The 72089-nt window shown below is 39.7% G+C and overlaps 2 protein-coding genes across 2 annotated transcripts; one reads left to right on the plus strand and one right to left on the minus strand.

Annotated features, from left to right (window-relative positions):
- Nucleotides 1–28657: 28657 nt before the first annotated feature.
- On the minus strand, nucleotides 28658–29152 carry LOC133815655 (S-protein homolog 6-like). The gene has a single exon (XM_062248468.1). It carries the CDS (start codon nucleotides 29150–29152, stop codon nucleotides 28658–28660), a length of 495 nt encoding a protein of 164 aa, XP_062104452.1.
- A 28732-nt stretch (nucleotides 29153–57884) lies between these two features.
- LOC133816780 (uncharacterized) lies at nucleotides 57885–58618 on the plus strand. Its single transcript, XM_062249098.1, has 2 exons — nucleotides 57885–58098; nucleotides 58171–58618. The coding sequence occupies exons 1-2, from the start codon at nucleotides 58000–58002 to the stop codon at nucleotides 58540–58542; spliced, it is 471 nt and encodes a 156-aa protein (XP_062105082.1). The 5' UTR covers nucleotides 57885–57999; the 3' UTR covers nucleotides 58543–58618.
- Nucleotides 58619–72089: the final 13471 nt, after the last annotated feature.

A 72089-nucleotide genomic window follows, 5' to 3' on the forward strand; every position in this document is an offset into this window, starting at 1 on the left:
TATATATACACAATCCATATACATATATATACACATACATACACATATACACATTTATATACACACATAAACAAAAATATATATAAACATACACATATATTTATACACACACATATGCACATATAAACACACGGCCACACATATATATTTATTTATACACACATATAAACATATACACATATATATACACACATATAAACATATATATACACATATACTTTTAAAAAACAAACATATATATATAATTATATTTGTCGCAGGGGTGGCTCAGGGATGGTGCGACGACGGGTTGGCTCCAGGATGGGGTGGTGTGGCGATGGGGCAGGTGGCCTCAGGGAGAGAGAGAGAGAGAGAGGGGGCTCCTCGGGGTGGCTCTAGGCACGTGATGCGGGCGAGAGAGAGAGAGAGGGGGGGGGGACAGGGCGACTCCGGGGAGGTAGCTGGCGCAACGACGTGGTTTGGGGCTGGGGAGGCGCTGTGGGTGGGTTGGGGGCTGGGGAAGTGGTGGTTGAGAGGGGCTGGGGAGAAATGAAGAAGAAGGGCATAGAAATGGGGTTATCCTAAGGATTATTAGCGATGACACGTGTCACCGATAATAGTCGCCGCTGTTATTTTTTTTAAACATGTGGTGACTATTAGCGACGGCATGTAATAATCAGCTTAAATATTCTGGTGGGGAAATTCCCCGGTCTTTTTTTGTGTATTTTGAATTTATTAGAGGCGACTGTGTCGCCGCTAATATAGAAATGTCGCCGCTAATAATTTTGTAAATTTAAATAAAACAACTATTGTGATATCAACGATGAATATGCTTTGTTGCAGTTGATATTGACATTATTTGCGACGACTGTGGGTCGCTGCTAATACTGTCGTCGTTAAATGATATTTTTTTGGTAGGGTATGTTTTTAGGTGCCGCGGTGCAGGTAGAGGCGCGTCGCGACCCACGTCCCCCAGAAGAGAGCCTCGAGGCTCTCTGACTTGTAGCGCGCTGCGACCCTAGGGGCAGGCCACGACACTAATTGAGAGTAATAGCCAAATTAGGTTTTTAGGCTTGGGAACTCAAACCTAAGTTCTCGGGAAGGATCCTACTACCCGGATTAGTAGAATTCGAGGTCTCGAAGGCTAGTATATTATTATGAGGTCATTAATTGGTTTAGGTTTTGATGGTTATCCATTATTGCACTGTGACTAGGTTATACCGCAAAGGCTCGGGGTTGAGGATCATGCATGGGACCGCTCTACATCATTCGGTCAGGACTCGAGGCAAAAAAACTCTACCCTGAACGTGAATATATTTGTATCTGAGAATGTCTGGTTATGCATACTTGTATAGGCTGCCTTTTATTGCCTAATGTGATGTGCATATTTACGATGATATCTATTTAGAAGACGACCTAAGGGTGCCGATGGCCGATAATGAGCGTGCGGAACGAAACCCGACCTAAGTGTGTTGGGGTCAGCTTTCAGACCCGAGGGCTCGACCTAAGGGCGTCGGGCCTGACTATTATACAATAAACATAAGTTCAACTTGCACTTAACTAATATATTGATTGACGTGAATGGTTTATGTGGTTGTTTGAACTGAACATTTCTATTAAGCTTATTGCTTATATTCTACTGTTGACTGAGCTTGTTGATCTAAGTTTACAATGCATATACTATTGTTTATTTGTGCTTGTTGAGTTAAGTTTTCTTGCTGAGTCTTGGTTCACGAGTGCTACGTGGTGCAGGTAAGGGCAAGGGAAAGCTGGACCAACCATGAGTTGGAGAGCTTTGAGGCGGGTTGTACATCAGCAACTGCTCGACTGCCACGGACTAGAGCCAAAATTGTATTTTTCCATTTAGGTTGGCTACAGTTGTATTTACTTTTGAGGGTTGTAATCACCTTGTAAACATTATTTTTGGGATCCCGTGTACCAAACTCTTATTTTAATGATAGTCAACTATTTTAATATGATCAAAATCTTTTAACCCTATCCCGTCGGTTGACTTTAGAAACACGCTTATGTCAAAGCAACTTGATTAGCAAGTCTTGCAATATTTAAAATACACAGTATAATGATCTTGACTATCCAGGACGTTACAAAATATGTACAACAAAACTTAAACTAGCAAAGTCTAACATAACATAACAAATACTATCAAACTCAAAGTAACACTAAGAATATACCAACATGTATATATAAAATGTACCAACATCACTCAAACTTTTTTTTTAAAATATTGTACCAATATATATATACATATAATTACAAACATACACATTTTCAAAATTTATTTTTAGTAACTAGTTAATATTTATTCTAAAATTTTATTTTGAAAATAAATCTAATTATAATGAGCATTATTTTTTAAAGAAATATATTGGATAAAATGTTTTCGACATTTGAAGTACTTTAGAATATAATGGAAAAAATTAGCGATTCACTACTGTTGTAGGTTATATTATACTTGATAATGGTGTTTCCTTCTCTCTTTGTTTTATGAGTTCCTTCTCCTACATCAACTTCTTGATATGGTTCTAAATCGAAACTGGCCTGTTTTCTTATACGTTGATTAATTGGTGGCTTGGCAGATTTTTGGAACATGTTTGTGAAGCAATGAAGAAACTATCATAAAATGAAAATATTTTAGTCAATATTACCAATTAATGGAATAATGTTTAAGCAATGCATGCATGACCATACACTACAAGAAAGAAGGCTTTTTCTGGCACAATTTGGAATTGCGTCGGCAAAAAAGACTTTTACCGGTGCATTTAGTGAATCACGCTGGCAAAAACAAGGCTTTTTGTCGGCACAACCTTTGTCGGCGCACCCCCGAATTGCGCCGGCAAAGATCTATAACTTTTTTTAAAAAAAAAATACCATACACTTTTGCCGGCGCATTAGGTGAAATGCGCTGGCAAAAGTCAAAACATGCATTTTAAATTTGTGCACGTTTTGAAGAAAGTAGGTGGTTAGACTTTTGCGCCGAAAAAAGTCTAAAAATGCGCTGGCAAAAGTCGGACTAATTAAAACGGTATCGTTTTGTTCTAGGGTTTTATTAATGACTTTTGCTGGCGCAACGAAACGCGCCGGCAAAAGTCATAGCGATTTACTCTGCTGCCGAGCCCCTTCTTCCCCATTTTTTTCTTCTTCCATTTTTCTCTCTCTTTCTTCTTCTCTTCTCTCTAGTTCTCCCTTCGACCATCCCAACCTCGTACGTGTTCCCTCCGACCAGCCCAAGCCTTGCTGCTGTCGTCCACTCCTCTCTCAAGGTAAGATAATCCTCTCTCTTTCTCTCTATCTCGGTTTCTCTCTATTTTTTTTAATGAGTCTCTCTATTTCTTTCTCTCTATCTCGGTCTCTCTCTCTATAAACAGGTCCACCAAAGTGGTTGAGCAGCTCCAATCTCTCAGCAATAGGCAGAACAACTCCAAGAGGTAGTTTATGTACGTGAATGATTGTGAATGATTAATATATATGTATGTGTGTGATATTTTGTATTATAGTTATATTGTTGTGTTTAAAAAACAAATGAATTTGTGTAGTTTTAGAAAAATCAGATTAATAATGAAAAAGAAAAAAAGAAATATGTTTTTAGTATTTATTAAAAAAAAAACAGATTTGAGAGTATTTTTTTAATTTTAATATTAGATTATTATATTATATTGTATATTTGTATTATATTTTATTTTTTTATATTAAAGATTATTTGTTTATAAATATTTATTAAATAAATTGTTTTGATGTTACTGATATAAAAAGATTTGATATATATTATTAATCTTGGTTTATGTTGTGCATGCTCTGAAAATATTTTGTATATTGCTCTAGTAATATTATGTATGTTTTTGTGTGTAGTTTGCAGGTTTTATAAAATTTTGGGATAGTTTAAAATATAGCTGTTATGCTGCAAAAATTTTGTTAGTCTTAGGAAAATTAACATTAATTACAAAAAATATAGTCGTTAACATTAATTTTTATTTTAATGCTTTATATGTATTTGTTTCTCTTAATAACATATATTTTTAAATTACTTTTATAATATATGTTTTTTGTATTTATTAATTTTTTTTAAATTAAAAAAACAGGTTTGAATATGTATTTTTTTTTATTTTAATGCTTTATATGTATTTGTTTATTTTTGCTTGTTAATATTTATTATATTGTATTTCGTGATATATGTATTTTAGTTAAAGTATGAACTTAAAAAAAATCAGATTAATAATGTATGTTTATATTTTAAAATTATTTTATATTAAATGTGATATGTTTGTAAATATGTATTTTATAATTTTTTTTGTATTAATAAAAAAATTAGTTTTGGTATATTTTTTTTGTGGTTAAATATTTTTTTATATGTAAATTGATGTATTTGTTAATGTATATATAAATTTTGCATGATCTGAGAATATTATGGTTATATATGTGTTTAATTTGTAGGATTTTAAATTTTTGGGATAGTTTAAAATATAGTCGTTATGCTGCCTAAATTCTGTTAGGGATAGTAAAATTAATAAAAGTTTAATAATTAATTAAATAAAAGTTTAAGTATAATTAAAAAATACATCAAAAAATTAATTTTTAACTATAATTTAAATAAAATAAAATTACCAATCATAATAATTAACAATTAATTTTAACATTAATATTAGATGTTTTGTAATTGAAAAAGGTTAAAAATATAAATGATTTAATAAAATATAATTAAGTAATATATAAATATAATAAAATTGTTATTGATTAAGTAAATAATCAAATTTAAATTGAAGAATTTAATAAAAAATTACAAAATGAAATTAATGTATAATTAAATTAATTTTAAAATAAAAGTAATAAATAAGTAAATGCTTTAAAAAATTGTAATAATTAATAATTAGCTACATTTTCTTTGGTAAATATAAATAATTATTTTTGCCAGAGATAGGATATTATTATCACTTAGTGATAATTAGGGAGACAAACAGTCATGAAATATTTTGACTATCATTTCCCTCATTTTAAGACAATTATTAATATTTTTTGAATTATTTCGCTTAAAGATGGCGAGCGACAGAAGCTGGATGAGTGCGAGGAATCGTTGTTCTCTGGAGTATAGAAATGGTGTTAAGGAGTTCTTTGAGATCGCTAAAAATCAGGTGAACCATTGGGGTTTGGTTCGTTGTCCGTGCAAGAAATGTGAGAATGTTAAGTTCCAGCCTATAAATGCAATTTCGATGCATTTATTCAACAATGACATCATACAGTCCTACAAAGTGTGGCATTACCATGGAGAGGCGTTGCCGCTGCCACCAGATGTGGTACGAGATCAGGATAGAGATGAGATAGCGGATATCCTGGAGGATGTTTACGCTGAAGATGACGTTCCCGCTGGAAACTATAATGATCCTCCCCAAGATGATGTTCAACATCGCGACAAGTATGACAATTTACTTAAGGAGATGTCAAGTGAACTGTACCCAGGTTGTTGAAAGTATTCCGCGTTGAACTTCTTGGTGAAGCTGATGCATCTGAAAGTTATTAACAAGTGCAGCAATCATTACTTTGATGGTTTGCTGGAATTGTTAGTCGACGCTATGCCTGACGGAACAATTTTACCTAAGTCTAACTATGAGGCGAAGGAAAAGTTGGGGAGTATTAGATTGGGATATGAGTCCATCGATGCTTGCAAGCATGACTGTGCACTATTTTGGAAGAGGAATGAGAATTTGGAATTCTGTCCGGTTTGTGGTGAGTGTCGCTGGTAAGATAATCGTGAGAACGGGAAGAAAGTGGTTCATAAGGTCATGCGGTACTTTCCGTTGACGCCGAGATTGAAAAGGTTGTACAGTTCGAGATATACTGTAGAGGATATGAGATGACACTATTCTAAAAGGCCAAAGGAAGATGGTGTGATGAGGCACCCCGGTGACAGTAAGGCGTGGAAGCACCTTGATGAGCTGTACCCATCTTTCGCAGCCGAACCTCAAAATGTTAGGCTTGGGTTGGCTACAAATGGTTTCAATCCTTTTGGGAACATGAGCAACTCTTACAACATGTGGCCTGTGATACTTGTCCCATACAACTTGTCGCCGTGGAAGTTCATGAAACCACAGTTATTAATGTTGTCTATTCTAATTCCAGGTCCTTCTTGACCTGGAAAAGATATCAATGTCTATATGAGACCTTTGCTTGACGAGTTGAAGGAGTTATGGGTGAATGGTGTCGAGACACGAGATGCATACAATAGTACCTTATTCAACATGCGTGCAACAATCTTGTGGACCATTAATGACTACCCAGCTTATGCTATGATGTCTGGGTGGAGCACAAAAGGGTACAAGGCGTGCCCCACATGCAATGAAGAAACTCCCTCTGTAGGGATTAGAAGTAAAATTGCATACATTAGCCATAGAAGGTTTCTTGATATGGATCATGAATGGAGGAGTAAACAAGCATTATTCGACGGTAACAAGGAACTCAGGCCACCACCAAAAGATTACTCTGGTGATGATGTGTTGAAGCAATTAGAGAATTTGCAGATTAGACATCCTGGGAAACACAAAGAATTTGGTGGTGTGAAACGCAAAAGGGCTCCAATTGAACTTAATTGGTCGAAGAAGAGCATATTTTTCGAGCTTGATTATTGGAAGGAATTATTGCTGAGGCATAACTTGGACATAACGCACATTGAGAAGAATGTTTGCGACAGTGTCTTAGGAACTTTGTTGAGCTTAGAGGGAAAATCTAAAGACACTGACAAGGCAAGACTTGATCTAGTAGACATGAAAATTAGGGTAAAACTCCACCTCCGCAAAGAGGGAAACAAGTGGAAGAAACCGCACGCCAGTTACACCCTCAACGTCCCGGAGCGTCGAGTTTTTTGTGAATTTGTGAAGTCAGTTGAATTCCCGGACGGTTTTGCTGCAAACCTTTCGAAGAATGTCAATGTCAATGATGGCAAGATAACTGGGCTGAAATCACACGATTGCCACGTGTTGTTTCAGCAGTTGTTGCCCGCCGCAATTAGATCGTTTTTGGTTCCTGAAGTTTGGAAGCCAATTATTGAGTTGTCCGGTTTTTTCAAAAAAATTTATTCACGGACTTTGAATGTGAAAGACCTTGAGAAGATGGAGACAGACATTATCACCATTTTATGCAAGTTGGAAATGATATTCCCTCCAGCATTTTTTGACATTATGGTGCATTTGGTTTTGCGTCTTCCGAAAGAGGCAATTCTTAGCGGTCCCGTGCACTTTAGGTGGATGTATCCCATTGAACGTTCAATGGCGGTTTATAAACAGTATGTAAGAAATCGTGCACATCCGGAAGGTTCAATCGTAGAAGCTTACGTGGTCAACGAGGCCTTAACCTTTTGCTCAATGTACCTCCGGGGGGTTGAGACTCGATTCAATCAACCTGAGAGGAATGACGATCACGTTGAATCCCAACCAAATCAGGAATATTCTATCTATAAGGCTGTTGGTCGTCCATTTGGTAAGAGATTGAGTATGCTCCTCAATCTGCAATTAAAGCAAAAGGCTGAATGGTATATCTTGAACAATTGTGCCGAAATTAAGGAGTACCTTAGGTGTGTTTTCTATTCTTTTTCAATAAATTTGTTTGGTTTATATACCAAGTAAAGGCAAAAATCATGACATTGTTGTCCGTTTGTAGTGAGCATATTATTCAATTCTTTTTCGAAACCCCACTTAATCAATCCAAAACTAACTTTCAATGTTAATGTTGATAGGTGAACGGTTTGCATGAGTCAACACCTACTGAAGTGAATAATGAATTGTATGCTCTCGCAAACAAATCAAGCGACACTGTGTTCTCATATCCAGGGATGATAGTGAATGGTGTGAAATTTGTGATTCATGGTCGTGATATGAAGCTTAAAACACAAAATTGCGGTGTAATGGTGCCAAGTGAGGAAGGAGTGAACTACTATGGAGTTTTGGAAGAAGTAATTGAATTGTCCTACTTGATGGGTTATAGTGTTGTCCTATTCAAGTGTAGATGGTTCAATACAAGTAGAATTAAAGTGGAACCCAATTTTACGAGCGTATATGTGAAGGAAGAATGCTATAAAGATGATCCTTTCGTTCTCGCATCTTAAGCGAAGTTGGTGTATTATCTTCGAGATGTGAAAAATGGGGATGATTGGAGGCTCGTTAATGAATACATTCCAAGGAATGTATGGGATTTCTCAAATTCCGTTGTTGATGATACTGAGACCACAAATGATATACCAATATTGCAAGAAGTTAATTCTTCTTCATTTCAGTTGTGGGTAGAACTTCCAATTTTTGATAATCTTCAGTATGCTTGGGTTGATGTCAATCCCACTAAAGTGTACAACGTCGATGATTTGGTTGGTGAAGGTTCAGATGAATTTTTTGTCGATGATGAAGGTGAATTTGAAGACGACACGTTGGCCGAGTATGAAGACGATGAGGATGACGGCAATGTTCTAGTCGATAGTGATAGTGATAGTGGTGTTCGTAATGATGTTGTAGTTAGTGATGATGAGGACAGTGATATGTAATTTAAACAAGTATATGTAACTTTTTATTTAATTTAATGAAAAATTTATTTATTATCATTAATTAATGATAGTATTAGATATAGGTACACATGCACCTAGTGGATGCCTTAGGGATAATCAATGTATTCATGTACTGGTTCTCATTTTTTCAAGATATTTGATGAAATATCGTGAAGAAATGAGAATTAGTACATGATTGCTTACTATCTCCAAGGGATCCACTAGGTCGGAATAGGGTAGGTTGGGAAAGACCATAAGTAATAAAATGTTAATTTTATAACAAAAAACAATAGACATGCACCTAGTGGATGCCTTGGGGATAGCCAATGTATTCATGTACTGCTCCTCATTTTTTCAAGATGTTTGAGAAACATTTTGAAAAAATTTGGAGAACTACATGACTGCTTACTATCTCCAAGGGACCCACTAGATCGGAATAGGGTAGGTTTGGAAATACCATAAGTAATAAAATGTTAATTATATATATATATAAAGTAGTAAACATGCACCTAGTGGATGCCTTGGGGATAGCCAATGCATTCATGTACTATTCCTCATTTTTTCAAGATGTTTGAGAAACATTTTGAAAAAATGAGGAGAAGTACATGACTGCTTACTATCTCCAAGTGATCCATTAGGTCGGAATAGAGTAGGTTGGGAAAGACCATAAGTAATAAATGTTAATTTTATAACAAAAAACAACAGACATACATAATTTGAATTAGTTAATTAATGAATATTTTAATGTAGAATGGCCGAACCAAGTAATGACACAGGTGGTGGCTCCAAGAGGGGCAGGGGAGCTTATTACGGTGCCAATATCGAGAGAGAGTTGGCCACCAAAAAAGTTAGCCATATGAAAGTAGAGTTTGATGCACAAACTGGAAACGCTATTCAAATGTACGGCAAGTGGTTCAACAATTCCATGGCTCGTTATTTGCGTAACACCATACCCCCAACTGCACTAGCTTGGGAACAAGTAAAACCAGCTGATATCCAAGTTATTCGGTAGAGGCTATCTGTAAGCATTTTTTAAATCTTTAATAACTCATTATTAAAGATTTTGTCTATCTTCATAATATTTTAACAAATTCCAAATTTAATTGTGATTTTAGGACAAATTCATTTATCCACAAGACAATCTAGTATTCAACGATGCCATGGTAAGAAAAATGCAAAAGCATCTGACTGATTGGCGCCACACGATGAAGAAACACTGGGTAGAGGTTGGAGGAGAGGTGGACAATGAGAGAGCGAAGTCAAAACCTTTTGGGTCGATTACTTCTTCTGATTGGGCAATTCTATGCGATTTTTGGGCTTCTGATTCTTAACAGGTATGCCGTAGATTTTACATTAATGTTTAATTATAAAATTACAATCTAGATTAATGAGTACTATTTTCTGTTTGAAGCGTATTTCAAAGAGAAATAAAGAAGCTCAAGCAGAAATGACCATACCAGGAGGACATGGTTCCAAATCTATCGTTTCCCATGTTTATGATCACGTAAATTATAATAACCTATATCCTTACATTTACGAAAATATTATAAAGGTAACAATGCTTAAATAATTTGCTTGTTTAGATGGACTCTTCTACTAGCGAGCTTCCGAGCATGATCGACACATTCGAGCACCTCCAGAAGAAGAATGATAAGTGGATTAGTGATGTAGCGGTGACAAAACATGTACGTTGCATAACCTTAACCAATTTATGATCATTTAACTTTAAAAAAGTTTTGTAAATAATTAATAAATATTAATTATTAATTGGTTGGTGTCAATTAGTAATTATTTATTTAAATTTTAACAATTAAATCTTTATAATCTACGTGCCAATATTTTTATGATTAATGATGTGGACTAAGATTGTTGACGCCGTTTTTCGTCAACAGTGAAAGAAGAGCACGAAAACAATAATCAGTAATGGCCAATAAAAATACGATAATACAAACGAGATTTTTACGTGGTTCAGCAGTTAAATCTGCCTAGTCCACGAGTCTTTGTTATTAAACTTGAGATGATCTCTGAAAATTCTCCAAGGATGAATTCTCCAGAGTTTTCCCTCAAGATCACAAAAATTCGGTCCTTTACAATGGTGTATGACCTCTCTATTTATAGAGAAGATTTCAGAATACTATCCCACATACTTCGGGAAGTTATTCTGTATATGCAAATAAATTAAATGACATTAAATGCCTGCAATCCGATATACAAGGAAACGTCCCCTGAAGATCAGGGGGCGTATAACTGAACAAATAATATCCCTTGATTGTAGGGGATTTATAGTAATCAATGTAGACCGCGTCTCTTAAAGATGACTCATTAGGATATTCAAAGTTATTATCCTGTATCACCAAGGCCCTATTTACCCAGGTTTCTTATTGACTTTCGAGCTATAGCATCTTCCCGAGGCCACATGACTTCGAGCTCATACGCGCGTCAGGCTCAGAGCCTTGATCCGAGGCCATCCCGAGAACAGATGTACTTCAGGGTCTATCTTTTGAGCTTGTGAAGATTTTGAGGCTATCATCTTCAAAGTCGTCTCTGCTTCGCAGGCTCGATGCTTAGATTTCATACATATTCCAGAAGTTACGAGTTCATTCATTATGAATCCAGCTTTCGAGGTCACAGTTCTCATGGCTCGAAATTTGGGTGTAACATCTTGCCCCCTCAAAAGTATTTGTTCGAATCCTATGAGAAGGAAACTTTTGAACTACTTTCTTCAGGAACCGCACCATCACATACTTGAGAATGGACACGTGTCAGTTGGGAATTTCCCATTCAGGGTACTCGAGTACCTTGGAAATCTGCCCACGATCATTCGTCTGCCACCTTTCTGGTACCATCATATCATTAATCCCTATCCGTTGGATTTTGCAAGGGTTTTATTCAATGACTCAGATTAACCCCCTTTTTCCATCTATATATAAGACCCCATTCATCGTCTTCCTTTTTATTTTTTGCTCATCAGAAGAAAGAAAAGAAGGAGAACCAGAAACTATCCCTGAGAAATTCTTGCTTGTGCATGTTTTCTTAGCCGAAGAAACAGAGGACTGCCAGTTTGTTCGAGACTGTGAGCTCATATCTGCAGCCTCTCCTTCACTCGACGATTTTTCTACAATCGCCATCATTGTGTAAGTGTCCGATTGTCTTTTTGTTTTCCTTTATGCCAGTTTCTGTCCATATTGTTCTTGTTATTTCTGGGAATGCGCTAATATATTTCCTTAGTATGATATGCTAGGAAATTTTTGACCGATAGGCTTTCACGTTTACGTTTCCATACTAGGTTTAAATCTCTGGTTTCAAATCCAGTTTTGGTGTAGAACAAGGTCTTTTTTTTTTCTGGGATTCAAAATTTGAAAGACATATATTGCACACCAAGATATCGGGTACTAAATCTTGGTTTTAAAGAACGTACGATACCCAAGATTACCTTTTCTAAATAACCGCCACCTTTTTTCCCTGATATTTTGGGATTTTCAAAAAATTATATCCACTCTCCTCCTTTTTCTTGTAGAATACACGTTCTGACTCTTTAATAAGGGTCTTAGTTTCGAGCTCGTTTCGTTCTGAAGCTCCGAGCTTGTCTTGTCAAGCTCGCAATTCTTGAACTCTTGCATGCATGGCCCTCACCATTTTTTCTTTCTCGCTATATGTCACAGAATCTAGAAAGACGGTGGGGGTCGCTGCTGGAAATCCCTTACTTGCCCAAAACCCCGAGCCCGGAGTCGCTGTTTGCTCGGAATCAACGTCGAATTTGCGAGTACGATCTCGCGCGCGAACAAGAGGAGATTCAAGCTCATTATCGCTGGCAAATTGACGAGGTCATAGAAAAGAAGAGGAGAACTCTTCGGGAGGCTCTTTATCCATAATCCAATTCAGGGCCCAGGCCGATCCCCCTCGACCCTAGGTTAAAAGTGACCGTTGCGTACAGTCCGGGAGAGCTCCAATTTTTACTCATGGGAGAGCCTTCTACCTCGCAACCGAGGAGGGAATTCTTTGAGGCCGAGCACTACTGGAGCTCGGTTACCTCGATAAATCAGGTAACTGATATCCTGGCCTTCCATGGTCTCAGGTTGTCAAGCTCCTTGAGATGTCAAGCTCCGACCTCTAGTGAGCGAAGCTGCTATGCTCCAGGGAATGGAAACCCAGACAACAGGCTGAGGTATGCGGCATGGAGCCAGGAGCATATGTGTAGAGTCCAAGAACTTTACTTAGCTAGTTAGATAGTAGTATTATAGTAATTATAGTATTATGTTTATGACTGTGGATTTTTGGTTCAGACTGGGACTTATTTGGACACTCATAGTAGTACTTGTAGATTTTCTATGTTTAACCTATAGTTTAAGAATATAAATTTTAACCTAAGGTTTGATTAATACGACTGATATTAAGGATAATATTTATTATACTATAAGGTTTAGATAAGAACCAATAGGATTTTAAGCACATGTTATGTATGGGTGATTAAGGATTAAGTATTTTGAGGATTAAATTTAATAAGGGTAAAGTTTGAATGCTCTAAGGTCAGTCAGCAGCTTTGAATACGTTTGAGGGCTTAGTCAAGGCTGTTTACTCAATTTGAATTAAGCTAAAAATGTGTAATTTCGTGTTTAAATAATCAGCGTATGCCGATATATCGCAGCACGTAGATACGGAAAACACGAAATGATGCACGTTTGCCTCAGGCATAATGGTCCAGGCGATATATCGCCTACAGAGGGCGATATATCGCCTCCTTCAGCATATTTTGAATGTTTTTGAATTCGTTTTCCATTCCATCATTCAACCTATTGATAAGTCCAACATCTTTTTGAACGAGTCTTCAGCCTCTACTGAACGATAATTCAAATTCTTTTCACTTAAAAAGCCATTATTTTTATTCAAGTTAAATTAAGATCCTTTCATTCCTAAACTCTATAAATAGGACCTAGTACCCAGCCATTATTCACCTTTTCCTCTAAGTTCAGAGGCTGCAAGTTGCTAGGTGAGTGTGAGAGTGTAAACACTTGGGTGGGGAAATCATAAGCTTGATCATCATAAGCTTATCAAACACTTGGGGAAGTAAGGTTTCATAGTATTTCGGTTCGAGGTTTAGATTGGTCTTACAAGTCTTCAAGGTATTTCCACACTCTAGTTCATTGGTTTTATTTTCTTTAAGTTCTCATAATCTTCTACCAGCCTTCTAACCTTATTCTTATTTTGGTTAGGAAATCTAAGAACTTGCACATAAGATTTTGGTAAGTATTTTCTCAATGGTTTAGTCCTTCCATTCCTTTCTTTTCTCTTCTTCTCTATACTCACTCTTTTTCAAATGGTTCTTAGGAGTGTTCCAAAGTCCCAACTCTGTCCTCTTATCCCGGTAACTTTGGTAAGGAAAATAGGATAGATTTCATATGTTATATGTTTTATATGTTATCTTATGTTTCTTATGTTATGATAAGTGTTATGATATGTATGTTTGTAGGCTTGGGCATATGACCCATATGACTAACAAGCCCCAAATAGATTATGGGCATATGACCTGCTTAGCTAGTAGGACCCCACTAATCTCATGGGCATATGACTTGTTTAGTCTATGGGACCCCAAGTAATAATGCCCATTATAGTATGTGTATGATATAAGTGTAATGTAATGTTATGTTATGTTTTTATGTTTCTTATGAACTTTATGTATATTAACTATGTGTTAGATTTTCCTTGCTGGGCATTAGGCTCATTCCTTTCTGTTTATATGTGCAGGAAAATAGCTATAGTGGCGGTAAGGTTCGTGGGTGCTTGGGGAATGTGTATCGGTGATGAATGGATTCAAGGAGTCGAGAGTTCGATTTTCGAGGATGTAGTCTTGTTTTTATGGTTTTACATGTATTTTTCCGCACTTGCTATGTAACTCCTTTTTAATTTAAATTATGTTTTGTTTTTAAAACAATGGGATCCCATCTCCTACTTGATATTTTATGTAAGTAACTCTTATTTTTACAAGTTTCCTAATAAAGTTATGGTATATTCACAATGTAAGTTTTATTAAGGATTAGTATGTATAGTTTCGTTAATGGTCCAAAAGTCTAGAGTAGTTGGGTCATTACAATATGAAGGCAGGAGCGTTACTGCCTTTGAAGTCGTTTTTCAAGGACTTCACGGATTTTGTTGGGCTGGCTCCATTCCAGCTCAACACCAATTCTTACAGGGTTCTGTGTTCCCTGAGGTCGCTATACCACGAGCTGAAGTGGAAAGGACCTTCACCACAGGAGATTTTATACCTCTTCTGTCTGAAAAGCAACCCCTCCCGAGCTCGGGGAGGAGATGGCTTTTACTATCTTTCAAGCTACCCCAAAGAGAAAAAGGTGTTTGAGGATCTTCCTAATCACCCACCTGACTTTAAGAAAGCCTTCTTCTAGACAGATGGCTTGTCCCCGTCTCGATGCTACTCATTCAGACGGATTCGTAAGTATTCCAACCTTCTTTATCTCTATGCTCGGGATTTTATTTGTAAATCCGTACTCAGTTGAAATGTGTCTTATTTTCCAGCCAATTTTCATCGTCCTACTCCCGACGACGCAATGAAGGAGCATAGAGAGACTCTGCTCCAACTCCCTTATGGCAGGAGGTCTCTCTCATACCTTTTACATGAGAGTAAGCTCCGAGCTTGCGGGCTTTTGGGAGATGGCCAGTCCACCTCGGACTGGTCCAATAAAAAGTATGATCGTTGGGAGCAGGTGCCTTTGCCCACAAGCATCCTCCCTCCAAGGAGAGAGGTGAGGCCTCCACCCCCAGCTCGCCGAAGAAGCCCGCCATCGGGGAATAAGGCTAACGATGAAGCCTCGAGTTCAGACTCGGATGATCAAGGTAAAGTCATCCTTAGCTCGAGAATGTGGTCCCCCACCTTATTAAAGCACCAACCCAATAGGTTAGTCTTGTGCCCAGATGATATGGATCACTTCTATATATGGACTTGGGTAGACGACCGAGTTCATAGGTTTGATAGTTGGCTCGGGAAGTACGATACCATGTACAGTCTGAACGAGGTGTGGGACGGGATAGCCCTCCAATATGGGACCAATGATTATAGGGACCTTTAGAGGTTGACGTCCACGTATAGGGAAGGTACTCCCCCCGCCTCTTCTGAAGATGGGGGAATTTCATGGTCCCCGAGCTCAAGCTCGGGGGAGAGTTCCAGTTAGGTTTCTCCTATCATTACTTTGTATATCTATGCGATACTGAATCACCTTATATACTATTCCCTTTCTTTTGTTATGATTCACATTGTGGCATGACTGTGCAGGCAAGATGGATTCTGACCTTGACAACATCATCGAGAGTGGCGGCGCCAAGAGGAGCAAGCGTCCCAGGGCAGGGTCGTGAAAGGCTGACCGGCCCACCAAGGTCCTAAAGAGGTCCGAGAAAACTCCTCCCCTGGCTCCGCCTGTTACAAGCTCCGTTACGGCTTGGTGCTTCCACCGTGGCACCGACTTCACAGGTCGGTGTCTCCACTATGGCCGAGCCCCAGCTTCCTGTAGTGGTCCAGCCATCACTTGGTCCACCTCCTAGAAAGCCTTCTGCTTCTCGAGCTCAGAAGCTGTCAGTTTCTACTCACGTCGAGGAGTATGTAATTGAAAACGCGGTTGGTCCCCATGGGTCTATGCTGTGTTCAGATGTTATGTCCTGAGTCGGCCAGAGCTTCAACAGTCTCGAGGCTCCTCAATGGCAATACTTGAACAATGCCCGAGACTGCACTGCCCTCTATGAGAAGAGTATCGAGCTCGCTACCGCGGTAAGGTTTCTTCTACTTCTTAGTTATATTTACACAGTCCTGGTGTTAATGACGATTTTTTCTTTTCAGTCTCTTGCCTTTACTGCCCAACTCAACTATAGGTTGAATAACGAGATCCACTCGAGCAAGTCTTATGCTCAGGAGGCAAAGGATCTTCAACTCAAGGTGAGTGACGACCTGAAGGCGGCAAATTAAAAGCTTGAGGCAGGAGCTGAGGAGCTTAAGGCCAAAGTGTCCGAGCTTGAGAAGCTGAATACTAGGCTCGCGGAGCTCGAGAAACAAAATGCCAGGCTCGCGGAGCTTGAGAAGGAGAACGCTCGACTCCAAGAGGCTAACAAAAAGCTCAAAGAAGATCAGGCCGCTACCTTTGACATAATTGAGGGCGAGAAGGCTCGTCTCCTTGCACAGTATAAGGAGAAGAAGGACCAGGCGGTTGATTCAGCCATGTACAGAATGTGGGCCAACAACAAAGACCTGGATACCAGATTCTTAGGTCGTCATGAGGCGAAGCTTCTGGATAAGTGGAATGCTCGGCTCGAGGCGGAAGAGGCTGCTCGGGAGGCCGCCTCCGAAGGTGCTCAGGAGGATAGTCATGCTATTCGTCCTGAGGGGTCCAGTGCTGCCGATGCTGAGAAGGCCAAGGAGACTCCTCCTTCTTGAATCTGATCTCGAGGAAATCTTATCTTGGGGCTGCGTCCCCTTATTTTTGTAATTATTTTAATTTATGCCCGTAGTGCTGATACAATTTCTTTTTATATTAATACATATGCTTTACATTTCTTGGCTCGAAATATTTTGCATATTTTATATTAATGAATCGTTTATGTTTATTTATTCATACAAACATAGTTTGGATTTAGACTCAAAACCAAACGCATTCGTGCGTCGTTTGCTCGAATTATCCGCTTCCGATCTCGTTATTTATCAAGGTCAGATATTACTTTAACCATGAACCCGAAAGTATTTGTATGGTATGTAATGTGAATGGTTTAGTTATATCTTATTGCTTAGTTACTTTTTCTTGTCCTCGGTTATTTCTTCGAGGTTATGAGTTCGAAACTATTTTCCTTTAAGATATTCCAGCCTCGATCTTGACTTATCTCGAAGTAGGTTTAAGTTCCCACATATCGTCGATTAGTTTTAGCTGGTTTTCTCCAAACCTATTAAGTTCGAGTTTGGTATGTAATCCACTTAAATTTTTAACCTAGTTCGCACATTTGGTTATATCCAAACATTTTGATCTTTTGATAATTTGGTTACGTCCAAACTATCTAAGCTCGCGCATCTGGTTATATTTAAAACACTTGTATGTTTTTGATAATTCGGTTACGTCCAAACTATCTAAGCTCGTGCATTTGTTTGTATCCAAACACTTGTATGTATTTCGTGTATGTTATTTTATTTTTTAAGCTGATGGTATATATACCAATGATGCCCCCTTAATATCCTATGAGTTTGACCATAGGTTATTAAATTAAGAGAGATTGCAAAAATAAAAAGAGACATAACATATTGAACGAAATAGATCTTTATTTGATGGAATTCAAAAGTAGACAAATTAATACAGATAGAAAAATCATGGTTACAGGCAACACTTTTCCTATACTATTGGTAGTAAGGTCTTAGGTGTTCGCCATTCCATGCTCGCAGTACTAGGCTCCCATCCAATCTCGCTAGCTTGTAAACACCGGGCCGGATGACTGACTCTATCTGGTATGGTCCTTCCCAATTCGGCCTTAGCACACCAGCTGCTGGATCTCTTGTTGCCAAAAATACGCGTCTCAACACCAAATCTCCTACACCGATCTTTTGATCTCGAACCCTCTTGTTGAAATACCTGGTAGCTCGTTGCTGGTAGGTAGCGTTCCTCAGCTGAGACTCGTTTCTCTTTTCTTCAATCAAGTCTAAGATTTCTTCGAGCTGAGTGTGGTTTGAGTTTTGATCGTAAATGTGAGCTCGGATTGTTGGAATTTCGACCTCGATAGGCAACATTGCCTCACAACCGTATGCTAAATAGAACGGGGTATGCCCCGTCGATGTTCGAGCTGTGGTCCTATATCCCCATAGGACATGGGGCAATTCTTCAGGCCATCATCCCTTTGCTTCCTCCAACTTTTTCTTTAGTGAACTCTTGAGAGTTTTGTTTACAGCCTCGACCTGGCCATTCGCTTGTGGATGAGTTACTGATGAAAAACTCTTTATTATTGCAGTCTTTTCACAAAAGTTGGTGAACAAGTCACAATCGAACTGGGTTCCGTTGTCGGATACAATCTTCCTCGACATCCCATATCAGCATACGATGTTTTTTACCACGAAGTCAAGGAACTTTTTGGAAGTTATTGTTACCAATGGTTCAGCCTCCGTCCACTTCGTGAAATAGTCCACAACAATGACGCCATATTTCACACCGCCTTTGCTAGTTGGGAGAGAGCCTATGAGGTCGATTCCCCATACCGCGAATGGCCATGGGGAAGTCAACATGGTCAGCTCGGATGGAGGAGCTCGAGGAATCGTGGCGAATCTCTGGCACTTGTCGCATTTCTTCACGTACTCGAAAGAATCCGTTTTAATGGTAGGCCAGAAGTATCCTTGGCGTATGATTTTCTTGGATAGGCTATGCCCCCCAGTGTGGTCTCCGGAGAATCCTTCATGAATTTCTTCAATGATCTTCTTGGCTTCGAGTGGAGTTATGCACCGAAGTAATGGCATAGAATACCCCCTTCTATACAGCTTTCCGTCCAAAATGGTGTAACGGGGAAGTTGATACATTAATTTTCGAGCTTGACTCCGGTCTTTTGGAAGGACTCCGTTCTCGAGGTATTTAATTAATGGGGTCATCTAGGTAGGCTCTGATTCAATCATACACACATCTTCCTCCTCTGCCTCGTTAATGCTAGGTGCCGAGAGGTGTTCTATCGGTACAACGTTCAGTTCATCATTCTCAGTGGAGGTGGCGAGTCGAGCTAGGGCATCAGCATTTGAGTTCTGCTCTCGGGGAACCTGTTCGATTGCATAGAATTCGAAACGCTCCAACGCGGATTTTGCCTTCTCCAAATAGGCTGCCATTTTCGTGCCACGAGCCTGGTATTCTCCTAGGATTTGATTAACCACGAGCTGGGAGTCGCTGTAGCAATGTATTGCTTTAGCTTTGAGCTCCTTGGCTACACGAAGCCCCGCCAGTAAAAGCCTTGTATTCAGCCTCATTGTTCGATGCTTTGAAGTTAAATCTTAAGGCAGAATGAAATCTGCTCCTTGCGGGGGTAATCAAAATGACTCCTGCCCCCGATCCATTTTCATTGGATGAACCATCGACGTAAAGTTTCCACAGCTACTATAAAGTCCACCAATGCTTGTGCCCTAATGGTCATCCTCGGGTGGTAGGTGATCTCGAACTGTCCAAGCTCAATCGCTCATTTAAGAAGTCGACCCGAAGCCTCCGGTTTAGACAAGACTTGCCTAAGTGGTTGATCAGTCAACACATGGATGGGATGCGCTTGAAAGTAGGGGCGGAGTTTACGAGATGAATGAATTAAACTAAGCGCCAGCTTCTCCATCAGGGGGTATCTTGACTCTGCCCCCAGTAACCTTTTACTGATGTAGTAAACAGGTTTTTGTACTTTTTCTTCTTCTCGCACGAGCACTGCGCTTATTGCATATTCGGTGGTGGAAAGGTATAGGTACAGTACTTCTCCCATTTCAGGTTTTGATAAGATGGGGGGTTCGGCGAGGTGCTTTTTAAGCTCTTGGAATGCCAACTCGCATTCCTCTGTCCATTCAAACTTCTTACCTCCTCTCAAAAGGCTGAAAAACGGGAGACAATGGTCTGTAGATTTTGAAATGATGAACCTACTTAGGGCCGCCATACTACCGGTCAAACTTTGGACATCCTTGTGTCATCGAGGTGAGGGCATGTAAATCAGGGCTTGGATCTTGTCGGGGTTGGCTTCTATTCCACGAGCGTTCACGATAAAGCCCAAGAATTTTCCTGAAGATACTCCGAAAGTGCACTTCTGAGGATTCAGTTTCATGTTATACTTTCGAAGCACACCAAAGCACTCTTCGAGGTCATCAACATGGTTATTGTTAAGTTGAGACTTGACAAGCATGTCGTGAACATAAACTTCCATGTTGTTTCCTATCTGTTTTGAAAACATCATGTTTACGAGCCGCTGGTATGTGGCCCCAACATTTTTGAGCCCGAATGGCATGACATTATAGTAGTATAGCCTCTTATCCGTTATGAAGCTCGTATGTTCCTGGCCGGGGGCATGCATGGGAATCTGGTTATATCTAGAATAGGCATCCATGAACGACTTCAGGCCATGCCCCATCGTGGCATCAACGAGCTGGTCAATCCTTGGTAATGGGAAACAGTCTTTCGGGCAAGCTTTGTTGAGGTCTGAATAGTCAATACAGGTTCGCCACGTCCCATTGGGTTTTGGGACCAACACCGGATTGGCTACCCAATCAGGGTAAAAGGCATCCCTAATGAATCGGTTTGCCTTTAACCTGTCAACCTCCTCCTTCAGTGCCTTCTTTCTGTCATCGTCCAGCTGTCTTCGCTTTTGTTGCTTCGGAGGGAAGCTTTTGTCTGTATTTAGCACGTGGCTTGCTATATTCGGACTTATTCCCACCATGTCCGAATGTGACCATGCGAAGACATCCTGGTTCTTCTTTAAAAAGAAAATTAGTTGCTATTTTGTCTCATCCTGGAGGTGTTTTCCAACATTCACCTTTTTCGAGGGATCGGTTTCCTCGAGTTGAATTTCTTCGAGCTCTTCTAAGGGTTCGAGGTCAGCTTTCTCCTCAACCCTTGGATCGATCTCTTCATCAATTTCTAAGACCGTCCCGTCTTTACTTTGAATAATGACGAGTGCTTGTGCGTTCGTCTGTTTCTTTCCTCTCAAGGAAATGCTGTAGCATTCCCTCCCAGCTAATTGATCTCCCTTTAATGTTCTGACGCCGCTAGGGGTCGAGAACTTAAGGGCCAGATGCCTTACTGATGAGACTTCCCCCAGCCCAACCAGGGCGGGTCTCCCGAGCAGCACGTTGTAGGCTGAAGGTCGATCTACTACCATGAACTCCATCATCTTGGTTGCCGAGACTGGGTAGTCTCCCAAGGTTACGGGGAGCTGGATGGATCCCATGCAGGCGGTCCCTTCTCCTGAAAAGCCATATAAAGTAGTTGCACACGCTTTCAGGTCACAAAGGGAGAGTCCCATCTTCTCGAGGGTTGCTTTATAGAGAATGTTAACTGAGCTCCCATTGTCTATGAGAACTCGGTGGACCCTTTTATTTGCCAGCTGGAGAGTGATGACTAGCGGATCATGATGAGGAAACTGGACATGGAACACGTCTTCCTCAGTGAAGGTTATTGGTTGGGATTCAATCCTCTGATTTTTTGGAGCTCTGGGTTCGGGTTCATAGGGAGACCCGTCCCCAGTCTTCAGCTCGTTAACGTATCTCTTTTGGGCATTTCTGCCCATTCCTGCGGGATGAGACCCTCCCGAGATGGTTATTACATCTTCTCCATCAATCGGAGGGGGCCTATCTTCTTCCCAAGCTCGAGAATTATTGTTTTGCGTGGGTTGCGGCATGGCTGCTTTCTGGCTTACGGTCGCCTGATTAGTACTCTGGTTCTTGACATATTGTCTGAAGTAACCTCTCGAGATCAATCCTTCGATCTCGTATTTCAGCTGTCGACATTCATCGGTAGTATGCCCAGTGTCTCTGTGAAATCGGCAATACTTGCCGGAGTCCCTCTTGGACTTTTGATTTCTCATCGGGTCCGGACGCCTTAAGGGTACCTGGTTTTCATTGGCCAGGTATATGTTCTCCCGATACTCGTTGAGCTCGGTGTACACTTTGTACACGGAGAAATATCTCTCCCCTTTCTTTTTCTATCCTCCTTCGGCCTTGGGGTTACTCCCTTCGTTCTTTTTTCTCTTGGAAGGGTTTTCCACAGCAGGCGTTGGAGCTGGTGGGTCTGCCGAGGTTGGGGCAGAGTTTATGTTTATCGTTGTAGTTGCAGGCTGGGAAGTCATATTAAGTGTCGACCTTGCTTCCTCTACATTGACAAACCTCTGTGCCCGCTTGTTAAACTCGGTTATGGACCTCACAGGTTTTCTCTGCATGTCGTCCCAGAGAGCATTCCCTGGCATAACTCCAGCTTGGACAGCCATTAGGTGACCGCTGTCATCCACCTTCCGAGCTCGGGCTACTTCCAGATTGAACCTCGTAAGGTAACTCTTCAAGGTTTCTCTTGGCTACTGCCGAACGTTAGTCAGGGTTGACGCCTCAGGTCTAACCCCCGTCATGGCCCTGAACTACTTCTTGAAATCTTTAGACAGCTGCTCCCATGAAGTTATTGAGTGTCTTTTATATTTTTCGAACCAGCTTTTGGCTGGTCCTGTCAAAGATGCTGGAAATAACATGCATCTGAGCTTGTAACCCACGTTGCTTGCTCTCATTATGGTGTTGAACGAACTTAAATGGCTGCATGGGTCGGACTTCCCCTCAATCATTGGGACGTGAGGGATCCGGAATCCTTGGGGAAATGGAGTGTTAGAAATATGGGGAGCAAACGGTTCAAGCTCCTCGTCAGAATCTTCATATCGATCCCGACCTTGCTCGCTTTTCAAAAGCCTGAAGGCTTTTTCCAACTGTTCAATCCTTTCTTGGAATGGGTCCGCGAGGGGTACTGTCTGGAATCGGTTGTCGCCGATCACAATTCCAGGCTCGCGCCTCCGTAGGGGGTCCTGACGCCTATTCAAGCGATCCCTCAGGTCTGGGTTTATCGGGTTATCGTTACCCCGACTTTGATTCAGGTGTTCTCGCAGGTCGGAGCGATTCCTGAGGCTTCCAGTATTCTTACGACCTCGATCATGCTTGCTGACCGATCTGGTATCTCCAGAGTTGTCACTAGTAAAACTTGTCGCATAGTTATTTCGAGATGGATCTTTTCCGTGCTGCCTCGTTTCCGCCGTGCAAGACCGAGATGTTTGACTTCTTTCTGATGGGGCACCTCTCCGCTCTTGGAAAGCTTCCTTGTTTCCTTGTCTCCTCCCCGCACGCCCTTCGTCCTGATCTCGAACTGGTTGAGCGTTCCTGTGAGGGGGTGAAGGGTATCTTATAGGAGATGGAGGGAACCGTATGGGTGACGGTGGCTGCCACCCATTCCGCGGCCTGGACGGTCTGGAGTTTTCCTGAGATGGGTTGGTTGCATTCGGTGCGCTCCCAGGGACTTGAGTCCGAGCCTCTGCAGGGGCTCGATTGTTCTCAGTTCCCGCAGGTACTTCCATGGGTGGATTAACCGGGGCCCTAGCCCGAGTACTTCTCTGGGGCCTAGGGGGAGTGGTTGGCTCTGTTGGTGCCGGAGGTTGTGCCGGGGCCCTAGCCCGAGTACTTCTTGTGGCAGCATTCTTTCGTGGATGCCCACGGGGCTTGCGGGGAGGAACGTGCACGTCCCTTTGAGGAGGGGCTTGGTTTTTGTAGAGTCCAAAACTTTACTTAGCTAGTTAGATAGTAGTATTATAGTAATTATAGTATTATCTTTATGATTGTGGATTTTTGGTTCAGAGTGGGATTTATTTGGACACTCATAGTAGTATTTGTAGATTTTCTAAGTTTAACCTATAGTTTAAGAATATTAATTTTATCCTAAGGTTTGATTAGTATGACTGATATTGAGGATAATATTTATTAAACTATAAGGTTTAGATAAGAACCAATGGGATTTTAGCACATGTTATGTATGGGTTATTAATGATTAAGTATTTTGAGGATTAAATTTATTAAGGTTAAAATTTGAATACTCTAAGGTCAGTCAGTAGCTTTGAAAACGTTAGAGGGTTTAGTCAAGGCTGTTTACTCAATTTGAATTAAGCTAAAAATGTGTAATTTCATGTTTAAATAATCAGCGTATGCCGATATATCGCAACTATAGGGGCCGATATATCGCAGTACGAAGATACGGAAAACACGAAACGATGCACGTATGCCTCGGGCATAATGGTCCAGGCGATAGGGGGCGATATATCGCCTCCTTCAGCATATTTTGAATGTTTTCAAAATCATTTCCCATTCAAACCTTCAACCTCTTGATAAGTCCAACACCTTTCTAAACGAGTCTTCAGCCTCTGCTGAACGATAATTCAAATTATTTTCACTTAAAAAGCCATTATTTTTATTCAAGTTAAATGAGATCTTTTCATTCCTAAACTCTATAAATAGGACCTAGTACCCAGCCATTATTCATCTTTTACTCTAAGTTTAGAGACTGCAAGGTGCTAGGTGAGTGTGAGAGTGTAAACACTTGGGTTGGGAATCATAAGCTTGATCATCATAAGCTTATCAAACACTTGGGAAGTAAGGTTTTATAGCATTTCGGTTCAAGGTTTAGATCGGTCTTATAAGTCTTCAAGGTATTTCCACACTCTAGTTCATTGGTATTATATTATTTTCTTTCTCATAGTCTTCTACTCAGCCTTCTAACCTTAATCTTTATTTTGGTTAGGAAATCTAAGAACTTGCACATAAGTTTTTGGTAAGTATTTTCTCAATGGTTTAGTCCTTCCATTCCTTTCATTTCTCTTCTTCACTATACTCACTCTTTTTCAAATGGTTCTTAGGAGTGTTCCAAAGTCCCAACTCTGTCCTCTTATCCCAGTAATTTTGGTAAGGAAAATAGGATAGAATCTATATGTTATATGCTTTTATATGTTATCTTATGTTTTTATGTTATGAAATATGTTATGTTATGTATGTTTGTAGGCTTGGGCATATGACCCATATGACTAACAAGCCCCAAATGGATTATGGGCATATGACCTGCTTAGCTAGTAGGACCCCACTAATCTAATGGGCATATGACTTGTTTAGTCTATGGGACCCCAAGTAATAATGGCCATTATAGTATGTGTAATGATATAAGTGTTATGTTATGTTTTTATGTTTCTTATGAAATTTATGTATATGAACTATGTGTTAGATTTTCCTTGCTGGGCATTAGGCTCATTCCTTTTTGTTTATATGTGCAGGAAAATAGTCTTAGTGGCGGGAAAGGTTCTTGGAAGCTTGGAGAATGTGTATTGAGGCGGAATGGATTCAAGAGCCGAGCGTTTCGATTCGAGGATGTAGTTTTGATTTTATGGTTTTTACATGTATTTTTCCGCACTTGTTATGTAATCCCTTTTTATTTTAAATTATGTTTTGTTTTGTTTTTAAAACAATGGGATCCCATATCCTAACCTAAATTTATGTAAGTTTAACTCTTATTTTTACTGGTTTCTTAATAAAGTTATGGTATTTTCACTTGTATGTTTTATTAAGGATTAGTATGTATAGTTTTCATTAATGGTCCAAAAGTCTAGAGTAGTTGGGTCATTACAGTTTTCACGCGGAGGCGGGGGCTGAGCCACCTGCGCCTCTGCGAATATCCTTGTCAACTCCTCATTCCGCTTGTTGGCCTCTGCCAACTGCTGTTTCAGTTGCCAGTTCTCAAGTTCCACAATGGGAACATACCGCTCAAGATTGTAATACATATCCTCATCTCGTGGCGGAGCGGGTGGTCCGCGAGAATCGGAGGATCCGCTTCTTTCCTCAACATCTGGGTTTTCCATCGGCTGTTTCCCAGGACGTCTTGGGTAATTCTTTTCAGGAGTATTCTGATTATTAGTGGCCATGACTTATTCAGGGACTGAATGCTTAAGGCTCTCAATGAAAGCACCAAACTGTTGACACCGTTTTTCGTCAACAGTGAAAGAAGAGCACGAAAACAATAATCAGTAATGGCCAATAAAAATACGATAATACAAACGAGATTTTTACGTGGTTCAGCAGTTAAATTTGCCTAGTCCACGAGTCTTTGTTATTAAAATTGAGATGATCTCTGAAAATTCTCCAAGGATGAATTCTCCAGAGTTTTCCCTCAAAATCACAAAAATTCGGTCCTTTACAATGGTGTATGACCTCTCTATTTATAGAGAAGATTTCAGAATACTATCCCACATACTTCGGGAAGTTATTCTGTATATGCAAATAAATTAAATGGCATTAAATGCTTGCAATCCGATATATAAGGAAACGTCCTCTGAAGATCGGGGGGCGTATAACTGAACAAATAATATCCCTTGATTGTAGGGGATTTATAGTAATCAATGTAGACTGCGTCTCTTATAGATGACTCATTAGGATATTCAAAGTTATTATCCTGTATCACCAAGGCCCTATTTACCCAGGTTTCTTATTGACTTTCGAGCAATAGCATCTTCCCGAGGCCACATGACTTTAAGCTCATACGCGCGTCAGGCTCAGAGCCTTGATCCGAGGCCATCCCGAGAACAGATGTACTTCAGGGTCTATCTTTCGAGCTTGTGAAGATTTCGAGGCTATCATCTTCGAAGTCTTCTATGCTTCGCAAGCTCGATGCTTAGATTTCATACATATTCCAGACTTTACGAGTTCATTCATTATGAATCCAGCTTTCGAGGTCACAGTTCTCATGACTCGAAATCTGGGTGTAACAAAGATAAAAAAGAAGAATGTAACTAATGTTGTCCCCGTATAAGGGAGCTTGTGGGCTAAGTTAGTTTGTTCATGAAAATCCATATCTAAGTCACAAACATGCATATATAGTTGATGTATATGTTTAGAGACGTAAATTCCCCATGAATCAACTGCTCTTACTGTATATATCAACAATATCTTCATGTTTTTGATTTAGATATGGATTTTCATGACCAAATTAAATTTAGCCCACTTGCTCCCTTATACAGGAACGAAATTAATTACATTCTTTTTCAATCACTGGTCTACAGTCATTAATGATAGGATGTTGGCAGATAGATAATAAAGTTATATTTTATATGTTGTTATATTAAAAATTTACAAGTTAGGTTTTCAAATAATGTTATATTGGAATTCGAGATACGTGCTTTTTATTGTGCAGACTGAGATGACCGAGCATCAAGTATCGCAGAGTACAACCCTTGTATCATTTGCTCCTTCTTGTGTCGGCGATAATGTCGACGGTCAGTTCCCGCCTGATATGGATATTGTCACGGATGTCCTTGGACCCCGCTCGCGTTATAAGAAAGGGTTTCGGGGGTTGCCTAGGTTGAAGGCAATTAGCGCAAACATGGCAGCATCTTCGTCAACTTCTCAAATGTCCGGGCAATTACCACCTGAAGTGGACAACATTTTGCACCAAACTCAGGACATTATGCTGGAAAATCAGAACCTAAAGAAGTATACGACTAAACTTGAGAGTCGTCAACGACGTCAAGATGTCCTGCTCAGTGCTTTGTTGAAGCAGGTTGGTGTATTGGCTCTTGGTTTTACTGTTGACTTACCAGAACAACATCCGGACGAGGACGATGATGCTCACGGGGGCGGGGATGATGAGGAGGGCAGTACACATTTGTAGAACTTTTTTATTTATTTATTTAAAGTATAATTTATTAGAGATTTAATTTACTAAACTACTTTTATATTTTCATGTTTGGCGGAGACAATAAATATTAATAGTTGTAATTTTTTTTATTTATTTATAAAATTTTAATTTTAATTTTATTTCTAATTAAATAATATTACTAAAAAATTAAATAATTTTTAATATATTAAAATCAAAATTTATTAATTAATATTAATATATTGAAAATAAAATTAGTAATATTATCAAAAAATTTATTTAAAAAATAATTTTACCAGCACAAAATTACGTCAGCAAAAGTCTCAACCTTTACCGGCGCAAAAATATGTCACTACATATATCCACCTTTCCCGGCGCAAAAGCGCGCCACTAAAAGACACATCTTTTCCTGGCGCATTTTTGCGCTGGTAAAAGTGTTTTCCACAATAACGCGACAAATTTTTTTCCCGGCGCAGTCTTGTTTTTACCGGCGCATTTTTTCGTCGCCAAAAGATACAATTGCCGACGCATTACGTTTTGCATCGGCAAAAGTGCTATTATCGACAGGGGTACGTCGTTGCTTTTTGCCGGCGCAAAAATGCGTCGGGAAAACCCAAAAGACTTTTGCCGGCGCAAAAGTCGTGTTTTTTGTAGTGATATATAAGAACAAATAATTTGTGTGAGAAAAGTTTTATATATTTACGTTTTGGAGGATTGATATTATTTATATATATACATTTATAATTAGGTTAAATCTATATTGAAATAATATTTAGTAGAAGAATTTGACTTATAAGAAGACATTGAAATTAGATGAAGCACAACAATGTTATTATTATTATGTATTAGTAGTCTTCCAGATTCGGATCCATATATAATACATCTTATTTAATCAACATGTAAATATTTATATATTATGAAGAATTGGTGATGCATATGCATCAATCATAAGGTGAAGTTATTATGACCATTTGTAAATAATATCAGCAACTGTTTGGTTTTTACTCTCCAAGTAGCCATAAATTCCATCATTACGAGCCCTCCAAACACATTTTGAGGCGCATCTGGAGGAATCTCTGCTTGCTTTAAATATGTCATACGATCCTGTTCCGCCAACCCAAGTAAGGCCACAAAAATACAAAGTAGTTCCTGCAAAATTGATTCGAAATTCAAACTCGTAGTCTTGATTGTTGGCCACAACATGAGCACCTAAATCAACATCGGCAGACTTGCAATGAACCGTAAGTTGGTTCTGGTTGTCCAAGTTGTTGAAGATTTGAACTGTCGTGTTGAATACGAATACGCCTACCAGTTTTTCATCATCTATAGAATTCTTATTATTGCCATCATTTGTAGAGGGGAGATTCACTCTCGCTGCTTCTATCAAAGATGATGAAAACATAATAATCAGTATTAAGGAAATCAACGAGAAACCTCTTTTCTCAAACAACTTCATCTTTTTTATGTATTATTTGGTACTACTCAATATTAATTTTGAAATATACACAAGAATATATTTATTGTGAGCTCTCTTTTGTACATATATATACACAATATCTTGGTATTATGACGTCATGATTTGTTATAAAAAAGATAAGACGATTGCTAACAAAAAAAAAATGATAAGATGATTATCACGAAATGAATGGCTCAGTCAATGTGATGTCTTCATAAATATGTTTTCCTTCACAGTTGCAACGAATTTTAGTTTTTATATATATATATATATAAATATATAGTATGCGTGTTTAGTATAAAATGTGTGTTAGTTATATGGTGATTGGATTATAAAGATATTATTGTTTATAGCTATAAATTATTAAATTTTTATATATATAAAAAATTGACTTGAGTATATACAGAATTGAGGACCCATATTGGATTTTTTTTTGGAGAGAATAATATTGGGCATATACTAATTGGTTTGGAATAAAATGAGTTTCTTATTTTATTTTATTTTTAAATTAGGGTGTGTTAATTTTATTTTTGTCAAGAATAACTTTATTATTATTCAGAATGAGAAGTTAAAATTTACAAAATTGGAGGAGAATAATCCTCTAACCAACATATACTCTTTGTTTAGCCAAAGAGCATGCAAAAATGCTCTTGGAACATAAGACAGAAAAATTTCACATATGATAATCAAACATAGCTGATTTTGAAAACTGTAAAAATTGTTTAAAACCAAAGGCAAAAGAAAATGTAATCTCAAACTACCACCCCTCATAATACCAATGCTTCAATTTGAAAGGTCGATAAGATAACTGCATCACAAAACAACCAAAGATAAGAAACTATTAATGAAATAAAATTGCGAATTCTTTAAGGAGTTTGATTATACAGCCAAATGCCTAACCCTCAGATTAGTCTCGAATAAAAATTTCTCTGGAATTGATTTCGAAACTATTTAGAGAGAATTAGAACATAGTACAAATAGGGGAGAAATTTTCTCCAACTAACAAAACTCGTAATCTTGCCCAAGGGCGTGCTTAGCCAATTCATGAGCTGCAGTATTAAACCGACGACTAATATGAGAAAGACAAGCCTTCAAAAAGTTAGCCAATAAGCATTACAAGAAAATCTGGCTACAGCGACGACTTCTACACAACTAATAATAATTTGATAATTATTAAATAATTTAATAATAATTATTGGTAAATTAATTAATTTATAATTAAATATTTGTTTATATAATGAAATTTTATAATATATTCATAAAATTTAATTATTTATTCATAAGATCGAATAAATATCACAATTTACTTTAAAAAATTAGTACTTTGGTGATAAAAAATTATTACCTAATAAATGTAGATTTTTATTAATATCACATTGTGATAATTTATTTTTCACTTAAAGCAGTTACGACGATTGATAAAAGTTGGATAACTAATAGACGACGTAACTCTGATGAGTTTTGGAATGATCTTCAAGCATTTATACAAATGGCCAAGAATCATATGAATTCTTCGGGAGAAGTGAGGTGCCCATTCAATCATTGTGTGAATATACTGAGTCAGAAACTGGATGTGGTGGAGCCTCACATACACAGATATGCGTTTATGCAGTGTTATGTAAAGTTGGCTTACCATGTTGAAGTTGATATTGCTCTTGTAGTGGACGACGAGACTCTAATGACAGATGAGATGATTGACATATCATTAATGATGTTATTGGTGAACAAGACACTAACAAAGAAGGCATAAGTGAAGGGATTTCATATTGTGGTAGCAATAGTGCGGAGAATCAATTTGATGACCTGTTTCAAGAGGACGAAGCTGTAATGCCCCACGTCACTATGCCTACTTTCTGGAATGACGACTAGCCTACATACCAACACGAATCTTTCCAGCGTGCTTTGTCCTCACTCGCACGCTTCCTGGGAAAACTCCCAGGAGTTCACCCATCTTCAGATTACTCCAGGGCAAGCACGCTCTCTAGGTCAAGCACGCTTAACTTTGGAGTTCTCAAGTTATGGGCTAATGAAAAGAAGATGCATCTTGTTGGCATAGGTAGAACCCATCAATCCATTTAAGCCCTCTTCAACTGTGTAGTCCCAGGCGGTGTGGGATTGCACAGCTTTACCCGGTCTTTCCCCTTACGGATCACGGGATTCTGACTGTGACGGAAGCTGAGTTATACCCTAGTTGTACATGGTTGTCTTCCTTGAACTTCTTGGAAAAGATGCTGCACATGGATGTAATGAAGAAATGGACAAATAATTCATTTGATGAATTATTTAGATTTTTTAGGACCCACATATCACTACAACAAAAAGGGTCTTTAGGGGCGACGAATAATACGCAAAGTCGCCGCTAATATTTCGACGCTAAAGTCGATTATTAGCGGTGACAGTTGCGCCCCAAATAAATTAAACGTCGCCCCTAATAATCGTGATTCCCAGATCATATTTCACCCCTGATAATAAAAAGTCACCCTTAATAATATAATATTAGTGACAACTTTTACATTATTAGGGGCGACAAAAGTCACCCCTAATATTTTTATATAATTAAAAATAATAAAAAATTATTCAAATAAAATATTTAAATAATATTTTTTTAATTTATAATATCAAAATTAAATATGCATAACAATAATAATACTAAAATAAAATATGTATAGAATTAATAATTTATTCAAATTACACAACTAATACAATATTATCAAAATGAAATATCCATACAATAATATATTAATTAAAAGTTATTGTTTAATACAATAATATATAAAACATCTCAACTCTAGGCGTTCTCCATCTTGTCCCCTTCTTTTAGTGGTTGCGGTGCTTGTGATGTGTGCGGAGGCATCGTCCATGGATATTGTGGAGGTAACGATGATACTCCAGGTCCATACATGTATGGATACGAATAGGGCAGAGGTGGAGACAACGACCCACTCATAAGAGGAGGTGCTTATGAATGTTTCTGGTTGATTAGATTGTTGAATAACCAACTCCCCGAACTCAACAGTCAATACGAAATTGGATGAGTTTGTGAACATGTACAACATCAATATCAACAATCTGATCAGAACAGTCCAAAATATCCCAAACTTGCCTATGATTCACTTCTTCAACAACTTTCCAAGCTCGACCTCTAAGTAGATCATTAATATAGAAAACCCTATTTCGACCCCCGACCCTATAAAGACCCTATCTCGACCCCCGACCCTATAAAGACTCTATTCCGACCCCCGAACCTATAAGGATGTAAAGAACGCCCTAAGCTAATACTTATAAAACATTCGCATAACATAGTTTGTAAAAGAATACCACTCATTATCAAAGTCTCAGTGGGGACTTGCTTAAAAACCATGCAAGTTGGCGCCATTAGTTTTAAAAAGAAAACATAAATTTTTATGCAAATTTCAAAATAAGCAAAATGAAATAACTGAGTCCCACTAATAATTTAGGAAAGTCTCTTATAACAAAACATAATTTAAATGGCGATCTACGATGATCGTTTTTCCGTCCATAGGATTACCCCACGCCATACACCCCATGATGATAGAACTCCTCACGTCACCACGCGTGCTATAAAGAAATCCTATCTGCTACCTAGAAGGAAAGTAAGGGGGGTGAGCTAAAAGCCCATTAAGGAAGTACAAACAAATAAGCAAGTAAGAATACAACAAATACAAACACTAACGTTCATCTAAAACATCATGGCATATCAAAACATAATCGTAACATATCATCATTACATATTTTAACGTAATCGTAACATATCATCATATCATATCATAACGTAATCGTAACATATCATCATATCACAATCATACAGCATACATGATGAGCATGGCTCGCTAGTTGTCCATGTCACCCTATGAGGTAAACAGGAGTCTCTGGTCCTTGAATAACCTCGGTGCGTCCGCCCTAGGAGTTACGTCTCAATGTCCTTAGTAACTCGTTTGATGTATCTAACATCGTAATCTGTTTGATGTATCTAACAGCGTGATCTGTTTGATGTATCTAATATCGTAACTTGTTTGATGTATCTAACATCCATACACATATCATATTCAACATATCATCACATTACGGCATTCATATTTCATAACAATTCATTCATACAACAGTCTAACCATTCATAGCATAAAATCATAGAATCTATCTAACTTCCTTACCTCAGGTCCAAGCTAAGAAATTTTCACAATCTTTCAACGAGCCTATATCATAATTAAAACAACATTTCTTAGGTTCATAAAAATACTATTTTGCCCTTCCATACAACTCACGTGTGCATGGGCCATGCACACATAATAACTGTTACACATAACACGCAATTAATCTTAACTACACATAAAGCCATAAAAGAATAATGCTCATTTTACCTATTTTACATGCATGATCTTTATATAAAAACTACTTAGTTGAATAATAAATATAATTTTGGACATAAAAGTGGAGTTGCATGTAACATGCATACGTGGGAACATTGCGTAATAGAGACGTTTTAAAAACGATAATTCTACATTTCTTACTTTTATTGTTTTAAAATCAATAGACATATAACATGCTTTATTTTTCTTAAAATTTCTAAGTTGATTAAATTCCTCAAAATATTATTTTATTTTATAAAATAATTTGATTTAGCTTAAAATTAAAATATGTGACAATTTCATTCATTAATCTCAAATTACAAAGAATTAACCAAAAACTTGGAATTAATTAAAATACCTATTTTTAATATGTTTCTTTAGAAAAATAAATTTTATCATTGTGTTACATAAATGATGTGAGAAAAAAATATATTTTTGAGTGTGGAAAATATATTTTTATTTAAATTATTTAAGACTTAGTGTTATGTAACATAAATCCATATGTGACAGTTAAATAACCATTTTTAACCTTTTTAAAACAAACTTTCAGCCACCAATTATTTCTTCAAAAATCACAAATAAATAGAATCTAAATATTTTTCTCAATCAAAATAAAGGAAAATCATAACTTATCAAAATATGCATTCCTACAATTTTTAAAATACCATTTTTCAATATTACCATAACTTAGGAAAAATAATTTGTTCCAAAAACTCATCAAATTCATTTTAGTGAAACTCACTTTACATTTTCTTACAAAAATTCCAGCAACTATTTTTATCTTTAAAAATCACCATATTCAATTTAAAAACTCATATTTTCTCAAAAATTCAATAAAAATTATGTAGGTAATTATTTGAGTAAAATATCATTTTATTGGGACTTAAAATACCCTTTTTAATTTCATAAAATTAACATAACATCAAGGACATTACTTATTCATGCAAATCATTTTTTTATCAAACTTTTACCCAACTATTTACAAAAAAAACAGCAAGCTTAATTTCTCATGAAATTCATCTTTTATCTCAAAATTTCACATAAAATCATACATGCCCAAATTCTCATCATACTCTTGTTATATACATAATTCTAAGAATATTACTAACATATTCACATGAAATCTTATAGAACCAATTTTTCTATTCCATTGAATCTACACATGAAATCCAACAACAATTTCAATGGCAATAACATACATAAATTCATAAACACCATATCTCATAAACATGCCTTTATAATAACCCTAACATATTTCTTAAAATAATCATTTTCCATTTTACATAAATCAAAGATTAAAAAAATAACCATAGCAATATAAACATAAAATATAACCTCATTATAAACCCTATCAAAATCCATTTTCTCAATCATACCCATGAGCCCTTTTTAAACAAATCATATTCTCTTAAAAAAAAAAAAATACAAATCATAATCATCAATCCTACAATAATCAACCATTAGCATCACCATCAAAAACCTCAAAGACAAGCCCATCAAAACCAATATATAGGCTAAGAAGACCATTACCTCTCTTGATTGTAAAATCAAGAACACAATATGATCAACACCCAAACTTCACACCCCTTGTTCAAGCCTAGGGTTTTATTTGAAAACCACCATGAGGAGGAGAAAGAATCCAAGCACACACAACAAATAAACAAAGTCAATAACATATAATCAAGAAAAGAGATTTGACAACCAAAAATACAAGAAAACATACTCTAGAATTGGTTCCTCTTCTCCTTCTTCTTTCTTTCTTTCTTTCTTTCTTCTTCTCCCTCTCTCTCTCTCACTCTCTCTCTCTCTCTAGGTCACGGCAGCCACAAGAAAATATGCCCTCCTCTTCTCTTCCTTTCCCCTTTATTCAACTCTCTCAATAAAGCCTCACCAACACAAAATGGTAAGTTTCCTTTTTCTATTTTATTTTCTCTTAATTCCTTTTATTTTTCTTTATTATAAATATTGGAGTCAAATGGTAGTTTCCCAAAATGTCTATCCTCATCCAATTAACTTTTATTCTCTTAAAAGAAAAATGGAAAAAAAAATCAATCAATCCCTTACACTACACGTCCACTACTCTTTCCATATCCTTTATTATTATTATTATTATTTTTAATTTAATTTCCTACTTATTAAAATAAAACTACCCAAAAATATCAATAAATGACAATTATAAAATGTGTAGAAAATCCACACATGTGCACCTTATTACCATATACTAGCACACACTAAAACACTATGGTGCATCACTATCTACCATGCACCTTAGTGCATTCAACCATAACTCACATAATTACCTCAATTGTCACACTTTATTAAAATGTAACACTAATAGAAAAAATAAACATGTTACACAATTATTCACTTATTAAATTACTTAACCAAACAAACAATTAACAAATTTAAATTCAAGAGATTATACCAAACAATTCTAACAATTAAATAAAATAATAAACAATCAAATAAAACAAACAACAACTAAATAAAATAAACAACATTTAAATAAAATAATTCATCACACTTAATGTGGATGCCAAAAATCCACCAAATAAGAAAAACAAACAAAAGAAGTTTCTAGTCCCTTAAAGAAGTAAGCAGCTAAGGGGCACCAAAGGCGCCAAGTACGCGATGAAGGCAGAAGGTTACTACAGGCCATCAAAGTGTTAGACACTCGCAAGGCTCTAGGCCTCACGAGGTCATTCCAGGCCTCCAAGCTGCATCACCTTGTTAGACGCCTTTGTCATGCACACATGGCCCTTATCCATGCCCCTCGAAGTTAAGGCCCCAGCCTCGCGAACACCACTCCAGCAGCACCCCATTGCACCCCGCACATGCCAACACCTCATGCGCCTAGCCTTGCCCCGAGGTGTCCCACACCAAGGACCTTACGCCAAGGAAACATTTTGCACCTAGGATGTATTCCACGTCTCACCAAGGCATGCGCCTCGCGCCCGCGCGCACATGCGCCTCGCGCCCCGCGCGCAACAGGGGCCTCGCGCCCCTCGTGCACATGGGCCTCGCGCCCCGCACGCACCAGGGGCCTCGTGCCTGCGCGCACATGGGCCTCGCGCCCGCGCGCACCAGGGACCTCGCGCCCGCGCGCACCAGGGGCCTCGCGCCCGCGCGCACCAGGGGCCTCGCTCCCCGCGCGCACGTGGGCCTTGCGCCCCGCGCGCACCAGGGGCCTCGCGCCCGCGCGCAAATGGGCCTCTAGCCCCGCGCGCACATGGGCCTCGCGCCCCGCGCGCACATGGGCCTCGTGTCCCGCGCGCACCAGGGGCCTTGCGCCCGCGCGCACATGGGCCTCGCGCCCTGCGCGCACCAGGGGCCTCGCGCGCGCGCGAACCAGGGTCCACGCGCTCCGCACGCACCAGGGGCTCACGACTGCATGCCTAGTGGCCACGCCCTCAAGGGTCTCGCCCAAGGGCCACGAGTGCCTCGCCTCGCTCACCGGCCACGTCAAAGGCCTCAAGAGACATAGCCTCCACTAAACACCCTTCAGCCATATATCAGGAGCCTCGTAGTGTGGGGGCTGCAAAGTGATGGTTTCACAAGATGAGACCCTCATCTCATTTGTAGGCGTCATGCCTCATCCCACACACAGCAGGCCCCGTTGAAGAGGCCTTATCTCTCTTCCTGAGGTAAGTGCCGCCAACGGGGCACCACTCTTCCTATGAGTCACATGAGGTGAAGAGCAATAGGAGAGACCCAATAACTATTAGGTATAGAGCCAATAGTGGAATAGATGACTGAGTATATCATTCATGTCAACACACTAGCTTCCCTACACTTAGCAGGACGTGGAATAGCCTTGAGCAGATACATGCCTTGGAGAGGCGAGAATAACCATCGGGTACATAGTACCCGTACGTGTACGGGTGCATGACGTACAACCATGAGGAGGACAGAAGCATGACCCTGACACCTGTATCACACAGGTAGTGGAGGTACGGATTTGTACAGAAAGTGGAGGCACTATATGCATGCCTCTGACTATGTACCAGGCTGACACCATGATCTTCTGCTCCACCACTCTTCCCATACCACTACCACCTGTGCTATTACCGTGACAGTGTACTTATGTACTTTATTGTCCCAAGGGACCACCATGTATAAGGGGCCATTAGAGCCCAACTATAAAAGGAGCTGGACCCCTCAGAATGAGGGGTTGGAAAATTCATTGTATGCAGAGGCTATTGAGAAATATACCAAAGCTTGCTCCATTTTTGATCTGTGTTTACTTTTCCTTAAAGTTTATTCTAAGTTCTTATATAAATATCATCTAACTTACCTTTGAGTTTTCCGATCTAATTTCGTTGACGAAATTTCACCGTCAACACTTAACATTTAAATAAAATAAATCACAAAAATTTAAATAATCTAATTTTTTTTTGGTGCACTACAAAGGACCTTATCCCAACCCCTGACCCTATAAAGACCCTATCCCGACCCCTAAAACTATAAAGACCCTATCCAACCCCGACCCTATAAAGACCCTATATCGACCCTCGACCCTATAAAAACTTTATCCTGAACTTATAAAGACCTTATCCAGACCCCGACCCTATAAAGATCGTATCCCGACCCCCGATCCTATAAAGACTCTATCCTGAACCACGACCCTATAAATCTACAAAAAATTGGGCAGCATCTCCCTTATACTAATGACCTAGCCATCTGTAAACAGTTAAAAGAATAATTTAAACAACACACAATAAGTTTCTTCCTTATACTAATGACCTAGCCATCTATAAACATTTTAAAAAATAATTCAAACAACACAAAATAAGTTTCTTCCTTGTATATCCACAACACACAAAAATTTCATAGAGCCTATTTCACTAATACATACAAGTTCATAACCTTCTGATATCACCGCAGGACATAATATGTATCTCAGAACCTACTTCACTATGAATGAATATTTAGGATATTCAAACTCCTCTAACAACAACAACAACAACAACAACAACAACAACAACAATAATAATAAATAATAGGCAAATACCAATTAATAAAAGGATCCACAAGAAAACTTTCCAAATGAAAAGGCTCCAAAATTTACTCCTATTTATTTTTCTCCAAAAAGAAAACAAAGTTAGTAAAAAAAAATATAACACATATAACATATACATATACACCACACACATATATATATATTTATACACTTATACATACACACATATGTATATTTATATACGCATATACATATATATACACACACACACACATACACATAAACACATATATACATTTATATATACACATAAACAAAAATATATATAAACATACACAAACATATAAAATATATATATCTATATAATATTTATATATTAACAAATATACATTTATTCACACACATATACATATATATATTTATACACACACATATACACATATAAACACATGACCACACATATATTTATTTATACACACATATAAACATACACATATATATACATTCATATAAACATATATACAATTTTAAAAAAAACAACCATGAATAAATATACTTATATTTATCGTATGGGTGGCCCAGGGGTGGTGCGGCGACGGGACAGGCAGCCTCAAGGGGGGGGGGGGGGGACAGGGCAGCTCCGGGGAGGTAGGTGGCGCAGGGCCGTGGTCGGGGACTGGGGAGGCGCTACGAGTGGGTCGGGGGCTGGGGAAGTGGTGGCTGAGAGAGGGGTTGGGGAGAAATGAAGAAGAAGGGCTTAGAAAGGGGGTTATCCTAAGGATTATTAGCGGTGACACTTGTTGCCGCTAATAGTCGCCGCTGTTGTTTTTTTTAAACACGTGGTGACTATTAGAGACGACATGTAATAATCAGCTGAAAAACACTGGTGGGGAAATTCCCCCTTCTTTTTTTGTGTATTTTGAATTTATTAGTCACCACTAATATAGAAACATCGTTGCTAATAATTTTGTAAATTTAAATATAACAACCATTGTGATATCAACGATGATTATGCTTTGTTGCTGTTGATGTTGGAATTATTAGCAGTGACTGTGGGTCGCTGCTAATACTGTCGTCGCTAAATGACATTATTCTTGTAGTGTATGTTTTTAGGACACTTATGACGAGTCCTAAAATGTGTTTCTTAAGAGTATTTTGTAGTAGTGTATTAATATGATCATTGAATCTTTTTCATCTAATTGTATAAATATATTGTAAGAAAATGTTACTCTGAAAAAACATGTAACATCCCAAAAATGCTAGTAGGTTTAGTGCCTTGGTTAGCGTGCCAGGAGAGCATAATTGGATATATGTGTGTGATTAATTGATTAAATGCGTGACTATGTGGAATGCATGACTTATAGGATAATATGAATGTGTATGCATGTTTATGACCATTAAATATGCATGTGGGCCCGTTCTTATTTTAAGAGCATATTTGTAATTTGGGCCCGTTGAGTGCATAAATGTAATTATATGCGTTAAAAGATTAAGACCACATTATTATGTGGATATATTTGCAGTATTTGACTCGAGGCGATCCTAGTGAGCGAATTAGCGGAATAATCACAACGGGGTCTAATACCCAACTCGGGGTGAGCCTAGGGGTGTTTTGGGAAATTTTATGTATATTTGGGATTTTTTGAATAACGGGTAATTATTTGGTAATTAGTTGGGCATGTTGGGATTAATTAGAAATTTGTACGATGGCTCGAGGAATTAGCAGGAAACGGGGCAAATGACCATTTTTCCCTTAAGGGAAATAAAGGGCTGAGTTATCATTAGGGGAATTTTGGTCTTTATGTTAAAGGATATAGTTTGAAAAAGCTTCAGGAATAAGCTAGAACATATCATAAATATCAACCCTCTCTCACTATCACTCTCACGTTCTCTCCCTCCCTCTTTTGTGCCTTGGGTAAATTTTTGGAGTTTTGGAAGAGAAGGCTTAGGAATTGAAGCTTTTGGGAGTGGAGAACTAAAGCTAGGATTGGTTGAGGTAGAACTTAGGGGTAGAGTCATCATCAAGGTAAGGCTTATGTCTTGATTCTTCTGGAAATTCTGATTGTTAAGATAGGTTTTGATTGTGTTTTGGATGTTGCTTTAATTTTTGAATAGGGATGGTAATTATTGTTGGTTTTTGGGTAATTACAATGTCTAGGCTGTGTTGTTAAGAGTCCTAGACTTAATTCTGGTTTTAGTTCAAGGTTACAATGAATTCTGATGAGTTAGGCTGAGGAAAAACGTATAGAAAATATGCAGGTTTATTGGTTTTTGGGCTCGAGCCGCGACCCTATTCTTCAGGTGTTGTGACCCGTGTGTGCGAAGAGGTTGGGAGCCTCTGAAATTTTGGCCAGGTACCGCAGTGCAGGTAGAGGTGCGTCGCGGCCCGCGTCCCCCAGAAGAGAGCCTCGAGGATCTCTGACTTGTAGCGCGTCGCAGCCCTAGGGGCAGGCCGTGACACTAATTGAAAATAATATATACAAATAAGGTTTTTAGGCTTGGGAACTCAAACCTAAGTGCTCGGGAAGGATCCTACAACCCGATTTAGTAGAATTCGAGGTCCCGAAGGCTGGTATATTATTCTAAGGCTATTAATTGGTTAGGTTTTGATGGTCATCCATTATTGCGCTGTGACTAGGTTATACCGCTAAGGCTCGGGGTTGAGGATCGTGCTCGGGACCGCTCTACATCCTTCGCTCGGGACTCGAGGTAAGAAAACTGCACCCGTAACGTGAATATATCTATATATGAGAATGTCTGGTTAGGCATACTTGTATAAGTTTTCTTTTATTGCCTAATGTGGGGTGTATATTTGTGATGCTATCCATTTCAAAGACGGCCTAAGGATGTCGAGGGCCGATAATGAGTGTGCGGAACGCATCCCAGCCTAAGTGTGTCGGGGTCGGCTTTCAGACTTTAGGGCGTTCACACTCGGCGCCATTAGGCCGAGCCTTACTATTATACAATAATAAGAAGTGTGCCTTGCACTTAACTAATATATTGATTGAAGTGAATGGTTTATGTGGTTGTTTGAACTGAACATTTCAGTTAAGCTTATCATTTATATTCTGCTGTTGACTGAGCTTGATGATCTAAGTTTACAATGCATATACTGTTATTTATTTGTGCTTGTTGAGTTGAGTTTTCTTGTTGAGTCTTGGCCCACAGGTGCTATGTGGTGCAGGTAAGGGCAAGGGAAAGCTGGACCAACCATGAGTTGAAGAGCTTTGGGGTGGTGTACATCAGCAGCTGCTCGACTGCCACAACCGAGGGATTGACAGGGACTAGAGCCAAAAATGTATTTTGCCATTTAGGCTGGCTTTAGTTGTATTTACTTTTTAGGGTTGTAATCGCCTTGTAAACATTATTTTTGGGATCCCGTGTACCAAACTCTTATTTTAATGATAGTCAACTATTTTATGATCAAAATATTTTAACCCTAACACTACTACAGAAAAGGGTTTTAGGACACTTTCTTAGGACACTCACATATATGCGAGTCCTAAAAACAACGTCTGGACTTTTTAGGACTCGCGTTGCGAGTCCTAAAATCTCTGTGTGTCCTAAAAAATTTTGATTTTGGATTTTAAAAAAACACCTCCTGGACTTTTTAGGACTTGCGTTGCGAGTCCTTAATGCGAGTCCTAAAAAAGTTTTATTTTGGGTTTTAAAAAAACACCTCTTGGAATTTTTAGGACTCGCATTGCGAGTCCTAAAACCTTATATGTCTCCTAAAAATTTGAATTTTAAAAAATCACAAATTCCCTCCAATCTCCTGGACTTCTTAGGACTCGCGTTGAGAGTCCTTAAAGAATTTCTTTTAGGACTCGCAACGTGAGTCCTAAAAACTAATGCGTGTCCTAAAAAAATTAAAGTTTTATTAATAACTAAATTAAAAAAAAAACCCACACTTATCAGCCCCCTCTTCTTTCTCTCTCCTCTCTCTCGCCTGAAAGTTTGCCGAGCCCGACCACCGCCTTCCCTGCCACCACTTGCAACACGCGCCGGCCAGGGAGCTTCAGAAGCCACCGAAGCTTCGACCCCCGCGAGCTCGAGCCCTCACACGCCTCCTAAGACCGACAACAGAGAAGATCGGTTTTGGGTTTTCCCAAAGTTTCCAATGAGATTCAGACCACCTTGGGTCATTGTGAGTCGAGCCACCACCACCATCATACTCAATACTTTCATGCGAGCAAAACCCAACCAAGGATCGGGTTAGAAGTCGCTGGATTTCATTTTTGGTGTTCGTCGGAATCTATGGAGTCCGAAACTTTTTACCTCAAATCCGACCACCACATTCCGTTCCACGAAGAACCACCACCACCACGACGTTCCCCAAGCCTTAGGCTTCGAAAGCCAATAATTGTTTTCTCAAACCAACGTCGCCGGTGGTGGCGCCGCCGCTGTTGCCGGAGCTCCGGCAGGAGCTTTGGCCACCAAATCATTTTTTAAAAATTAATAATAAAACTTTTTAGGACTCGCAATGCGAGTCCTAAAAACCTTTTTTTTAGGACTCGCACATTTTTTAGGGCTCTCAAATAGAGGACTCGCAATGCTAGTCCTAAAAATCCTTTTTTGTAGTAGTGTAACTTTTCGGTTGACTTTAATAACACGTTTATGTCCAAATAACTTGATTAGCAAGTCTTGCGGTATTTAAAATACACAGTGTAATGTTCTTGGCTATCCAAGGCGTTACAAAATATGTACAACAAAAATTAAACTAGCAAAGTCTAACATAACTACATAACATAACAAATATTATCAAACTTAAAGTAACACTAAGAACATACCAACATGTATATATAAAATGTACCAACATCACTCAAACTTTTTAAAAAAAAAAAAATTTCAATATATATATACATATAATTACAAACATACACATTATTCAAATTTTATTTTTAGTAACTAGTTAATATTTGTTATAAAATTTTATTTTGAAAATAAATCTAATTATAATGAGCATTATTTTTTAAAGAAATGTATTGGATTAACTGTTTTCGACGTTTGAAGAACTTTAGAATATAATGGAAAAAATTAGCAATTCACTACTGTTTTGTAGGTTATATTATACTTGATAATGGTGTTTCCTTCTCTCTCTTTTATATGAGTTCCTTCTTCTACATCAACTTCTTGATATGGTTCTAAATCGAAACTGGCCTATTGTTTTTTTTACGTTGATTAATTGGTGGCTTGGCAGATTTTTGGAACATGTTTGTGAAGCAATGAAGAAAACTATCATAAAATGAAAATATTTTAGTCAATATTACCAATTAATGGAAAATATATTGTATGTGAAAATAAAATGCATGCACGACCATATATAGGAACAAATAATTTGTGTGAGGAAAGTTTTATACATTTATTTTTTGGAGGATTGATAGTATATATATACATTTATAATTAGGTTAAATCTACATTGAAATAAATTTTAGTAGAAGAATTTGACATAAGAAGACATTGAAATTAGATGAAGCACAACAATTTAATGATTATTATGTATCAGTAGCCTTTCAGATTCGGATCCATATATAATACATCTTATTTAATGAGCATGTAAATATTTATATATTCCGAAGAATTGGTGATGCATATGCATCAATCATAAGGTGAAGTTATTATGACCATTTGTAAATAATATCAGCAACTGTTTGTTTTTTACTCTCCAAGTAGCCATAAATTCCATCATTACGAGCCCTCCAAACGCACTTTGAGGCGCATCTGGAGGAATCCCTGCTTGCTCTAAAGATGTCATACGATCCTGTTCCGCCATCCCAGGTAAGGCCACAAAAATTGACTTGAGTATATACAGAATTGAGGACCCATATTGGATTTTTTTTGGGGAGAGAATTGGGCATATACATATTGGGTTGGAATAAAATGAGTTTCTTATTTTATTTTATTTTAAAATTAGGGTGTGTTAATTTTTTTTTTGTCAGGAATAACTTTATTATTATTCAGAATGAGAAGATAGAATGTATGAACTGGAGGAAAATAATCCTCTTATCAACATATACTTTTCGTCTAGCCGGAGAGCATGCAAATATGCTTTCTGAAATTTAGACAAAGAAGTTAACATATGGTAATCAAACATAACTGATTTTGAAAATTGCAAAAGTGGTTTAAAATCAAAGGCAAAAGAAATTGTAATATCAAACAACCGCCTCTGATAATACCAATGCTTCAATTTGGAAGGTCGATAAGATAAATGCATCACAAAACAACCAAAGATAAGAAACTATTAATGAAATAAAATTAGGAATTCTTTAAGGAGTTTGATTATCCATCCAAATGATCAACCCTCATATTAGTCTTGAATAAAAATTTCTCTGGAATTGAATTCGAAACTATTTAGAGAGAATTAGAACATAGTACAAATCGGGGGAGGAATTTTCTCCAACCAACAAAACTCGTAATCTAGCCCAAGGGCGAGCTTAACCAATTCATGAGCCGCAGTATTAAACTGATGACTAATATGAGAAAGACAAGCCCTCAGAAAGTAAGCCAATAAGCACTACAAGGAAAGTTTGCTACATCGATAACTTTTACCTTGGCGACACAGAAGTCGTCGCTGAATGTAGGTGAATTCCACCAAATAATGATTTTTTATTTTATTTTATTGAAAATATTGAGCTACAGTGATCAACGAACAAATGCCCAGCCTCTCCAATTTCCTGGCACCCTACACCAACGACATGTTGTCGCTGTAGGGTATCAGGGAAAAAAAAGGAGGGAAAACTAGGGTGGCCCTCCCAAATATCTAGTTTATGTCGTCGTTATAGACCCAAAAAAAAATCCAAGGGAAAGTGGACCGCCAAAGATTGGCTGTCAGTTTTCGTCCTCTTTAGTAGCGACATGTCGTCGCTATAGGGTTTGAAAATTTTGATGAAGCATTTTGTTTACTGTCTATAGCGATGACATGTTGTCGCTATAGACCCCGAAAAAATGGAGGGAAAGTTGATCGCCAAGAATCAGCTCTCAAATTTTGTTGTCTATAGCGACGATAGGGTCCATGTTTGATAACTGAAATGGTGCGAGTACTGTTTCGTTTTCTATAGCGACAACATGTCATCGCTATAAGTTCCAATTCCTTTACTGAAAGCATGCGCCTTGATTTTAGCAACGACACTCTTTACCTCTATGTCGTCGCTATAGAACCCTTCGATATATCCCTCAACCCGAGCCCTTCTTCTCCATTTTCTCAAAGTCTCTGAACTTTCAAGACTTTTTCTCTGCCTCAGACCACTACACGCCACCGTAGGACGCCTCCCCATCGCATTTTTTCGCCATTTCTTCGTGAGGTTAATGAATCTATACCATATTCTCTTTATTGTTCCCTTAAAATTGTAGTTTTTTAATATATTTGTTGTACTTGGTAAAAATGGGTTTTTGTGTTTTTAACAGATTTCATTGGAGCCCGAGCCCGAGTTCTTGCCTTTGGATAACTCACCAACCCGAGCCCTTAGGTATTTTTTTAATTTTTTTTTGTGGTAGATTAATGCATTGATAAAATGTTAATTTACGTTTTGAAATTGTGTAATTGGTTATTCTAGAAAGTGTTAATTTATTTTTTCATTTCAGATTTGTATGTTTTTTAATTTGATTATATTTATGTTTTTTTAAAAACATATTTTGTGATTGATTAATGATTAAATTATGTTTGTAATTGTGTAATTGAATATTTTAGATAGTGTCGAATTTGTTTTTCACTTTAGATTTGTATTGTTAATTTAATGTTGTGGTATAAAAAAATGCATGATAGGTATAGATATGTGTATATGTATATAAATATGAATATGTTTATATGTATATAAATGTGAATGTGAATTATATTTTTAAATTGTGTGGTAATTTAGATTAATATGATTAGATGTTTATAATATATGTATGCTCTGGGACTGATTTTTTAGATTTTATGCAGATTTTAAATTTTGGGATTGGTTAGATTACAACCATTATCCTGCCAATATTTTAGTAGATTTATAAAAACTAAACATTACAAAATAGTTTTAAAGTTAGTGTGATTAAATATTTTAATTAATTTTAAAGCAATTAATAAAAATTAATATCAAAATTTATAAAGTGGAAATCAAAATAATAATTTTACAAGTATAAAACTTTACTGTTATTTTTTTAAAATAAAAAAGTGGAAATTAAAATAATAATTTGATAATTATTAAATAATTTAATAATAATTATTGGTAAATTAATAAATTAATAATTAAATATTTGTTTATATAATGAAATTTTGTAATATATTCATAAAATTTAATTCTTTATTCATAAGATCGAATAAATATCACAATTTACTTTAAAAAATTTGTACTTTGGTGATACAAAATTATTACCTAATAAATGTAGTTTTTATTATTATCACATTGTGATAATTTATTTTTTACTTAAAGCAGTTATGACGATTGATAAAAATTGGATAACTGTACGCCCTGATTTTCCCACGAGCTGATTAGCAAGCTGAGCTGCGGCCTAATCATGATTATCTCATGGACATCCCCAAAACCGGAGCTGCCATCATAAGATCGTACCTCCTTAGCTCGAGGCAACCCAAGGGTTCGCCTCTGGTTGCTCAAGGGCTGAGGCCAGGCTCTGAAGGTCGAAGGTCGAGTTAAGTATCCAGCTCGTGGTACAAGCTAGATTTGGAGGCTATGACCCTTTATAAAGTCAACCACGCAAGGTAAACGTGCATATATCAGATATCACGTGTCTGATATATCCCTGACTTCTCGGACACGGAGCGTGAACGTGCGTATTCAGACACCCACGACTGGGTTGGGCCGTGCGGCCCATTATCCCCTTACCTATTGACTTGACCATACTTATGTGTCAGGTTTAGGAATTAATCATGAACGTCACAGAGTTGATACGATAGGTAAGAAGGTCACGGGATGACCTTCTTACCAACTCCCAAGTGCCATCTCTTATAAATATGGAGACCCTGGGAGTTAATAAGGGTTGGATTCTTTATTGTAAGAAATACCCTGTAACCAAATATCCAGTATAGAGCAATAATACTGACTAGTGGAGTAGAATGATTTTAACCTTTGAACCACTTAAAAAACGTACTTTGAGTCACCATTTCATTTCCTAAGATCATATATCTGTTTCGGTTCAACATTAGCACTAATCCCTTTCTCTTCTTTTCTTAATTTCCTGTTGGCGAAGAACCGCGTCAACAGTTTGGTGCTTTCAGGCATGGTAACGGTAACGAAACAGAACAACATGATGGGCAGGAGGCTCATCATACTGCCACCCCTGGTGAACAAGTTCCTGAAGTCCAGCAGTGGCCAGGAAAGCAGCTGGCGGGCCAAGATGATACCGGAAGTTCGGCGCCCCGGCCACCTAATCCTAACCCATGTTATTACACTGCGGTGGAGATGGAGAATGCTCAGCTGAGGAGCCAGCTAGCAATAGCTAACCAGCACATCAAGGATGTGTTCGCCCGACTACCCCCTCTCACAACCGACGCTAATGTCGGAGAGAGGCAAGGCAAGGCTCCTAAGTCTCGCCGGGGTAACCGGTCCAGGCATAACCACTCGGACAGACTTCCGACAGCCAACTTTACCCCTTCATCACACCATCGAGAGGAAAACTTCAAAGAAGTGCCTAGAGCCAGACAACAGCAGTACAGCCGTTCGGTCAGGATGTCGACTCCTAGCTCCCAACCATCCTCGAGAGTGCCCAGGGGAGCTCGAGGAAATTCTCGAAGGAGATCCGGGGAGGGCTCGCAGCATCATCCCGTCCCCAACAACCGTCCTGCGCCTCATCCAGATCGCCAGGCGCGGGACCAGCAGGTTGGTAGGGCCGAAAGGCCACCATCGAACTTGATCCGTCCTGATGGAACCAGGATCGCCTCTCGAGTCAGGCATCCTCCGTCTCCAATCAGATATCCATATCCTCCTCGGCCCGTCTGAGATATTCCAGCCTACGGAAGTAGCAGGAGAGGTCCACCATCAGCTGGACCTTCCTGGCGTAGCAGGGTGCCAAGGGAAAGCCCAGATCCTCAGCACCAAAGGCGAGCTCCAAGCCTCTCTAGCAGGAGCTACTAGACCGGTAGTCGCCAGAGTGACCTTTCCGGCGGAGACCTGCGTTAGCGTTTGAGTTCGGCGCAAAGCCCACAAGCCACCCAGGGGGGCGACCTGCGGGACCGCCTTAACTCCCATAGAAGGGAGCAGGTAGGAGGAGACAGCCATGCTCGCTCAGGGGGGGCCTGTCCGAAGTACGTAACGGAGGGAATGTCCCAAATAACCTATCTCAAGATAGGAGGGGCAATAACCCACCAAATATGTACAATGGATCCGGAGCTGTTGAACAGCCCCGGAATAACCAAGGACATCAGGACCAAACCCTCGAGCGCCTGGCTCAGATGGAGGAGCTAATGAGGAACCTCCTATTGGAGAAAGAAAAAGATGAATATGATTATGGGGACGAGATGGAGTTCCCAGCATAGTAGCAACGACATACCCACCTGGTTTCCGTATGCCGCACTTTTCAAAGTTCAATGGGGACGGAGACCCATCGGACCATCTGGGGATGTTCAACACCCTAATGATGGCCCACAACATTGGTCCCGAGCTGAGATGTTTAATCTTCCCTTCCACACTGACTGGACCTGCCAGGCAGTGGTTCAAGCAAGGTAAAAAATAGTCAATCAGCTCCTGGAAGACTTTCTCGGCAGATTTCAAAAGGGCATTCCGAGCCTCCCAGGCTGCCCGTGTTCAGGCCGACTCTCTGGCTAACGTGAGGCAGTATCCCGGCGAAACTCTGAAAGCCTACCTGAGCAGATTTGCGAATGTCGCTGCTCGGGCCAGAGACGCGAATGATAGCTCCAAACTCATGGCCATGAGAACTGGAATCCTCGTCAGAGGGGATCTCTGGAAAGACATACAAAGAAAGGGAGTCAGCTCGGTTAACGAATTCCTTAACAGGGCCCAGGAATGGATCAACTTGGAAGAAGTCGAAGCCTCAGCCGCAGGAACCAGCCAGGTCCCTGATCAGCCCGGTGGAGTGGGGACGGAGGTCGTGGCAGCGACCCAAAATGTCACACAGAACAACCAGCCCAGTGGAGGCAAAAGAAAAGGGAATGGTGAAGGCAGCCAGCACGGCCAAAAGAAGAATAAGTCCGTGGACAAGTTCAAGCCCATCTTCGCAACTTATATAGAGCTCACCCAGTCTAGGGAGAATATCTTCCTAGCCAACTCTGCTGGAGTCCCCTGGAAGAGGCCGGAGCCATTAAAGCACCACAAGGGGAAGAGAGACACCTACAAGTTTTGCCATTTTCATAACGATGTTGGCCACAATACCGACGATTGTAGGCATTTAAAAGATGAGATCGAGACCCTCATCCGAGCCGGCCCCTTGGCTCAATACGCACGGAACAGGGTTCCAGCAAGTCGACCTGCTCCAGAAGTCCCGGCCAGTCAGCCCGGGTCTCGGATAGATTAGGATGTACCTCCTCCTATGGTAGGAGGAGAGATATCCACCATCTCTGGAGGTATGCATATGGCCAGCACGAGCAGGGGCGCCCAGAAGAGATACGTGAATGAACTAAAGGCTCATAACGGAGTAGAGTTCGTCTCGGAGCAGCGCTTGCCAAAGCAGCAGCGATTGGAGAGGCAACCGATCATTTTTACAGAGGAAGATGCGGGCCATGTCCAGTTCCCTCATAATGACCCTCTGGTCGTGGCAGTTCAGCTCGCTAATCAGAGGGTTAGGAGGGTGTTAATCGACAATGGGAGCTCGGTGAACCTCCTATTCCTGTCCATCTTAGAGAAGATGGGCTTGATTGTGGCCAAGCTGAAGGCGACCTCCATGATGCTGTATGGTTTTTCGGGAGAGGGATCAGCAACAGTAGGGATGATCGAGCTGGTGATCACCCTAGGAGAAGGATCTTAGACAGTCTCGAAGCTCCTCGAGTTCATGGTCATTGACTGCTCCGCTGCGTACAACGCAATTTTGGGACGACCTACGCTCTTAACTTTCGAGGCCGTCACTTCCATCCGCCACCTCGCAATGAAATTCCCTACTTCCACGGGAATATGCACTGTCCATGGCGATCAGCTCGCTGCCAGGGAATGCTACATCATTTCCATGAAGGGGAAGTCTAAACCTGGGCAGCTGGCAATGGCCATTCAAGGTAGTGGAGAGGAATCTCAGGAACCCTTAGCCGATCCTGAGATTGAAAAACCTCAAAGCGCCGAAGGGGAAAATGTCGTCTTAAGTGAGGATATTGACCCCCGGATCGGCGAGGACAGATCCAAGCTCCAGGTTATTGAGGAGCTCGAGGAAGTGAACATCGATCCGCAGAACCCTTCTTGGAAGGTCAAGCTCGGGAAAAATCTCTGTAGCAGGAGGAAGGAGGAGCTGACTAAGTTTCTGCGGGATAACCTGGACGTGTTTGCATGGTCACATGAAGATATGGTGGGAATTAGCCCGAGTGTCATCATGCACACACTTCATCTGGATAAAAGTGTTCCTGCCAAGTCCCAGAAGCAAAGACGATTAGGAATAACCCGGGCTGAGGCCCTAGAAGAAGAAGTATCCCGGCTCAAGAAATGCGGCTTTATCTGTGAAGCCAAGTTTTCGATCTGGGTCGCCAACCCTGTGCTAGTTCCAAAGCCTAACGGGAAGTGGCAGACCTGCATCGACTTCTCCGACCTGAATAAAGTCTGCCCCAAGGATTGTTTTCCATTGCCAAGAATTGACCAGTTGGTGGACGCCACAGCGGGGCACGAGCTCATGTCCTTTATGGACGCGTACTCAGGCTACAATCAGATCGCCATGAATCCGGCGGACCAGGAACACACCAGCTTCATGACCCCGACTAACGTTTATTGTTACAAGGTCATGCCGTTCGGGCTGAAGAACGCCGGAGCTACCTATCAAAGGTTAGTAAACATAATGTTCGTAAGACAGATCGGAAAGTGTGATACCCAAAAAATAGGAAGATGCATCCTAGGAGACTAAGGGGAGTGCATTCTAGGAGAGTTAAGGGGAATGGTCCTAGGAGACCCCAAGGATGATGTAGTCCTAGGAGACCCCAAGAGAGTGATCCTAGGAGAACCAAGGATGAGGTCCGAGGAGAACTCAAGAAAGTGGTCTTAAGAGACCCCAAGGAGAAAGTGATCCTAGGAGACCCCAAGGAGGATGTGGTCCTAGGAGACCCCAAGGGTGTGTAGGAGGTAAGCCTCCCAAGGTTTTCTAAGTGTTGGCTCGAGCGTGTCCAAGGTAAGTAGCTAAGGAGGAGGAGTCTCATGCAAGAGGAAGGAGACTTAGATTTTGACAAGGAGAGCCTATACAATGTTCGATCAGACATGTTTGGGAGATGCTAAAGGAGAATTCCTTGACCTTGTCCAAGGTGAGATGTTATGGAGGAGGTTGCCTCAATGTTGTCCAAGGTGAGGCACCAAGGAGGTTGCCTCAATGTTGTCCAAGGTGAGGCACCAAGGAGGTTGCCTCAATGTTGTCCAAGGTGAGGTGCCAAGGAGGTTGCCCCAATGTTGTCCAAGGTGAGATGCCAAGGAGGTTGCCTCGGACCACCTTGGTCCGAGGAGAAGCCAAGGAGATTGGTTCAAGGAGGAACATGGCATGCTAAAGGAGAGTGCCATCACTACAAGAAATCTGATCTTTACCTACCAATATTTTACCTACCAATATATATTGGTAGGGAAAGTAATGTTTTGCCTACCAATATTTATTGGTAAACAATATTGGTAAGTAATTATTTGTCATTAGTATATTAATTCAGAAATATTATTTCCTACCAATATTACCTACTAATATGGAAACATTGCCCACATTTATTTTTGAGGGAAAATTTTTACAATTCCCGCTCAATTTTTCCTCCAATTTTTGCTTATTTTTTATTTTTTATTTTTATAAATGCTTATGTGTAAGCATATGTGTGATAATATTGATGATGTGTAAGCTGATGTGTCTATCATCTTGCCTATTTTTTCTTTTTTATCCAATTTACAAATATATTATATGCTATATATGTATATATATATATGATATATTATTACCCTTTCACGCATGCTATATATGTATATATATATGATATGTTATTACCCTTTCACGCACCAGATCACTGTTTCCTTTCCTTGTTCTTACACAGCTTCCATTCCTGCTTCCCTTCCGTTCCGTTCACTGTTCCGTTCACTGCTTCCCTTCCGTTCCGCACGCACCCTTCCAGATCAGATCACTGTTTCCATTCCCTGTTCTTACACAGCTTCCGTTCCGTTCCGTTCCGTGCTTCCCTTCCGTTCCGTGCTTCCCTTCCGTTCCGTTCACTGCTTCCCTTCCGTTCTCACATATTGTGAAATACTGAAGCTCTCACCAGATCAGATCGAAGTGACCAAGCACCGTCTCTCTCTCCGGCGCAGGACGACTCTCATCTCGATCACACACAGACACGGTAACTGAAATGTCCTGATTTGTTTTTTTTTGGTATATTTAGAAATAACTTTTCTGTATTTGATTTCTTGAAGCTTAATACACTCACTCACTCACTCCACTGAGCTGTGAAAAATTATAGATTTACTTGGGATTTTCTAATGATGTTTATACATAATAAGTTTATGGCTGTCATAGCATATTCTTTTATAATTTGTGCAGAGTTTTGATCAAAAGAAGAATGGAATATTCAGATTAGATGATTTCATATCTCTTTGTATATTTTTGCAGTCAGCTCGGTAAGTTTCTCTCGACAGAAATACAAGTTTTTTCTCGGAATAAATAACAAAAGTTTTATGTGCTTAGAATGAATTTTATACACACAATCGATATGTCTCTCAGCATTGTATACATATTTTGTTCCACACTCTTAATCATATAAAGGCGTTTGGCTTCAAGTGAAACTCTTGAACATGTATAATTTATCATCTACACCAGTTCAAAATGGTCATAAGGTCATAACGGAGGCTTACTCATTTTCTGCTGTTGTTTTGCTCGTTGCAGTAATATGTTTGATTCATTTGATACTGCTAAGCAGGGCCGGGTGACTCTTGATCTCAACCAATTTGTATATTGCAGTGAGTATTTTTTTTTTAATCTTTTTTAACAGTATAGTCCAAATAACACATGGGATTTTATTGCTTATTTATGTTATGTGAAGAAAAAAAATGAATTGAAGATAAATCATCGTGTTTATAGCTCTCTCTCAGTCTTGGGTTTCTCACTTACCAGATCAACCAAGCTGTACTACTCAGTTTAGTTTAGAGCAATAATAATATGTCACTAGTGACAAAAACTAGTTCACCGATCCAGTTTTGTTGTACTAGTACTAATAGAAATGACATACAAAACTCCTCTACCAATACTAGTAGCACAAGTTTGACTTACCCTCCCGTTGACTTTGCTTCTTACAAAGCCTATCATAACTCCAATATTAACATTTCAAGCTGTGGAGATCAATTTTTCCCCAGCTAGCTTCCTCTTTTCAGCCCCTCCAGATAATATATCTCCTTCCATGTTACTAAACACGTCTTCGATGCTTGGAGATCATAGGCATGATCATTTTGGCTCTAAGGCCTCTCATGATCATCAGGGTGTTGATTTGATCTGTGGAATATCACAGGACCAATGTACTAACTGTAACGACCCACTACTCTAGACTTTTTGGACCATTAACGAAACTATACATAAAACTTACATTTTTGCGAAAATACCATAATTTATCAGAAACTTGTAGAAACAAAGTTTACTTTCATAAAATAAGTAGGATATGGGTACCCATTGTCTTTAAAACAAAAATAACTTAAAACTAAAAAGAGTTACATAGAAAATGCGGAAAATACATTTAAAACCATAAAAGCATAAACAAGACTACATCCTCGAATCGAATAACGCTCGGCCCCTTGACTCCATTCACCATCGATACACATCCTCTAAGCGTCACGAATCTTTCCGCCTCTAAAGCTTATTTCCTGCACATAAACAGAAAGGAATGAGCCTAATGCCCAGCAAGGAAAATCTAACACATAGTCATAAACATAAACATAATTTCATAATAACGTAAAGACATATCATAACACATAATTCACTTATTATAATGGCCATTATTACTTGGGGTCCCATAGACTAAACAAGCATATGCCCATGGGATTAGTGGGGTCCTACTAGCTAAGTAGGTCATATGCCCATAACCCATTTGGGGTCTTGTTAGTCATATGGGTCATATGCCCAAGCCTACAAACATACACATATACATATCATAACACTTTTAATAACATAAAACATATAGATAACATAAGCACATAACATGTTGATTCTAGCCTATTTTCCTTACCAAAGTTACCGGGATTATGGACTGAGTTGGGACTTTTGGAACACTCCTAAAACCATAAGAAAGAGTGAGTCTAAAGAAAGGAGATGAAATGAAAGAGATGGAAAGACTAAACCATAAAAACATACTTACCAACTTATATGCTTAAGAGCTTGGATTCCCTAACCAAAATAAGAATAAGGTTAGGGGACTGAGTAGAAGGTTTTGAGAAAGGAAATAACATAAAATACAGAAAGGAACTAGAGTTTTGGGTTTACCTCAAAGATTGCAAGATCAATCTATCATCCACCGAAATACTATAGCACTCACTTCCCAAAGTGTTTGATAAGCTTATGATGTTTAAGCTTATAGTTTTTCCCCAAACCAAGTGTTTACACTCTCACACTCACTTAACACTAGCAGCCTCTGAACTTAGAGCAAATGGTGAATAATGGCTGGGTACTAGGTCCTATTTATAGAGTTTGGGAATGAAAATATCTTGATTTTACTTGAATAAAAATAATGGCTTTTTAGGTGAAAATCATTTGAATAATCGTTCAGCAGAGGCTGAAGACTCGTTCAAAAGATGTTGGACTGTTGAAGGAGTTTGAATGGCTGAAAGGAAATGAATTCAAAAGAGTTTGAATCCATGCTGAAGGAGGCGATATATCGCCCCCTGTAGGCGATATATCGCCTGGGCCAGTATGCCCGAGGCGACCGTGCATCGTTTCGTGTTTTCCGTATCTACGTGCTGCGACATATCGCCCCCTATAGCTGCGATATATCGGCACACGCTGAATATTTAAACAAGAAATTACACATTTTTAGCTAAGTTTGAATGGAGTAAACAGCCTTGACTAAGCCCTCAACGTACTCAAAGCTGCTGACTGACCCTATAACATTCAAACTTTACTCCTTATTATATTTAATCCTCAAAAATCTTAATCCTTAATTACCATTCAAAACATGTGCTTAAAATCCTATTGGTTGATGTCTAAACCTTATAATATAATAATATAATCCTTAATATCAGTCTCATTAATCAAACCTTAGGTTATACTTAATATTCTTAAACTATAGGTTAAACTTAGAAAATCTATAAGTACTACTATGAGTGTCCAAATAATTCCCGGTCTGAACCAAAAATCCACAGTAACAAAGATAATGCTATAAATACTATCATTCTATTATCTATCTTAGCTAAGTAAAGTTCTTGGACTCTACACTAACGATGTTAATGGCTTCTCAATGGGGTTTCCATATGAGCTTTTTCAAGGGAATATTCTTGGCAACATGGTTAGTAGTAGTAGTACTACTACTAGTACAGATCAAAGTTCAATGATCAAGAATCATGATGATCAAGATCAGACGTGGGAGGCTGTTCGATCCCTTGGTTTTAATCCATATAATAGTTTACCGTTGCCACCTTTGAATACGGCTATGACGGATCCATGGAAGCCGAGCTTGCTCTGGGACTCTTCGTCGCCATGTCCAACTGAGACGTCAATAAGTTTTCCCAATAGCAGTAACAAATGCTACACTTAGTCAAAGTACAGCACCGTAGAAACTGAGCAGAAAGTTTTTATTTTTATTAAAATAGTTAGAACGCCATTAGTTTAGCTAGCTTTTGCAGAAAAAAGTTCTTTGATTTGTATATCAATCACTATTGTATGACCACTTGTAAAAGTGTGGCCAATGCAATAGAATGTGAACTACTACGACTCTAGTTTAAGAATTTTACTGGTTTTCAGTGACTCTTATCTCTTTATCTCCTTTTTCGTTTTTGGCCTCAATCGAAAACTGTGATTAGCATTATTATAGTTATTATTAGTATCAATACGAAAACAAAGAGACAAATGCAATAGACCAATTAAGGTTCAGATAATAATATAAAAATGCCAATTGTAGGATAAAATATATTGAAAGCAAAAGATAAGGCCAAAAATAATATCATTATTTGACTTTAGGCTTTAATTAACATGTTAATGTGACTCTTGATTTAGTTATTCACTTCCCCTGTTATCCCACATATGGAGAGCATAATTTGTTTTGGTCTGAACTCATATCATTAAATTAATTGAATTGTATTTGCATCAACTTCTCATTAGTTAGTTTTTCTTTCCAGGTTTTTTTTTTTGGAAAACAAAACAGAATATTCTCAATGGGATCTTATAATTCACAGCTAAGAAGTATAGAACATCTCACAAACCAAACTCAAACCAATTGTTTTATCACCTTCCCCTTCTAGTAGTTTTGTGAACATTTGGTTTAGCTCAACCATTCATTGATATCACAGATGGCAATATAAATAAGCATATAGAGTTAGAGGTTAACGTCAAGGCAACTAATCACACAAGAAAAGTTTCCTTACATTCTCAAATTTTCTCATTACTTCTCTGTATACATCGATAACCATGGCTTTTGTGTTTCAAGAGTCCCAGATAAGAAATTTCTTTGATGGTTTTTGTAGAGTTCAAACAAAGTAGCTTTAATGACAGTAGATGTTCTTAAAGGCCATTTGGCAGTTTATGTTGTAGACGAGTCATAAAAACTAGAATCAGTCCCTTTTGTAATCTTGCTCATTAGGCTGCTGACATCACTGAATTTGGCCTGCCACTAACAAGCTCTAAAGCAAAAAATCCAAAGGCAAAGATATCAGTTTTCTCTGTAAGGTGACCACGCATGGCATATTCTGGTGCAAGATAACCAATTGTTCCAGCAACATGAGTACTTATATGAGTTTGTTTATCATCATAAAGTTTAGCCAAACCAAAATCTGATATTTTGGGAATGAGATTATAGTCAATGATGAAGAAGAAAGCCTTACTGTATGGAATAGTTCTGAGTCTAAAGTATTTGTGAATTGAGATACTATATTACTTGTATAGCTAGAATTAATGTTATTTGCAAAAATTCCAACATTGCTAAAAAATTACTGTATGGAATAGTTCTGAGTCTAAAGTATTTGTGAATTAATATCTTTGCTGAATTTTCATATTATAATATAACTCACGTAATCATATAGTGATATCTTTTAGTGTTAAACTGTTCAATAAAGTTTGTAATAAATAGACATTGTGTTGTTCAAAAGAAAATGTTGTGTAAAATTTTTTCTAATAAATTTTATTTGGATTTATTTCTTTAGGAAAGAGCATTAAAGAATACTACCAATCGATCAAAGAGGAAATGGGAGTCGAAAAATGGTTCAGTCTCCACACCACGACATCACATTCGACGTGGAATGGTGTTAACTTCTCCTACCGGTCAAATTGAGACATGGCGTCTAAAGCATTATGATGCTGAGAAAGGATGGACTGGAATAGAGCTCGGGCCATTATATGTAAGTAATTTAAATTTTTATTTATCATATTTATTATATTTCTTACTAATAATTAATTAAATATAATATTAGGATAAAATGATGGAGTTAAGGGGTCAACATCCTCCAGAAGAACTGTCTGATAAAGAGATTATGGAGCGTGTACTTGGACGTGATTCGGTATACTTGCGAGGGTGGGGGCGGTCTCCTAGTGTCACAACTTCTACTTCACATCGTGAAAATATTGTGGGTAATCAACCAACTTATGAAGAGTTACTTGAACGACTTAATGATACAACTTCCCGCCTTAATGCTACTAGCGAACAACTTAGTGTAGTTGTGGATATACTTTGTCATAACAATTTGATGGCACCGCCTCCACCACCTCCAACAGACCAAGCTTCAGATGCAAATTTAAGAGAGTCGCCATCTATTTTAGTTCGGGAGTCACAAGATGATTCTTAGTTTATTTACATTAATTTTACTAAGGAATGAATTTTATGAAGTTTTTTTTATTTTGGTAGGGGTAACCTTAAAATGATAACTTTATAACTTATTTTAGTATTGAATATTATAAAGAATTTTAGCATTAAATATTTTATTATTGAATGGTTTTTTTTCTAGTTTATTTCTAATATAGAACATTTACAAATAACTGTTATTATCTTTTACCTACACATAACCATTAAATTTGAACAAAATATTAATTGTGTAACAAACCAATAAAATAATGCTATGTGGGCTAATAAAATGATGCCACGTAGGATGCCACGTACGATGCCACGTACGATGCCACATAGGATGCCACGTAGGATGCCACATAGGATGCCACGCAGGATGCCACATCATCAAACACGTCATCTGATGACTCATAAATTGATTTACAACTTAGTGGGGTCCACTGATTCTTTTACCTACCAATGTTAATAAGTGTAGGTAAAGACTCTTTCCCCACTAACTTTTACCTACCAATCTCTACCAATTCAATATTGGTAGGTAAACCATATTACCCACCATTAGGCAAGTTTTACCTACACTTATAATTGGTAGGTAAAGACCCCATTTTCTTGTAGTGCATGTTAGAGGAGAGAAGTGCATGTCCTACCACCATGCACGTTCAACCCACAAAAACATGTCCTACCACCATGCATATCCTACCACCATGCATGTTCAACCAGCACTTGCATGGGTAGTGAGTAGGAGGTGGACCAACTAGCTAGAGGAGACTAAGTCAGACACAACTCCAACAACATACGCGGGAATCTCTCATTCTTCCCACAAATAGGGGGGTTTGTTACATTTCGAATTTTGAATGTTTAAATGTAATAAATATAATAAAATATCCCTATCATAAGGGGATATCAGTTGAGGATCCCAGGCCTATAAATAGAGAGTTTATGGGATGAGAGAGGGACTTCCTTCGGCTTCTTCTTTCTAGAGAGAGAAAATTGGGACTGTCTATTCTAGAGAGAGAAATTGCTGAAATAATAGAGAATTCTTGTATTTTTGCAATCTGTACTGAAGAAACTCAGTTGGCTCAGTCCATCTGATCTTGAGTACGGATCTATAAATCACAACTCTAAATGGATTAGGCTATTACCGACAATCGGGGCTGAACCACTATAAAAATCTCTTGTGTTATTTACTTTTCTTGTTTATACCGTCTGTTGTCGTTTTTATTTCTCTTGAAGGCTTGTCGTTATTGACGTTCTCACGTCGTTGGCTAAAAACGCAGTCAACAGAAAGAACATGGAAGTGTACGTTGATGACATGCTAGTCAAGTCAAAGGCTGCCGATAACCATGTTTCTGACCTGGAAGAATGTTTTAAGATACTATGGGAGTATGGCATGAGGCTTAATCCGCAGAAGTGCACTTTTGGAGTTGTATCAGGGAAATTCCTAGGGTTCATTGTCAATACTCGAGGAATCGAGGCGAACCCCGACAGGATCAGATCATTGCTTGAGCTTCCCTCACCCAGGTCGCGCAAGGACGTCCAAGGCCTGACAGGAAGGGTGGCAGCCCTAAACCGGTTTATTTCGAAGTCCACCGATAAGTGCTTGCCATTCTACAACCTGCTTCGAGGAAACAAGAAGTTCGAATGGATAGGAGAGTGCGAGAGCGCTTTCCTCAACCTGAAGGCGCATTTGGCTGAGTCGCCCGTATTATCCAAACCAAAGGCAGGAGAGCCTCTTTTCCTCTACCTAGCTGTCACGGAGGATGCAGCTAGTGCCATATTAGTACGGGAAGAAGACCGAGCTCAGAGACCAGTCTACTACATCAGCAAGAGACTTCTCAGGGCTGAATCCCGGTACCCGTTGATGGAGAAATTGGCATTTTGCCTTATCACGGCCTCGCGAAAGCTCAGGCCGTACTTCCAGTCCCACTCGATACACGTCATGACCGATCAGCCTTTAAGGCAGGTTTTGCAAAAACCTGAACCATCGGGACGTCTGTTAAAGTGGGCAATCGAACTCAGTCAGTTCGAGATTGTGTACATTCCGCGAACTGCTATAAAAAGTCAGGCCCTGGCCAATTTTGTAGTAGAGTGCACAGGATTCCAGGATGATCCTGCAGAAGACTCACCCCAGGTCACCTCGTCCCAAGCGTCGTGGAGGATATTTGTGGATGGCTCATCCAACGAGAATGGCTCCAGAGCTGATATCCCCTGAGGGACATAGGTTCCACTCGGCGCTGAGATTCGGATTCAGGGCCTCCAACAACGAGGCCGAATACGAAGCTTTGCAGGCGGGGCTGAGGATAGCCCAGGAGCTGAAGGCGAGCTCCGTCTAGTGCTTCAGTGACTCCCAGCTCGTGGTAAACCAGGTTCTGGAAAAATATCAAGCACGGGGACTCAAAATGGCTGCTTACCTAACAAAGGTAAAAGTTGAGCTGTCTGCATTTAAACGAGGCTCGATCGAGCAGATACCTCGGGAGCAGAATGCTAACGCAGGTGCTCTTGCCAAGCTCGCCACCTCGGGGGAGACGGAGACCTTGGGGTTAGTGCCAATAGAATTCTTGGAGAAACCAAGCATAGAAGTAGTCAGGACGGAGGTCGAGATGATCGACGCCAGGCCGACCTGGATGACCCCCATCCTTGAGTATCTCATCGAGGGAAAGCTGCCTGAAGTACGTAATGATGCACGACGAGTCCTATATCAAGCTCCTAGGTACACGGTACTAGATGGGGTGTTGTACCGACGTGGGCACTCCCTACCTCTCCTCCGATGTGTTCTTCCAGGCGAGGCAAGGGCCATCCTGCAAGAGGTGCATGAGGGTTTTTGCGGAGATCACATTGGGGGGCAGAGCTTGGCCTTAAAGGTTCTGAGGCAAGGGTATTACTAGCCAACTCTGTCCAAAGACTCGATCTCATACGTAAAGAAGTGCGAAAAGTGCCAGCGATTCGCCGCAATTGCCCGAGCTCCTCCGGTCGAGCTGAAGATGATCTCATCCCCTTGGCCGTTTGCAGTTTGGGGGATAGATTTGGTCGGCGCCCTCCCTACTGGAAAAGGCGGGGTCCGTTACGCCGTGGTAACCATCGACTACTTTACGAAGTGGGCTGAGGTAGAACCTTTGGCGACGATAACGTCCAAAAAAGTGCTTGACTTCGTGGTTAAAAGCATTATCTGTTGATTCGGCCTGCCCAAGAAGATCGTTTCTGATAATGGCACTCAGTTCGACAGCGATCTGTTCACCGAGTTTTGTGAAAGGTACGGAATTGTGAAAAGTTTCTCCTCCGTGGCCTACCCCAGGCGAATGGCCAGGTCGAAGCTGTCAATAAAACTCTAAAGGCGAGCCTCAAGAAGAGATTAGATGAAGCGAAGGGAGTTTGGCCAGAACAGCTCCCCCAGGTCCTATGGGCATACCGGACCTCGCATCGGACTCCTACGGGTCATACTCCTTTTTCCTTGACTTTTGGAAGTGAGGCAGTCCTCCCCGTGGAGATTAAGGTGCTTTCGCATAGGGTCCAGTCTTACAACCAGGACCGAAACCACGAGCTACTGTGCAATTCCCTTCACCTAGTTGTTGAAAGGCGAGAAGATTCGCAACTCCAGCTCGCCCATTATCAACAGAAGATTGTTAACCCAAGATATGTTTCCAAGAGGGGGGGGGGGGGGTGAATTGGAAATTTAAACTAATTTCGGAAATTTAAAACTTAATATGAAAAATTATGCAATAAATTAAATTTATCAAGTAAAAGCAAATAATATGGCAATCAAATAGATATAGCAAATAATCAAACTTGTAATGTAAAGAGTTGAAGGTTAAGAAATTGCAAACTCTCGAATTTTACAAGGTTCGGTAGAACTAAGCCACCTACGTCCTTGGTCTTCAAAGCTATGGACCTAGCTTTGAGTTCAACTATCGAGCCAAGTTAGCGGGCTTGACTAACCCTTACAACCGGGAATTTTTCACCAAGGTATTTCCAAACCTCTTACAATAGTTTTCCACCACCAAGGACTATCAACCTCTTTTTTCGGATTGTTGAAGTGCCAATCTCACTCTAACCTGGTTGTTTACAAAACCGGTGCCAACCTCACCTCAATCTAAATATGGGAATGTGTTTGATATTACAAGCAAAAATCACTCTAGAAGTATGATAATACAATGAGAAACCTAGAGTGATTAGCAAGCACACTTAGAAGAAATAAATATAAATTTTGGCTCAAGTGTGTGAATATGTGTTTGGATGAGTTAAACTTTCAGAGCTCTTTGAAATCAATGGATTAGGTTTGGTATATGTAATAAATTCTCAGCCAACCTCCAACTTTGAGTGAAAAACGAGTTTATATAGAGTTTGGGAAAAAACTAGCCGTTTATAGCCGTTAGGGGTTAATTTTCGAAGCTGTTTGCCGCGAACCGGAAGTCCGGATGGTGAACTGGAATTCCGGTCTGGAAGCAACCGGAATTCCGGTTGCCAATCCAGAATTCCAGATGGCAAACAGAGAGCAAAATCCGAATTATGCCTATTTTCCCGTTTTTCAATTCTTTATAACTTTTAGCTCGTTTATCCGATTTCAAAAATTCCAATTGCGTTACGACCGTATCGAGATGTATTTTCTTAAAAGTGAATTTAGGATATTTATTTCTCATTTTAAAAAAATCACCATTTTTAGTACGTGAGTGAGTCAAATTTTATACTTATGACTTAAAGTATACTTGCAATCACTTTACAAGACTAAGAAATGAAATTAAACCTTTATCTTGAGTTTCTTGAGTCTTGAAATCCATTTCGGGTCATTTCCGGAAAATTTGGTAAAATGACCATTTTGCCCTTGGTCATAAATTTGACTTTGAAATGCTAATTCACTTTGGTTTTTGCTACAAAATCAACAAATCATTAGTAACAAATAATAATCAAATATTTGTTAATCATCAAAACAAGGAGACTTAAGAGTTTGGGTCAACAAAAATCACTCGCTATTTCAACTCCAAAGTCAAAAAGCGCGCCTTCAGCGTTGGCGACCTAGTCCTAAGGAGAGTCTTCTTAGCCGGTAAGGACCCCAAAGATGGAGTCTTGGGACCGAACTGGGAAGGACCATATCAAGTCATCGAGGTCATTAAGGAGGGAACTTATAAGTTAGCTCGGCTTGATGGAGGGGCAGTCCCGCGGACTTGGAACGCCATCCATTTAAAGAAATATTATCAATGATTCCCTTATAAGGCCTGAAAGGGCATTTTTCATGTATTAAGCAATGAGAATTAACTCTTCGTTTATATTTGTACATGTTTTTCAAGTTTAATATAAAGTAACCACGAAAGACCCTTTCCTAGTTACTTGGGGGGCATATGGTACCTGGATATAACCAGGTCTCCTTAATGACTTAAAGTTGATTCATATCGATTGACCGTTGTTTTTCTTAAAAAACGCGACATATTGATAAGGATTAACGCTAACTAAGTCCTATCCTGGATATAACCGGGTCATAAAACTTAGAAGTTGATTTAAATCTATTGATCGTTGTTCTTCCTAAAGAGCTCGGGATATGGATAAAAGTTAACGCGAACTAAGTTTTCAAATTAAGTTCCTGGATATAACCGGGTCATAAAACTTAGAAGTTAATTTAAATCTATTGATCGTTATTCTTCCTAAAGAGCTCGAGATATGGATAAAAGATTATCGTGAACTAAGTTTTCAAATTAAGTTCCTGGATATAACCAGGTCATAAAACTTAAAAGTTGATTTAAATCTATTGATCATTGTTCTTCCTAAAGAGCTCGAGATATGGATAAAAGATTAACGCGAACTAAGTTTTCAAATTAAGTTCCTGGATATAACCAGGTCATAAAACTTAGAAGTTGTTTTAAATCTATTGATCGTTGTTCTTCCTAAAGAGCTCGAGATATGGATAAAAGATTAACGCGAACTAAGTTTTCAAATTAAGTTCCTGGATATAACCAAGTCATAAAACTTAGAAGTTGATTTAAATCTATTGATCGTTGTTCTTCATAAATTGCTCGAGATATGGATAAAGATTAACACGAACTAAGTTTTCAAATTAAGTTCCTGGATATAACCAGGTCATAAAACTTAGAAGCTGATTTAAATCTATTGATCGTTGTTCTTCCTAAAGAGCTCGAGATATGGATAAAGATTAACGCGAACTAAGTTTTTCAAAAATTGTAACCAAAATGCGTAGGGGCAAATGAGTGAATCAATTAAAAATGAAATTGAGTTAAATTGTCTCGAGGTGAAAGCACCTCATGCAAAGGTTACACAAAAAAAAGTAAATTAAGAATATGGAAAGAAAGGGCACGAGAGAGGAACGCCCTAAGCTCCGCCAAGGGGCCCCTTGGAGGTCGCCGTCTCGCCCTGTTCAGCTGCACCGGAGCCTTCCCCGACCTCGGAGGGCGCTTCTTTATCAAGGCGAGCTTGGAACTTTACCAGCAAGCGCTCCCAGAGGCTTGCTGACAGGAAGGAGAAGTCATCGTCTGGATTGTAGGCCCATCAATGGTAGAACAGGTCTTCCAAGGCATTTTCCGAAGTTGTCCGCTCGGCTTCCAGGGTGGCCTTGGCCTCAGCCTTTGCGGCATCTAGGTCTGTCTGCGCGGTGGCGAGGGCGGCCTAGAGCTCTTGGACCTTTGGGCGGGTTTTCTCCAGCTCGGCCTGCGAGGCCGCCAAGGCATCCTTAGCCGCCTGCAGAGAAGTCTGGTGCTCGCTCTTCATCTCCTCGAGCTGAACCTTGGCCCTGGCGATGCTCCGGTGAAGGGCAACAACGCCCTGTGAGAGATAAGAGACAATTGCCTTAAAAAAAAGAGAAGGGAGAATTGAAACATAGGGCAAGGTATGATAACAAAAAGCCATGAAAGGGTAAAGTCAGCTTACCGTTAGGGTCATGCCCATTGAAGACTCCATCACGCCCACCAGGCTCATTGTCTCGATGGCCCTGAGCTCCTTCTCGTTGAACTTGTATATGTGGCTAACGGCGTAGTTCGCCGACTCATACACTGTTCCCTGGAAGGCCTCTGGAATCTTCTCCAGGTCCTGGGGATTGATTGGGATGCGTACCTCGGAAGGTACAATCACCGATGCCCCGGGCTCTGCCCCGGCATCCTGGACGAGAGCCGGAGCTCGCGGAGGAGGCGAGGGCATGTTGCTTCCCCCTGCAGGAGGAACCGCTCCCACGACCTGGGCAGCAGGGGTTTGCTCCTTCTCCTTTGCAGGAGACTTGGCGGGGGTCCTGACGGCGTGCCTAGACGTCCGGAGCCTCTTCATTCTTGGCCCAACGGCCCCAGCTGAGGGGTTCCCCTTGGCGAACACACTTCGCAGGCTCTCCTCGGGCTGAGACATCTCTTCTGTCAAAACAAAGACATGGTTAATACAATAGTTGGAAATCATACAGAAACAAAAAAAAAAAAAAAAGGGGGAAAGAGAGAAATTCAAGTATATGTATACTAAAGAGAATCCTACCCCCCGAGCTAGAAGAAGAATCTAAGTCAATTACTTCCCGAGCTGGCGCAAGTTCTGGGTCCGAGGCTGATTCAGGGCTAGATTCTTCTACATATTGCCTAAGCCCCGGAGCTACGGCACCCCTCCAGAGTGATGGCCATGACTGAAGGTTGGTCCCATACTCCTCGAATAGGATCGACCTAAAGGCTAGGGTGTTATCTACTACTACGGTACCCCTAGGCCGGCTATCTTGGTAGTCCAACACAAGCCGGTCGACACAGTGGAGCAGGGTTGTGTTCAGGTCCGGATCACTTCGGTGACGATGGACGAGCTGCCTAGGATTGAACCTAGCTAGCCGAGGGTCTACTGTGGCCCTATCTAAACTCCTAAACAAGTAAGGATTACCTTGGCCAGAAGGACCCGTGGCTGCTCCGGACAGAATCCGCTCCTTGCCCGATGTCTGGGCGACCTCCAACGCCCGCTTCTTGTTTCTCATGAGGGGAACCTCGTCCTCCTCATCTTCATTCCCCGCGACCTCCTCCATGATGATGGGCTTGGTATCGCGGGCTGGGGGAAGCCCCCGGGGCCTCTTTAGGTTCAAAGTCTGATTTGGGAAAATCAGCTTGCAGGCCACCATCGTCTTGTCTGTCACGAGCACGCGGTAATCCTTTTCACTGAGGGGCAAGCCCGCCAGTGTCTCATATTGGGCCCCGAGGGTCACAGATTTCTCTGTCCTCGCAAAGATAGCTGTAGGGTAAATCTAAATCAGAAAGGGATACCGGAGGAGATGTATGATACTTAACTTACGAGCTAAGGTTGAAAAACACTTACGAGGACGATTGAAGTAGTGGAGCTCGCAGTTCCGGAACCCCGTCGACATAAAAAATTGATCCTTGAAGTCGTTGGGGTGGCTGGGCAGCTCGATGACCGCAGCCGTGTTAGGGAATCGGGATAAGTAATGAAACCCGTCACCTCGCCCCCGCTGGTCCGAGCTGGCTTTGAGGCAGAAGAAATAGAGAATGTCCGCAGGAGTGGGGACCTCCAACTCCTGTTTTTGAAACAAGTATCTCAACCCCGCCAACAAACGGTAGGAGTTGGGGGGAGATGAAATGGGGCCAACCTCACGAAATTGAGGAAGTCAGCAAAATATTGGTCCAACGGGAGGAAGGCCCCCGCCTTAAAATGCTCGTCGCTCCAGGTCGCGAACGACTCGTCGAGCAGCGCGTAGCTCCGCTCGCCCTCTAAGGGAGGCCGGGCAACCACTGATGCTCTCCCCAGCCCGATGTTGTGGGAGAGGAAAATTTTGTTGACCTTCGCCTGGTCGGTAATCTTTGAGATGATCCTCTCCGCCTCAAAGAAAGCGTCAGGGGCCACCTCGACCTCCTGCTCCATCGCAGGCCCGAAGTTGGGGATCGGGGATTCCGCCATCACCACTTTTCCTTTGTCTTGCTGGGAGGCCGAGCTGCCGATGGTCTTCTTTGGGGCATTCCTCTTTGGTGCCATCTGGTCGCCTAGTGAACAAAAGAATTTTTTTTAGAAAAAGGCGACCTGATAAGGAAGAATCAAAAGAAGTATTCTTTGCATGAGCTGAGGTAAGCCCAGCTCGTGGAGAGTGAGACCACGCGGTTCTATGAACACACGCCTGTGCTCCCAACAGATCCCAAATTACTCGGAATTCGTGTGTCAGGAGGGTCAGGATAGAATTTTCCTTGGAAGGAAGGTTTCAGTAGGCAAGGAGGGCAAAACCGCCTGTGAAGCGTGTCCCCTAAGCTACCCGGTTTTGCACCCAAAATGTACCATAAATCCTGCCTAGAAATTTCCCCAGAAAAAATGCATCCTGTAAACCATGTTCCTAAACGATTTTCTACAGCAAAAATACCCTAACCTAAAAGGCTTTCACCCTTCATACCCACAAAAACCAGTATACCCTTGCATGCGACTACAGTAAATATTTACCTAAGCTACAGTGAAAAATATTTTCAAAACATGCACAGTAAGGAGACTTACAGAGTGTTTGGCTGGGAGGTGGATGAAGGCGTCGACTAGATGGAAGCTCCGTTGGAGTGTTTGTTTCCAAAGCTTTGAAGGAGTCCTTACGCTTGAGCTTCTGGAACGCTGAAAATGGCAGTCGGAAAGAAGAGGGTTTTTTCTTCTGAGATGAAGAGAGAAGAAGGAGATAATTTCTGAGACATTTCAAATGAAAGGGTGGCCCATGCGTAGGGTGGCCACCCCTTTTATATACGCGAAGGGTCACGTAAAAAGGGTCGTTGGATGGCCTTGGGGTGGGATCCAAGGCCCTCCACTCGAAATACGAAACGAAGGCTGGGCATAGGCTAGGCCATTAAATGCGGATCTCAGAAGACGTACCGTCTCCAACCACGATGTTCCACGTATTAGGCGCTTGTGTAAAGTGTGGAATGTGTAGAGTTCATGGGGAAGCCTAAAAGTCCCTACTGTGGCCTTATATGACGTCGTATACCACAAGCAGGGGCTTGGGGGGGGGGGGGGCAGATGTACGCCCTGATTTTCCCACGGACTGATTAGCGAGTTGAGCTGCGGCCTAATCATGATTATCTCGTGGACATCCCCAAAACCGGAGCTGCCATCATAAGATCGTACCTCCTTAGCTCGAGGCAACCCAAGGGTTCGCCTCTGGTTGCTCAAGGGCTGAGGCTAGGCTCTGAAGGTCGAAGATCGAGTTAAGTATCCAGCTCGTGGTACAAGCTAAAGTTGGAGGCTATGACCCTTTATAAAGTCAACCACGCAAGGTAAATGTGCATATATCAGATATCACGTGTCTGATATATCCCTGACTTCTCGGACACGTAGCGTGAACGTGCGTATTCAGACACCCACGACTGGGTTGGGCCGTGCGGCCCATTATCCCCTTACCTATTGACTTGACCACACTTATGTGTCAGATTTAGGAATTAATCATGAACGTCACAGAGTTGATACGATAGGTAAGAAGGTCACGGGATGACCTTCTTACCAACTCCCAAGTGCCATCTCTTATAAATATGGAGACCCTGGGAGTTAATAAGGGTTGGATTCTTTATTGTAAGAAATACCCTATAACCAAATATCCAGTATAGAGCAATAATACTGACTAGTGGAGTAGAAGGATTTTAACCTTTGAACCACTTAAAAAACGTACTTTGAGTCACCATTTCATTTCCTAAGATCATATATCTATTTCGGTTCAACATTAGCACTAATCCATTTCTCTTCTTTTCTTAATTTCCTGTTGGCGAAGAACCGCGTCAACAATAACTAATAGACGGTGTAACTCTGTTGAGTTTTGGAATGGTCTTCAAGCATTTATACAAATGGCCAAGAATCATATGAATTCTTCGAGAGAAGTGAGGTGCCCATGAAATCAATATGTGAGTATGATGAGTCAGAAACTGGATGTGGCAAAGGCTCACATACATAGATATGAGTTTCTGCAGCGATATGTAAGATGGACTTACCATGGTGAAGTTGATGTTGCTCATGTAGTGGACGACGGGGCTCCAGTGACAGATGAGATGATTGACATCATCAATGATGTTATTGGTGAACAAGACACTAATGAAGAAGGCGTAAATGAAGGAATTTTAGACGGTGGTGGCAATAGTGCGGAGAATCAATTTGATGACATGTTTCAAGCAGTCGAAGCTAAGTTATACCCTAGTTGGACTTGGTTGTCTTCCTTGAACTTCTTGCCAAAGATGTTGCACATGAAGGTAATGAATAAATGGACAAATAGTTCATTTGATGAACTTTTGAAGTTTTTGAAATTCGCATTCCCGAAGGAGAATAAGATTCCAACATCATATCTAAGAAAAATATGAGAAAGATAGGGTTAGGATATCAATCCATTCATGCTAGCAAGTATGACTGTTGTTTGTTCTGGAAGGAGCATTCCCAAAACTAGAGTTGTCCTATATGTGGTGGGAGCAGATGGGTTGACAAATACACAAATGGGAAAAAATTCGCTTGAAAAGTGTTGTAGTACTTTCCTTTGACTCCTAGGCTCAAGCGTCTTTATGGTTCAAGGCATACGATAAAGGATATGACTTGGCATAGTATGGGACGATTGAAAGAATATGGTGTGATGCACCATCTTGTTGATGGGGGTGCTTGGAAACAATTTGATTCTTAATTTCCAAATTTTTCCAAAGTACTTAGAACCATTCGATGGGTTTGATTGCTAATGGTTTTAATCCATTTGGTAACATGAGCCTGTCTTACAGCATGTGGTCGGTAATATTCTACACATACAATATACCTCCTTGGTTATGCATGAAAGAGTCATCATTCATGCTGACCTTGTTGTCTTTTTGAGGAACGAGGTAGACAAATTAATTTTTTTTTGGATGAAGTTCAAACCAGAGACGCCGCAACGAACAGTGTGTTCAGAATGCGTGAAGCACTATTATGGACTATCAATGATTTTCTGGCCCGTAGTAGTTTGTTTGGTTGGAGTGGCCAAGGATATATGGCATGTCCTACATGCAATGAAGGCACTTCTTCATGTCGTGTAATTGGGAAGACATCTTATGTTGGTCATAGAAGATTCTTATCTTTAACGCATAAGTGCAGGAAGAGTGCCTTGTTTGATGGGAAATATGAAAAAAGACACCCTCCAAGAAAATTCAGTAGTCAAGATATACTCCAACAATTAGCGCATGTTCCAATTAGTTTTCCAGGTAAACATATTAGTTTAGGAGGTGTGAAAAGAAAGCAATATCCAAAAGAGCTGAATTGGAGTAAGAAGAGTATTTTCTTTGAACTTGATTACTAGTCCAAACTTGAACTGAAGCACAATTTAGATGTTATGCATGTGGAGAAAAATATTTACGACAGTTTACTGGGTACTTTTCTTATGAATGAGAAGTCTAAAGACACTACAGTTGACCCTTGATTTCGTCAACGACACGGAGTCAAGTAAAACGATAGGAACAAGATGAATTCAAGATAAAGAGATAAATGACAACAAATATTTATAGTGGTTCGGCCCTAGAAATGGTAATAACCTACGCCCACTTTGTGTTTTTATTGATGTAGAATCCCAAAAGCTGTGATTAATGAACTAGGGTTCACGATTTTCACAAGCTTAGAGATGAATACAAATTTGGCGGATAAAAACACTATAATTCTTTCTCTGAAAAGTCCAAAAGAAAAAAAGTCCCTTCCCTCGAGCCCATTGAGTCTTATTTATAGGCTCAAAGAGTTCTTCATGGACCGATGGGTCTTAATTACATTTAATACAAGCGCATATAAATAAAAATAGAAATCACAATTATTACATAAATGAGACATTACATATCCATAGAGAATATCTGAAATGCTGCGACCAGACTGGTCGCGCATAAAATATGTCGTCTGCTGAGTGAATTCTCTTCTGGTCAATGTTCGAACAGATCATGCTCACTTAAACGGTCACGTGCATCCCATGTGTATGTTATTTTTGCCACGCCATCAGTTAAATCTTTTTTTGGGTAAATATTTGCCCCCCAAGTTTATTTTACTGCAATCAACATATAATAAACTTAATTGAGCAGCTCTCAGTCTGACCTATCACGTATGTCAGTGCCTTTTCAAAAAAGTAAATAATTATGACTGTTGTAGTTTCCCAAAAGCATTTTGACGGCTACCACACTTTCCCACGCATCAAAAACTTATCCTCATCATTACCTCTTTTACTGTGCCATGATCAGTATAAATAAATCACTTTTCTCATTTTTTTACCTTTTACCAAACCTTCCTCTCTCAAGAACTCAGAAGAAAAATCCTCAAGAGAAGTGTAATGACCCAACTATTCTAGATCTTGGACCATTAATAAACTACTATACATGAATACTAATCTTAAGAAAACATACATATGAAATAGTCATAACTTTATTAAAATTGTAAAACAAAGGTTAACATAAAATTTAGAGTAGGGTATGGGATCCCATTGTTTTAAAAATAAAATAAAACATAACTTAGATCTTAAAATTCATTACAACTCAGATGCGGAAAAATACATAGAAAATATGATTTTAAAGACTTAAACAACTTCATCCTCGAATCGTACGCGCAGTCCACCGATTCCATTCTCCCTCAATACACATCCCCAAGCTGCCAAGAACCTTC

Source organism: Humulus lupulus, chromosome 2, assembly GCF_963169125.1.
Source record: "Humulus lupulus chromosome 2, drHumLupu1.1, whole genome shotgun sequence".
Classification (NCBI taxonomy): Eukaryota; Viridiplantae; Streptophyta; class Magnoliopsida; order Rosales; family Cannabaceae; genus Humulus; species Humulus lupulus.

What these genes read in the sequence shown, in the direction of transcription:
- LOC133815655 (XM_062248468.1), bottom strand. Translation starts at nt 29,152, where the DNA reads ATGAAGTTGTTTGAGAAAAGAGGTTTCTCGTTGATTTCCTTAATACTG.
- LOC133816780 (XM_062249098.1), top strand. Translation starts at nt 58,000, where the DNA reads ATGGTGTTAACTTCTCCTACCGGTCAAATTGAGACATGGCGTCTAAAG. An exon ending in TAGAGCTCGGGCCATTATAT is followed by an intron (nt 58,099 to 58,170) that starts GTAAGTAATTTA and finishes ATATAATATTAG; the next exon opens with GATAAAATGATGGAGTTAAG.